Below are 68,284 nucleotides of genomic sequence, written 5' to 3'. Positions count from 1 at the left end.
CTTTCCAGATATGAAAGGCGAAGCAGAGACATCTGATGGGGCTCCAGCGCTGACTCACTGTTTGATGTGAGGCAGGAGGAGAGATGTGATCAGATGCCTCTGTGCAGAGCAGCCACCAGACAACGCGTCACCGGGAGAAGAGACTCCTGCTCCTCCCAGCCCCTCAAACAGTGGATCAGCCCTCACCATCCCCTGCTCCTCCTGAGCTCTGCAGAGACCACCCAGCCAGTGCAGCACCCGGATGTCACCTCTGAAATGGCTCTTAGGCTGTGGACTCCCCATCCCTGGGAGTGTCCAAGGCCAGGTTGGACGGGGCTTGGAGCAACCTGGGCTGGTGGAAGGTGTCCCTGCCCATGGCAGGGGGTTGGAGCTGGATAACCTTTAAGGTCCCTTCCAACCCCCCATTCCCTATTCCCTGTCCAGGCCGTGTGCAGACGGAGGCTGGGCCGTGCTCGGTGCCGGCGCAGCCCCGGGGTGTGCCGGGTGTGCTCGCCCGGGGTTCTTTCTCACGAGATGGTGCAACCAGCCAGCAGGGAACTGGTTAAACAGCGTGAGCTCCCGGCTGCCCGGGCTTGGCAGGGCAGGATGTCACCAGGAAGCCGGCATGTTTTATTAAACACAGTATCAAAGTGGGCTAAAGTCTCTTATTAATGTCCACAAATTTTGCCACTTCCAAATAGTTTCCACCTACATATTCCTCCCACTGCTGCACTGGGTGCTGGCAAACATCCCTTCTCAAAGAGGGGAATGGCTTTCATTTGAATAGTCCTCAGGCGAGTTTCGCTGAGCGATGCCAGCGTCATTCCCGCAGCTCTCACGTGCCCGGCAGTGCTCCAGGGTCGTGATGGAGGGAGGGCACAGAGACAACAGCTCTCGCTGGGTTTTCCCAATGCTTTATCCAAGCAGAGCCCGTGGCAGCCTAAACCAATGTAATTAAGCAGCGATGGGTGCACCTATTTGCAATATTAAATCTCTCCTCCCGACTCGCGGGTGATCCTGCAGCGAGCGCGGTCAGCTGTGCTATCGACAGTGAGTCACAGGCACAGCTGAAACCACCAGGCTTCACACTGAACTCAGACTTCTGCAGCCACCAGAGCCCTGCTGGGTGTCAAACTGCTCCTCAGACTCTGCACAGTGAGGTCCAACATGTCCCTTGGGACCCAGCCTTCGGCTGAGCGGGGCGGGACCCCCTGAGCCTGCCTTGGACACTACAGGAAACGGGATGAGCAGATCTCCTGGGAGCTCCTGGCTGGATACATCCCACATTGACCCACACACTGCAGGACCACAGACCCCACGGTGGGGGGTGTTTGACAGAGGCACTGTCTCCCCTGGCTGACAGCACCCACTGCCTCCCACCCATCCCAGAGCTGGGTGCTGCAGCTGGAGAGCTGCCAGGCTCGGAAGAAGAGCCGTCACGTTTACCGAGCTCAGGAGAGCACCCTGCTCCCCTGCTCCTTTAAAGACTCCCACAGAACCTTTTCCTCCTGCAGAGAGCAGTGGGTGTCAGGCTGGAGGGCTGAGCGCATCCTGCCCGGCGCAGCGTCCAGCCCGGCGGGGCCGTGGCTGTTCTTTCACCTCCGGTGCCAGTAACCCGAAACGGGATTGCTGGAAATGAGAGAGAGGGAGAGTCAGCGATTTGATTACAGGCCACAGGCACATGCCTGGCCTTCATGGATATATTAAGTAAGAGACATTTTAAAACAAAACCACCCTCAGTAACCTTATCGTAAGCTCGAATCCACAACCCATCTGTTAACTCCCGGCGCTGCCCACATAGGCTGCGATCAGACGGCGGTGCCAGGGATTTTCGGAACGTTTCCCCCAAATCGCTGTAGTCAGAAGGGGACAGTCCCAGGGAAGGGGCAGATCCTGGGGCTCGGATCTCCAGCCCACCCTCGAAGCAGCCCCCAGCCCCTCGTGTTCTCCTGCCTCTGTAAATAACTGCAAATCCCCTTGGCCACGCGCTGCCGCGGTCCTGTGACTCCCAGCCCTTCTGGAGGAGCACTCGGGAGACCTGCTGCACCAATGCCTTCAGGAAATTCAGCCTTTCTAAACATTTTGCTACTGCCTGAATCATACGTTGTAAAGGAACCCTCCACACAGAAATAATTCAGCAAACACAAGCGAGAAGGCAAATTGATGATTGCATCAGCCCTGGCTTCTGAAAACTGATCCCCAGGAAAATGTAACTCAACTCTCGAGCAATCTAACTTGATGTGCAAGAATGTAATAACTTCATTTGGATCCTCCTTTTAGGGGGACTCCTAAATCCTTGGCAACGTCCCTTAAGGTCATGAGCAAATCCTGATATGGAGAATTGTTTGGCAAGCACGAGAACAGTAAAAGGGCTAAATAATTGGGGATTACCTCTGACCCTGATCTGTGGCTCACCACCCACTGCAGGAATGTACCGAATATCTCAAAGAGCATGCAGGAGTCAGACAATCCACGGGCATGAAGCTGTCCACGTACTCTCAGAGCCCGAACTTCAGATGAAGAGCAGGTTGGCCCCAAACCTCATTTTTCATTAGCAATCAGCTTCAGCAAGCTCTAATTATTTCTGTTGCCTTGGACAGAGGGTCAGTGATGGGACAGATGAAAAATTGTTTGTGTTTTTTTCAGCCTTTGTTTGGAAAATAACAGCTTAGGTCTTCAGGGCAGAGAGAGAACAAACTGTCTGATCCAGGGCTCGTTACTGAGGCTGGTTATGGTCCCCTGAGCTGCAGCAGGGACAAACACAGCACTCCCATGTTTCTGATGTTTATTGCTGAATTTTTCAGTGCCTGAAGGAAAGACAAGCTCTGCTGTGAGAGTCCCACAGCCCAGAGCTGTGATCCTTTGGTACTCAGTGCTCCATTTTCAGTCCCCACGTCCCCTCCTCTGTGGTGGGGCTGCAGCACCACAGTGACTCTCAAGATGGGTGAGCAGGTCCTGCCCATAGCAGGGGGTTGGAACTAGATGGTCTTTGAGGTCCCTTCCAACACAGCCTGTGATTCCATAATCCTGGCCATAATCACCAGGTTTGCAGGCTCAGCTGCCAAACACCGAGGAGATCAAACTGAGTGGGACAACCCAAGCATCTGCTTTCAGGGAGCTCTGTGCCACTGATACAGTGCTGTGCTGTTAATGCCTGCATAAAATCTTTGTGCTCTCACATGGTACCTGCTGCCCTCAGATTCCTCCCGAGGTGGAGCAGGCCAGGACTCTCCAGGCGAGAGCAGTGGCTCTGAGCTGGAGTTCTGCTATTTCCTTATCTGGGTAAATGCACCCTTTATCAGATGAGCCTGCCTCTACTTGCTCAGCATTCAGCAGGGAAGTGACCACGGCCCTTCAGGAGAGCTTTGCCTTGGCAGGTACTCACACACCATTATCATCACTCAGGGTTTTGCAACAGTGTCCATGGGCTGCAGATCCTTGGTGCAAGCATGGGAAATCATGGAATGGGGTGGGTTGGAAGGAACCTTAAAGATCATCCAGTGCCACCCCCTGCCAGGGCAGAGACACCTTCCACTAGCCCAGGTTGCCCCAAGCCCCGTCCAACCTGGCCTTGGACACTTCCAGGGATGGGGCAGCCACAGCTTCTCTGGGCAACCTGTGCCAGGGCCTCCCCACCCTCACAGGGAAGGATTTCCTCCTGAAAATTCCTCATAGAATCACAGAATGGTTTGGGCTGGAAAGGACCTTAAAGCCCATCTCATTCCACCCCTGCCATGGGCAGGGACACCTTCCACTAAAGCAAGTTACTCCAAGCTCTGTCCAGCCTGGCCCTGAACACTTCCAGTGATGGGATCCCACCAGCCCTAAACTTCCCCGCAGCACCGACATTTCTCCAGAGCCACATTTTAGTGACTCTCAGTTATTTTTTTTCCCCACACTTCCAAACTTCCGCAGCCGTCGGTTTCTCCGGGCCCGTGTTTGCGCTTCTGTCGCTTTGGGGGGGGGGGTGATTTATTATACCCCGGTCTCAGCGCACACGGTGGGAGCACCGGCACCGCGGCTGCCGCCGCCGGGGAGCGGGGACGCCGGGACAGCGGGAACGGCGGGGACACCGGGACAGCGGGAACGGCGGTGCCGCCGGGAGAGCGGGAGCGGCGGGGACACCGGGACACGGCTCGGCGGTGCCCCGCGCCTGGACACACGTGCGGGCGGGGGGGCCGGTCCGGGCGGCCCCGCCTCCCCCCGCGCCGCCGCCACGTGAGGCTCATGTGACGGCGGGGCGGGGGCGCCGGGGCCGCCAGACGTGCCGGCGGTCACAGGGCTCCGCACGTCGCTCCCGTCCACCCACTCGCCCGCATTTAACCCGGCCCGCGGCCGCCCCGCCGCTCCTCAGCCCGCGCGGCGCGGGCGCGGCATGAGCAGGAGCAGGAGCGAGAGCAGCGGCGCCGGCATCGCCCGCAGCCCCTGAGCGCGCCCCGCACCGCCCGCGCCCCGCCATGGAGCGCATCCCCAGCGCGCAGCCCCCGCCCGCCTGCCTGGGCAAACTGCCCGCCCTGGACGGCGCGGACCTGCCGGGGTAAGCGGGGGGTCCGGGGGGTCCGGCCGGGCGGGGGAGCGGCTCCGGGCCGGGGGTAACGCGCTGCTCTGCTTTCCCCCGTGCAGGCTGGACTTCGCGCACATGTACCAGGTGTACAAGCCCCGGAGGGGGCTGAAGAGGAGCGAGGACAACAAGGTAAGTTGGGGGGGAAAGGGTAAATTGGGGGGTGATAAGGTAAAATTGTGGGTTAACGGGGTAAATCGGGGAGTGCGCGCCCCGGCAGTGGCAGTGACAGTGACAGCGCTCCCGGGGCGGGGGCTCGGCCGCTCCCCGGGACACACGGGGCGGGAGGAGCAGCGGGAATGGGAATCGGCCGCTCCCCGGGACACACGGAGCGGGAGGAGCAGCGGGAGCGGGGCCGTGCGGGCTCTCCTCCCGCTGACCCGCTGCCCCCGGCCCCGCAGGAGACCTACAAGCTGCCGCACCGGCTGATCGAGAAGAAAAGGCGCGACAGGATCAACGAGTGCATCGCGCAGCTGAAGGACCTGCTGCCCGAGCACCTCAAGCTCACGGTAGGTGCGAGCGGCGGGCGGAGCGCGGGGGCCGGGGGATGGACGGGGCTCTGCTGCCGTTTCGCCGCGGGTTTGGGGTGGGTTGTGTTTTCGCTCCGTGGTGCTGCACACCCGGACGGGCTGTAAGCGCATCCCAAACTTTCCCGGGAGGGATGTCCTCGGGTGGCTCTATGAGTGTGGGTCCCTGCGGGAGCTGCCCGCCTGACACCCCCCCTCGCTGCTGGGCGAGAGGAGCCCCCGGCCGGGCTCCCCAGGGCTCCCCCGGGCTCAGGTCACGGTGCCAGCAGGGGCAGCAGAACGGATAAATAAAAGCCTTCTCTTGAGCTATGCGGCTGGTCCGAAAATACCCGTAGGGTTCTGTGAGAGCCTTTCCCGGAGCCTGCTTTTTAACTTATTTCCTGGAATGTTGTCGGTTATAGTCCTGCACTGCTCAGGATCACACCGTGCCCGTCCTCCCTCGGCTCCCGGGAGGGCTCTGGCAGCCCCACAGGCTGCTGCCTGCATGTCCAACCCCGCAGCAGGCGCCAACCTGTCCCTGTGCTCCCAGACCTTAGGTCACCTGGAGAAGGCTGTGGTGCTGGAGCTCACCTTGAAGCACGTGAAGGCACTGACCAATCTCATCGAGCAGCAGCAGCAGAAGATCATTGCTCTGCAGAACGGTTTGCAGGCAGGTGAGTGTTCCTGTGGTGCCGTGTGAGCCCCTGTGCGCGAGGGACTCTCTCTGGGGAGGCTGCGAAACGCGGTTGTGACACCTCGTTCCTGGGAAGGGAGGAGGCAGGAGCTCTGGCCTTTCATCGCTGTCATTTTCTCTGGCTTTGCTTACAAGCTCTTGCAAAAAGAGATGCATTTCTCACGGCGGTCAGTGCCCTGTGGGGTTGTTTGCAATCAAACTGGGTTTTAAGTAGTTGTAGTTAAAGCCCAGGTTTGCTGTGAGGTTCTCTCCAGAGCTATCTGAATCTTCCCGTTTCTGTTCATGAGCTTTACATAACCCAGTCGGGTTTGTTTGGGTGTTTTTCTCTGAAAACAAATCTGCTTTTTGTACACACCTTTTTTAAGTTCCTAAATAACTGAACTGGCCTGTGCTCTGCACACAGAAGGGACTCGGTGTTTCAGCTTATCAGCTTTAGATGTACTTCCTCCTCCTGTTTTCACATGTGGCACTCACGTGAATCTGATAAAGTAAAACTGAGTTTTTGGGGAGCTGTCCCTGCCCCAGCAGCCACAGGGAGTGTGGTGGAGCTGCCTGGGGCTGGGGGAGCTGCTGGTGGAGCAGCTCCCGGAGCTCCCTGCCCGGAGGTACAGGGCGAGGTGCACCCTGCGGTCCCAGGGGTGGTTCCTGGGGAAGGCACAGCTTGACTCACTCCTGTGCTCTGTACTCCAGCACCTGTTGAAGGTGGATTTTACAGTAAATACAGAGTGAAAAATAAGCTTAAAGTTGTTATGTAAAAGTGGACAGGTGGATGTTCCAGTGAAAATGTCCATTTTTGCAGAAATCCCAGGATTTCTGTTCCTAGAGTCCAGGTTGACCATCGCAGTCCCCTCTGGCTGTGCTGTACCCCAGGTTCAATATCATCTCCGGTCCTCCTCAGAAATGGAAGTGGAACTATTTAGCATGTTGTTAATTTTTAATTTCTTTCTGTTAATGTTCCCTTAGGTGACCTGTCATCGAGAAACCTTGATTCCAGCCAGGAAATGTTTCGATCGGGTTTCCAGATGTGTGCCAAGGAAATGCTGCAATACCTGGCCAAGCACGAGAACGGCAAGGAGCTGAAGTCGTCGCAGCTGGTCAGCCACCTGCACCGCATGGCCAGCGAGGTGCTGCAGGGCGGGGCCGCCCGCAAGGCCGGGGACATCCCCCCCAAAATGGTGGACCTGAAGGAGAAGCCCGTGCCCTTGAGCACGGCGGGCGAGGGCCACGGGAAGAACTGCGTGCCCGTGATCCAGCGGACATTCGCTCACTCCAGCGGGGAGCAGAGCGGCAGCGACACGGACACGGACAGCGGGTACGGGGGGGAGCTGGAGAAAAGTGACTCCAAACCCGAGCAGCCCTATTTCAAAAAGGATACCGACCTCAAGTACGCCGTGCAGGAGAGAATAAGCTCTATTAAGCAAGAGACTGAGGACCCGCCGGCCAAAAGGAGCAGGCTGGAGTCTCCGGAGGACGAGGGCCCTTTTGGCAGCGACATGATGGGCTCCTCCAGCAGCTTCCTGGGCCCCCACGCTCACCAGCCTCCCCTGTGCCTGCCTTTCTACCTGATCCCGCCGTCCGCCACCGCCTACCTGCCCATGCTGGAGAAGTGCTGGTACCCGGCCTCGGTGCCCGTGCTGTACCCCAGCCTCCCGGCCTCTGCCGCAGCACTCACGGGCTTCATGAGCCCCGACAAAATCTCCCCCCCTCTGCTGATGCCCCAGAGACTCCCTTCTCCTGTCCCAGCCCATTCCCCCATCGACTCCTCGGCTCTGCTGCAAGCTTTGAAGCAGATTCCTCCTTTGAACTTGGAAACCAAAGACTAAGCACAGTGTGACTGTTTTTTTTTTCTTTTTTCTTTTTTTTTTTTTAGTTTGAGACTGTTTCCCTTTTCTATATTGGCTGGACTGAGGTGTGGGGTTAAGGTTCGCTGCACATAGGAAGCTAAATCCCCTTTTCTCTGACTTGTCAGGTAGCTTGGAGAAGGATGAAGGATGTGCCCAGCTCTGCGATTCACAACTTCTTCCAAAAGATTAAAAAGTAAAAAGAAGGGGTTTGTGCTTTACCCCTGCCCTTCTTCCCTCTCCACATCTACAGAGCAACAGTTGACTCGGTCAGCTGCGCCTGTACTGCAAAGCTGTGAAAAAATATTCCATTGGGCAGACTTGGTTTGAGGGTCTGCACATCCAGGATACCTGGACGTGAAACACGGTACTTCCCTGAACAGCTCCCAAGGCAACGGCTCCCTGTCCAGTTCCAGCTGGACTGGTGGGTGCTCCACTGGTCACCGGTGTCTGAGTGACCCCAGGCGTGGTGTGGTGGTGGCAATGCCACCAGGAGTGTAGGAGGAGCAGGGCAGTGGTCACTGTGGTGGTGGCAGTGCCACCAGGAGGAGCAGGGCAGTGGTCACTGCTTGGTCATGCAGGGTCAGGTGGACCTAAGACGGGTTTCTCTCCACACCTTCGCTGATGCATTTATCTGTTTTTCAGAAATAAAAGGTAGCTGCTGCTTGGAGCTTTCCATGGCATACATCTAATAAATCAATTAACCTGCGCCCCTTCCTGTAACTTGAGCTGCTACTTTGGGCCGGGTTGGGGAGGAAATATCCCATGGATCCCTTGGTTTGTTGCACCTGACTCCGGCCTCTCCCGCTGCTGCTGTACAGTCTCACCGGGTCTGTTGGGAATCTCCAGGTTTTCCCGGCCCAGCTGCTCCCGGCCGGGCCAGGGGGGAGCCCTGTGCCAGAGGGAGCAGTTCAGCCGGAGTGGGCAGCACAGTCCCTGCTGAATGTGCCCCTGTCAGTGCCTTTGGAAAATGAAAAGGCTGGGATTTCCAGAGGAGTCCGATCCCGGCGGGGTTTGAGCATCTGAATTCCTCGGTCTCCTTGGCAAACCCTGGCTCACATCCCTGTGTTAGAGAGAGAGGGGTTGGCTGGTGACACTGTTAAACTGCAAGGGGCTTTCTCTGCAGAGGAACATCATCTCCCATTTAGCCTTTTTTTTAAGGAAAAACCCCCAAACTTCACTGCAAAAGGCAGTGCTCTTTGGTGGTTTTTTTCTGACTGGTTTTGAGAACTGGTGACCAGAACCCCGTTGTCTGGATCCTCCTGTCGCCCTCCCATTGCACCAGCTGTTGAGATGCACTATGCTTGATTGCAGATTGTGTTCTAATGTTTATTTTGTTGTTGGTTTTTTGGTTTTTTTGGTAAACAGTTGTTGCCTTTATTTGTAAAATCCTGTTATAAATATATATATATATATTATATAAATATATTAAAAGGTAAAATGTTTCAGATGTTTATTATTTGTATAACTACTTGAGCATAAAGAAGTGAGAGATATGAATGTATTCTTGTTTCTGGGTTGTCTTTTTTTTTTTTTTGAAGAGAAGAATATTCCATTTTTCTCTCGGGAGAGGTACAGTGTTTATATTTTGGAGTCGCCTTCAAGGTGGGATATTGTACATATTTTTATCTTGAGTAAATGTTAAGTAGTTGTTTAAAAATGCTTAATAAAATAATTCTTTTCCTGTGGAAGATAAGGGTTTGCCTTCTGTGCTTTGAAATGTTTGAGCAGGGTCATTCTATGTGGTCTGGTCCAGCAGTGGATGGCGATGGGATGGTGCAGAGGGGAGCAGGATCTTGGGGTGCAGGCAGGAGTGGGGATTTTGGGGTGCAGGGAAGAGCAGGATCTTGGGGTGCAGGGAGGAGCAGGACTCTCCTCTCTCCCCCCACGGCTCCCCTGCCATGGGTGCCCGAAGGAGCTCAGGGTCCCATTACCCCTGTCACCAGGGACATTTATTTATTTTAACTCCCTTGGCACCTCCAGGGATTTTTTTCACTCCCAACCCGCAGGAGATGCCAGGAGAGCCTGGCTGGCTTTCCTGCTCCCTCCTGATGTCACGTTGTGCTCCCTGTGTCTGGCATTTGGCTCCTGGGCCCCGAGCTCCATGGGGAGGAGGCAGCCCCTCGCCGTGGAGGATGCAGCGTCTCCACAGGCTTTGCCTGGTACCTGGTGGAAAATGGGCTTGTTGCAAACTGGTTTTGCTTTACCAGTGCCCTCAGCCTGTGTCAGAGCTGCCACAGGACTGCCAGGACGGTGCCCACCGGCCCCTTGAGGCTGAGGGGTGCAAGGGCCAGGTCCTGCCTTGGCTGGGAGCAATCCCTGCTACCTCCACATGTCCCGGCTGTCCCTGGTTTGGGACTTTCAGCAGGTGGTGGAGCAGCCCCATGCCTTCACTCACTGCTGCTGCAAGAGCTGGGGGTACGAGCCACGTACGGCCTCTGCACAAGATGTTGTTGATCCCAAACCTCTCCCGAAGGCACAAGATGGGAGAAGCGAAGGGATGGGTGGGAGGACTCGGTTTCCTGGTGGTGCTGCCTCTGTGGGGATGGGGCACAGGCACTTCGGGGGGGGATTTCGGATTTTCACGGATGAAGCACAAAACGTGGGGAGTGTTTAAGGGCCCAGCTGGTCTGGCATTGCTCAGTCCTGGGCTGCAGCACCTCTGGGACCCTGCAGAGAGAGGCAGGCGCCCAGGGGCTGCTGTTAGACTGTGGTTAGAATTAGCTCAAAGAAATGTTAGCTTAAGTAATACTAGAAAAAAGTGCAGGGCTGCTTAATGTGTTTGGGGCCTTCACACTTCCTGACGTTCATGCTGTGTTTGTTTTAATTAGGCCTAAATATTGATCTCACTGAAGGCAACTGTAGTAACCCCCATTTGGTGCTCAGCACAGGGCACCTCCAGCCTCGGGACCCGCTGCATTTCTGGCTCCTTTCCACAGCTCTTACTCCCCTTCGGTCTCCATCTCCTGACCCACTTTGTCCTATGGTGGGAGGACTCACAGCAACCCCAGATCCTCAGTTATGGGGGGGGAGAGAATTGTAAAAAAAGAGTGGAAGAGAGAACATTTATCCAGGAAGCAGAGGATAATTACGGGCCAGGGATTTTCTCTGCTGCCCTGGAGGGGTGCCAGCGGGACAGGTGAGTTCTGTGGGGCAGAGCAGGCACCGGCCACGTCGTGGGGCAGGGGCTGCCCCTGTGGTGGCACCGGGCGGGGACTCAGAGCAGCCCCTGCCCTGCGCACCCGCCGCGGGCAGAGCTGGGCGCTGCATCCCGGAGCCAAGGGGGCATCCAGGGAGGAGGGCGATGGAGGGGCGACCCCCGGCACGGCGCCAGCGCCGGGCAGCCCCGGCGGAGTGTGCAGAGTTCCCCGGACTTGTTTTCATGGTCTCACCCAGCTCTGACCTGCCTCAAATGTTGACACAATGTCACGTTTCCGACTGCAGTCTTTCATGTGCAGCCGGAGGCTAAATACGGCTGCTGGTTCCTGGAAAAAGACGTGCCTGGCACCCTTTCAGCAGAAACCCGATCCCCATGCAGGCTTGGCACAACAGCTGAATAACACGGCAATAACTCTTTCAGCAGCATTTCAACCCATAAATAGGGCTTCCCGAGCGACTCCTTGAAGTCAGGCGAGGAGGATACAACGATTTTTAGAAAAAGCAAAAATATAAAGTCGGGGTGTGTGAAGAGCGGGTGCGAGGGGGCAGTGGGTTCAGGCAGATCAAAGGGTGCTGTGGGGGTGCTGAGCGTGGTTTGGTGAGAGGGAGCCCAGGATTGCCTCAAAAGGAAAGAAACGCTCCTGAATTTTTTAATGTCTCGGTCCCGTTTCATACCAGCCCTGTGGAGGCAGGGGAAGAGCCTTCCCGGGGGCCAGGACCTTTCCTAACCCCGGTGAGGACACACAGACACATAATTTTAGCTTTTCACCACCTGTTTGGAAAGCTCCTATAACCGAGTGCTGTGGGACTGGATGGTTTTTACAGGCATGTACCCCGGGAGCTGCTTATTTGCATTATGCATGGACCAAGGCCTAAAATAATCTGCAGTGACGCACATTTTTTGCTGTGATTTCCCCCCCCCCCTTTTCCAGGACTCCATTTTTCTGAACGTGCCATGACTTTTGAGGACCATGCATGGTTGCCCAGCCCCGGGGCTGCCGAGGCCCTGATTCAGCAGGTCCTGCTGCGGCGGGGGAGCAGGGGGAGCTCCCGGTGCCCGGCCGGGACACAGGGAGAGGGCCCCGGTGCTCCGCCTTGGCTTTCATCTGCAGAGCGTGTAGCTGCAAGTGCGGCGTGTTTACAAATGCAGGCATTGCAAGATCCCTTGAACTGTGTCCTAGTACAAAAGAGGCTTTGAAACGAGAAACACGTTGTCATGGCATGTTCCAGGCCAGCAGCACCAGACTGAACCAGATAATTGCTGTTTCTGCTTCACCGTGGAAAAAGCAGCAGGTCTTGAGCAAGTCTTTTTTTTTTTTTTTCCTTTAGACATTGGGTGCGATGCTCGGGATGGAAGGGGAGGGTTGGGAATGCCCGGGCAGCGAGGGCAGGGGTGGGCTGATCTCCACAGGGCTGCAGGCACAGTTCCTCCGCGGGGCTGAGGTGGTGTAACCGTAGCCCGTGGGGCCGGTGACACTGACCCCGGTATGTGACACGGGGTGTCCATGTTCTGTAACCCTGACTCCCGGCGTGCTGCCCGAGCCAGGAGACGTGGCTCTCACAGCTCCCCTGCGTTCCAGACCTTTCCCACTGCCCTTCTGCTGGCAGTTCACGGCACTTGAGAACTTCGAGAACTACCCAAATGCCTCTCGGTGCCAGGTGAGAGCTGCTAATTGGCCTCTTCATTGACTACTCCGTTACTGGCCCTGGGCAAGCAGCACCTCTGCACCACTGGGAATACTGGGAACAATGGAGCTCTCGTGCCCACGCTCCCAGGGCACCGTGTGCTGTGCTGGGGTTGGAAATGAAGGCTGACATTTCTACCTATTTTGGAGTAATTTATTTCTTAGACATTTCTCTTTCCCCCAGGTGTGTTTTTGCCCCGGGCACATCACATCATGGAGTCAGTTATTGCCATTACACCCAGTGCCTTTGGAAATGGCCAAACGGGAAAGCTCTGCCAGGGAAGGGTTTTTCACCACATGTGTCAAGTTAAAAACTGCAAAGGGGGCAGGCTGGGTAACACCACACAGCTGAGGGAATGCCTGGAGATAAAAGGCAGATCCCCATCTCCTCTTGTGTGTGCTGCTGCCCATGGGATGCTGGAACCTGGATGGGGTTTGTCCTGGGCTGGTTGTTCCTGGCACCCAACTCTCCCCCCTCGTGAGGCTGCAGCCCTGCCCAGCGCTCAGGCCGGGTCTGGCTCAGGCAGGTGGGTGTTTGCTGGGGGTGTTGGACCCTCGGCCATCTCAGCACTGCCCATGTCCATCTGTGAGGGAGAAAATGCTGAGGAGGCAGAGCTGTGTTGGCCGCTGAGCCTCGGGCTTGTCCCCAGAGGTCCATTTTACCTGCTCTCCTGACCTCTGCTCATTATTCCAGTACCCAGGATAGGATCCCAGTTTATTGTTTCCTTAACAACAGCTCCGGCCGAGGAATGGTGGCTGCAGTCTGTGGTTGCCTGAGCTGTCACACGAGAGGAATAATTAGCTTTTCTCTGCTGTACAGCTCTATCCTTCCTTCAGCCCCTGGTGCTGCTGGAAGTACAGTGGCATTCCCTCCTCTGGTGCTGCTCCTTGGTCACCTCTTTGCAGTGGCAGCTGAAGGAAAGGCCGAGATGTATTCTGCTTTGAAAGTCCTGATGAATATGCAAACTATTAGGGCTGAAATATTGCTTATCCCTGTCACGGGGTATGCACGGAGCTCGTGTTTGTGCTGCTGCCTGAGGATGTATCCAACACCAGTGTGGGGCTGAGCAGCTTAGGGAAGATTTAACTCTTATTTCTATTCTGGATGCCGAATCATTAATAAGGTTATGGCCATGTTGGGGGCCTTTCCCAGTGCCCTCCTCCCACTGCCATGGGACCTGCTGGCAGGCTTTGACTCCAGCTATTGATCGGGGCACAGCAGGGCAACGCTTCATCCCCAGTGGAAGTGGTTGCTGATGATTATCACATGGAATTAGTGCGTGTGTTGTGAAATTGGTGTGATTTGAGATGAAATGTGACCTATGGGCATAGGCAACTCATTCTAATGTATTCAGGAGCGCTCAGGCTGACGAGCTATTGCTGCTGGTACCACGCTGATTAAACCCCAGCTCGCTCTGCTCCCATTGAAAGCAGTGGGAGGTCTGTCACTGCCTTCCGTGACTGCTGGACCGGATCCAGCCTGCACTTCACGGGATGCATTATTCCAGGATTAGAGAGGCACAGGGAGTGGGATTCCTCTCCCTTGCTGATCTCTACTGCTTAGATGTTTGCCTTGGAGCTGGCAGGGATGCAAAGCCCCCGGCCTGGTTTTGGTGTCAACCCAGGGAGGAGACGAGTGGCACTTGCTCCCAAAGGTCGGCCAAGGCTGGGGTGCTGCTCTGGGGGTGCAGTGATATGTGGGGTGCTGGGCAGCCCCCCTTGGTCCAGAGCACCTGGTGGCATGAGGATGTGGCTGGCAGGAGGCAGGGTTCCCATAAGCATTGTGTGCACAAAGTGTTTGACCCACCAGTGTCAGAGTCCCATTTGGGAATGAAGAAGCCCAATCCCAGCCCAGGACTCTCAGAGGGGCCCTGGCTCTGCACGTGCTGGTCGGGAGGTGGCTGGGAAGGGGTTTTCTCTGGTTCTTGATTTCAGACAAACATTTGACCTCAAAGTGGTGCTGGCTGCTCTGGGGCTGAATTCCCCTGTGGGGTGGGAGGCTGTTGGGAGCACAGGGCATTGCCTGCCCCGCCAGGCCCTGCTGCCCCAGCCCCACTGCGCTGGCCCTGCTGCCCAGCCTGGGGCTGGAGGATGACTCAGGGCCCCGTGCAGGAAGGGCCGTGGAGGGAGGGGGCGGCGGTGACCCCCCCAGTGCTGCTGGGGAACTGAAGCAATCTGTTTATCATGGAAAAACTGCTCTTTGCAGCAATTCAAATGGAAACTTCCCAGAATGAGTGTTGCAGAGCTTTCCCCTTGAATCACCAGGCCTCCCAAGAGCCGCTTTCTAAGACGATGCCCTCGGGAAAGCTGTCACCAGCCTCACCGAGCAGCGACTCCTCCAGGCAGCACAGCTGGTCCTGATCCCTCCGCAGGCGCATTCCCATCGGAGCAGTGGCTTTCTCCAGGAGGAGCAGGTATGGGACCACCAGCACACAGCTGTCTCACGAGCTGTCTCATGAGTACACCGGGTGCTGGAAGGCTCTGGGGTGATGGACACCCCCAGCTCGGGGACCAGCCCGGGGTGGAGGCTCCAACAGCAGCACCAGCTGCCATCTCACCAGGCTGTTGCCTGTTTTCCCTGCCCGCCTGTCACCCTTTCCATGGTTTAAATGAGTGTCCAAAGGTCAGGGGAATTCAGCCTCTGCCGGTGGCTCACGTAGCCCAGTGAATAAGGAGTGAGTGTGAGACGCCTGACTCGCTCTGCTCCCATGGGTGCTTCGCATCCCATGCTGACACAGCCACGGCAAAGCCTGAGCTGGTGGGGAGCACAGACCTGCGCTGCCTCTGTGCTGTGCCCCAGCACGAGGCCCCTGGTGCTCCCGAGGGATGCTCCTGGGGCAGCGGGGTGCCCATCCCGTGGGGCAGGGCAGCGGGCACGCCGCCTCGGCCGTGAGGCGTTTCCGGGCCAGCGTAACCACAGCTGTGTGTAAGCTCTGAGTTGTCAGCCTCGCAGATCGGGAGAGATAGGAAGGGGCCTGGTGTCGAAAGGGGTGGGGAGGGAGGGCAGGTCATGGCACCCTGGTGATCCCCACTGCCACCCTGGGAGCAAAGCTGCTGGGGATTTTTGTACATTTATTCCTGCTGTCCCTGCAGTGCTCGTCCCCATAGTAACAGAGCAGGCTGGCACTGCAGTGCTCGGTGACATCCCCGGTTCCCAGGGGGAGCCGAGGACTTGCGTGGTCCCTGCCCCGACTCCTCAGTGGAGCTCATGAGTGCAGGGACAGCTTCCCTGTGCTGCAGAGAGTGTCGGGGATTCACTGTCTGTGCAGCCCTGGGAAAGCACACAGAGCTCGGCCAGGAGGACAGAACGGGCAGGTGTGGGGCTGGCCAGGCCCTGGCAGGACCTTGCCCGGGGTGAGGGGTGGCTGATGGCAGGTCCTTGTCCCCAGGGCCTGCAGCAGCTGGGCACCTGCTGTGGCAGAGCCAGGCCCAGCTGCCGTGTGCGGGTGAGGCAGGACTGCACAGGGGTTTTCCAGCTGCAGCCGGACTCCGGCAAGCACCTTGGGCACTTGAGGTCAGGAGGCATTTGCAGCACGAGCTTTTTGAACCCAGGAGCCAGGCAAAGGTGTTTTTAAGGAGACTGACAGGACGGATCTTCGTGCAGATCCTGGAGCTGCTCAGAACATGAGTCAAAGGATTCCTGAAACAATTAGAGCTGTGAGGTGCAGCAGCAACAGCACATTCACCATCAGCAGCTCTGCCAGGCGCCCCTGGCCAGCTGCTCGTGCTTTCCCTCTAATAAGGCATATTAGGCAATTTCCCATTAAAAATGTTTATGGGAATATATAAATATTCACTTATACAGAACTCGCCTGGCCCTTTGTGCACAGAGCAGTGGTGAGAGTGACTTGAATTGTTATAAATCTATCAAGAAAGCTTGAGATGGAGCCTAATGCACAGTGAGATAGATGTCCTGGAGCCCCCGTGGGGAATGAGTGCTCCTGGTGCCAGGATGGGACGCTTCGCTCCGTGGGACAAAGTCCCCCAAGGAGCAGGACAGGGCGTCCACGGGACCTGGGTCACATCCTGCAGTGCCCAGCCACAGGCAGCAACTGTGGGCAGGGTTTTCCCTCCTGTGATTTCCCGATGGCTGTAGGAGGAGCTTGCACAGACCTGATCTGGATTTAATCAAAGGATTTTTTTTTTCATTTGCTGTCTTATGTGCTGACCACCAAACCACATCCTTCAAGCCTGAGCCCAGCACAGTGAAACAAAAACTAACAAAAACTAGGCCAGGGCTTTTTGCTATATTTTTTTTTCCTTTCTTTTCCCTTAGTGCATCAGCTGGGTGCAAAGCTGGTACCCACCACTCCTCCAGCCCCTCCACTGCCCACAGAGCATCCCCATGGGACAGCCCCCAGGGTAGCCTGGCATTTCCCTGAGTGAACCACTTGCAGCTCCACGTGAAGCCTGGGAACTATCCAGATTATGGCCACTGAGCACAGCGCCAGTGGGGAGCAAATAGAGAGGAATAATAAGTAATGACGTCCTGGCAGATCATGCAGTCGGGACCTGATCAGGCCCAGCGTGGGGATTGCACTTGGCTCTCCCTGATGCATTAAGCAGCCGAGTGTGTTGCAGCCTGACTGTGGGATCAGGGCAGGCTGGAGGGGCCCTGTGGGCACAGCCCCCGTGGCCATGGTGTGACAGGGCAGCACCCACAGCATCCAGTGGTGACCTGCCTGCCTAGGGAAGTTCTCACGTTCACAGAGCAGAGAGCAGCTTCATTGTTTTATTTTGCAAACCAAAACCAGTCGGGAGTTTCTGAAGCGTCTGCCATCCCCGCAGAGAGCTGTTTAGTCATGCCTGGTGTGTGTGCATGTGAGACAGTGAGGGGAGGGAGGCTCGAGGACTTTGCAAAGATTAAAGATTTATGCTGACCCTTGAATCTGATCCAAGGCTACTAATCTGTCCTGATCCTATCATCTGCTCAGGGTGGATCTATTTCACTTTCCTTTATGGTACTCCTGACTCATTGCACTCCCACTCCAGGCCAGTCCAGTGGGAATGGGAAGCGCTACCACATATTTGTTTGGGTTTGCATTTAAAGCTCTGGACCTGTGGTGGGTGCAGCTCATAAAGGAAACCAGTGTGGATAAGATATGGGTGAGCTGAATGCTTGGAAACCACTCCCAAACACAAGCTGAAGTGGTTTGAAATCAAGGTGGAGTGATGTACTGAAGGCACAATACTTGGCAGCTACACCCAGCGTGTGAGAAAGGCATTTAAATCCAAGGTGGTGAGGGAGGCAGGGCACCCAGCGTTCTTCCGACAGGACAGCTCGTGCCTTGCAGGGGCTGCCGTCCCGGGTGTCACCCCTCCAGGAGAGAATGGGGTATCCATCCCTCATCTGCCCACCCACCCTCTCTACCTCTGCTCATTGTACCCCTGTGAGACCCTCCAAAGGCCTGTGAGAAGTTGTGCTGAGGTTCTGCTCCTGCCCTGGCATTCCTGCCTGGGAAATGCCTTGCTGTGCTCCATCACCCTGTACTGAAAGGCTCCTGATGGCTGCTGGGGGTTTACTATGAAAAACTGCATGTAGAGGAGAATATAGACCTGATTTTGTTGAAGGCAGAACAAATCTCCCCTGCCCTCGCAAAAAAAAAAAAAAAAAAAAAAAGGTGTGGCAGAAAGAGAAATAGGAGCTTTCCACCTCTCCCCAGCTCTGTTCTGCCTCAGCCACACGTGTCTGAGGAAGGCTGGGGATGCCACAGCCGCTGTGCCTGTGTGCCAGCCAGGAATGGGGATGGATAACACCTGCTGGGCACCGCCAGCAGTCCCGGAGCCAGGGGCTGACAGGCGAGCAGGATCAGTCGTACGGGCCTGGCCCGTGGCTGAACTGACCAGGAGCTGGAGTGTGGTATATCCTATTTCAGATCCCCTGGGACATCCTGTTCTCCCGATAACTGATGATATGTAAATATAGCAAATGCAAAGGGAGGCACTTTCCTAGCGTGCCTTGCCCAGGCTGCATATGGAACGGGCTGAGCCCAGCGGCGCCCTCGGGAACACCCACTGCAACTGCGACAGAGGCATCGTGCTTTATTTTTAGTTTAAAATGAAGTTCCTGTTTGTAAGGCCAGAAGGGTTACAGGAAAAAAAATGATGAAGTGGGATCATTTACTGCTATTTTCTTTTCACGTGTCCTTCCTTCCTTCCTCCCTCCTGAGAAATAGGATGTAGCACATCACTATTCCAGGCTGCAATATTCGCTCGCGGGAGGGCTGGTTCCTGCTCCCTCCGAAGAGGCCCATTACGCCTTGTGTAACAAAAGACACCGTCCTCCCAACCCGCCAATTACCCTTGATTTCGAGTTGCTACATGAAGGCGCTTATCTCATGTAAATGAAACACCGGGCCTCGCACTGACTCGCACTTCCTTTCTCTCTCGGCAGAGTTTTGGGCTGCCCCTGCCAGGCGGGGTGACGGGCAGGGCAGGCAGGGGATGGAGATCTCTCCCTGGCTCATCAATCCCCCTCCTCCCGGGCCGCTGAGCAGACCCAGCAGCCGTGGGACAGACCGAAACAGTGGGAAGCATTTGGTCAGGTCAGCCAAAGGAGCCTCTTTAACGAGCAAAGCCGAGCACTAATTAGTCTGGTGTGTGCCCCTTGCCCCAGCGCCCATCCCCGCAGTTCTCCCTCAGCCGGGGGTCACCGTGGAAGCAGAGCCGCAGGGATGAATTTGGCAGGTGCCCACGTGTTTTTCTCCTTCCCGTGCCCTGTTAGGGAAAGGTAATCCCGAGCTGACAGGAGGGAGACTGCGAGCTGCTGACGGGAATTCCCAGCTGAGGGGTTTTAAGAGCGGTGGGAGCTTTGGCGTATGGATTAGGTTGCTTATATATACTATAGTGTGAAGGAAACAGGCGGTTTTGCTAATTCCCTTGCACTTTGGTTTAATAAAGTAGGATTTGTCTGGTGGGAAAGTGTAACAGTGGGATTTAAGCTGTGTGAGTCTCATGACTGGTGCTCGCCTGGCTGGGTGGGAAGCAGGGAAGCATCGGTCACATTCTGTCTCTGCTCTGTTCTTGTGTTTTTAGACATGATTTGAATGCCCACAGCTTCGGATGAGCTTTATTTGGATTAGGTTTATTTAAAAAATCCATATGCAGAGACTTGCACTGAATTCTGTAGCCCATTTTTTCAGAACTGCAGTGCTCTATGTCTGAGGAGAACCAGGACCACTTGGTTTGTCAGTGCCTTGTGACAAAGACTCACAAAAACTGAGAGGATAAAGAGGAGGGGGCCAGTGCACAGAGGAAGAGGGGACAGGTTAATATCTGGTACAGCCTCTGCAGGGAAACGAGATCCTTCTGCTTCTAGTTTTAATGAGAAAGGCCCCAATGGAAATATAAAATCTGGATCTGCATCAAATCCTCAAAGTTCAGGCAGTTTAGAACAAGGAGTTCGGTCCATTCCATCACACATCAGAGCTGTCTGCAAAATTCACAGCCCAACACTTTTTTCCAGCCTTGGATTCTGCCAAAGATGTGTGCTTGGATGTGAGGTATTTTTCTTCTTTTTCATCCCTTTTGCTAATTTAATTCCCAGATCTAAATCAAATTTTTCCATACTGGACTTCCACAAGCTGGGATGCCTTGTTTGCAGTTGGGAAGCTTTGCTGTGCCCTCTGTGGAGTGCTGAGGTGTCAGAGGGGTCACCTGCCTGCAGTAAGTGACCGAGCAAAGGGGAGGCCTCGGGGTCAGGCATGGGGCTGGTATATTGCCAGAGTCAAAGTTTTGGGATGCGCTAGTGAGCAAATCATTACAGTGTTCCTGCCTTTCTTTCTCTCATTATTAAGAGGATAAAACCCGACCAATTATTGGAATATGCACAAATATGCCACTGATGAGGGCCCCGAGCAACCAGGCAGATTTTCCGAGCAGCCTTGAAGCAGTAAGACACAGCAGCCACATGCTGGGCTCTCCCTTATTTTTATTCTTTTCTGTTTTCTTGGTTGTAGAATAAGAGCTAATCAAAGTGATGCACTCCAGCAGGCTTTTGTGTATGGCATTACAGCAAAATCCTAAATTCTCTTTCCTGCTCATGCATACAAAGCAGGAAGAACTAGGATGGCTGCAGACTATTTTCAGATGATTTAGCCAAGGAGAAAATAACTGGGTGGCTGGAAGAAGGAGCTTTTGATAGGAAATAGCCTTGAAGTGCAGCTCTCTGACATGACAGCGTGCGAGATGCCCAGCTCCCTGAGACAGTCCTGCTCTGTCAAATGGAACATGACTTCCAGAGGAGATGACAAAGGACAATACAGACACCAGAGCACCCAAAATCCAATGCAAGAGAGGCTGCAGAGCGGGCTAGGTGCTCCCTTCTGCTCCTGAGCAAGAAGTGGTTTCAGCATCGACATACATGAAGTTCCCCCTGCTCGGTTCAGGACTCCTACCAAGTGCTGAGGCAACAAGTTGAGTAGATCAGTGCAGCTCAACTGACTGGGTTCATGGGAGGCTGTTTGTACCTGTAGATGTGTTGCTTCTTCCTCCACTAAAGACAAAAGCATCACCTGGGACTTGCCCCTCACACCTGGAGCAAGTTGGATGCTCCCTCCCCACAAGGCAGGAGCGTGGGCATCAGTGATATCTGAGCGAAAACTCCCATCTTCCTGTGCTTCGCTTCACGGCACCTGGTCTGCAGCCCTCTCTCCCCCTCATTTCAAAGGGCCACCGAGTTCTCAGGGTTCTCTCCCCCCTTGTCCGTGACAACACTGGGGACAAAGCCCCAAAGATGGTCCCACTGGGCAGGCTGGGGCTGACGTGTTCTTCGTGTTCGTTTGTGTCTCGTGAACAGCTCAGCACTGATCAAATCCCCTGCTTTGGATTTATTCTGTGCAATTCAAAGCAAGATTTGCTGGACCCCGCGGTGCCCATGTGCCCGGGGAGGGCTGGGGTGTGGGTGCGGGCACTGCCAGGTCAGGGGAGGTCCTGGGTGAGGATGAAGGTGAAGGCATCTTCGAAGGCTTTGGGCAAGGAGGACGGTTTCGGTGAGGCTGCATCCCCCTCTGCTGGAAAGTCCAAGCAAAGGCAGCAGAGCACCCGGTGGCCGCGGAGAAAAAGCGGGAATAAATGTGCAAAGAACACAAGTGAGGCCCAGGGGTCCCCGGGACCCAGAAGGGACATCGCGGCAGCCAGCCTGGGCTGTACTGGGGGTTCACCCGCTGCTGGCCGTGCTGAGAGGGCTCTTGCTGGGGACAGCCAGACCCCGTGCAGAAATTGGGACCACGTTGCATTTGTGCCAGGCACAACCCCACTCCCCATGGGCGAGTGGGGCAGGGACAGCACCTGACAGTGTGGTCAGGCAGGTCCTGAGGATGTGGCAGGGTCTTACAGCTGGCAGAGAATCGCAACTGTTACTAAACAGAATTGCACAGACAAAGGCAGTGCTTTGACACTGGGTTCAGAGAGGCTTTGTAGCCCAGGTGGTGCCCAGGGGCCACAGCTGATGGGCATGAGGTGCAAAACACACTGGAGGTACTGAAATACTTATGGCAACCATGGGCAGTGGCATTTGCCAGGAAGGGGCTGCAGTGCTGTCTGGTTCTTGCCAAGCAGCTGGTAGGGAGCTCTACTTCAAATCAGAGGCTGGAGTAAATGTCTCTCCTCGCCCCTCACCTGCTCCCTGGGTGGGTGGCTCATGGTTCAGCCTAACCAAGAATTCCTGAGAAGTCCCTGCTCTGCATTCCCCTGCGGTGCTGCTTCCTCTGGTCCTACAGATGCCTGCGCACAGCCCAGGGCTCTGTGCTCATCTTTCAGAGCCTCACTTGGAGGCTGTTTGTGCTTAGACTGGAAGAATGGGTTTGTTTCCTTTTGGATTTAAGATCTAAATTACAGCAAGGGTGAAATGCGGTGACTGGGCTGGCGAAGGCCCCGACTGTGCAATAAATCCGCAAGCATGGGCCTGGCTTTTGCGCAGGGGGCTCTGCAAGTGCCAAGGTCGCTGCTAATAAATCTGACTGGAGGACCAGGAGGAAATTTTTTTAAACTTACTGCAAACAGCAGGCTCCTTTTTAACCATCTTTTTTTTTCCCTGCTCCCTTCTGCTGATTCATGCTCCTGCTGCTTCGCCACTGGGAGACGCCAGCATTCCTGAAGGTCATCACTTGCATGCAGCAGCTCACGCTGCGGAGTGTCTGCCAGCATCTAGGAAATCGAAATGCTAAAGTGCCTGCGATCATTTATATTTTCCCTGGCAGTGACAGACAATCCACAGCTTGCCAACTGAGGAGCTGCCACGTTTCCACGCTGCTACACTGCTCGAAGGTAAAGGAGGTGCATGAAAGGTGATGCCTCCCGAGGAACCCGACACCAGGTCGCCTCAGTGGCACGAGATGAGGATTTTCACCTGGGTTCACCTGCAGGCAGCACTCTCAGAGATATGGAAACCCGGGGTTCAAGCAGGCACCCCTCTGACTTACACCCAAACCGTTCTGTCACCCCGTGATCCCATGACACCGGGAAATAAGATCCGTGTGCTCACGTCAGGAGTCACGCTGCTGCCCGCCTCACGTCCCTGGGGAAGCAGGGCTGGGCTGTCCTCACGGACACCTCTCTCCCCTTCTCTGCCTCTGCTCTCCACTGTGGTAAAGACTTGGTGCTGTCCTGGGCTGCAGAAAAGAGGCAGGACTTTAGGGCATGCTGGCAGCATGCAAACATCTCTGAGGAAATAAGTTATCCTTTAGTTTTCATGGCATGTCTCCTTCTTAGAGGCAAAGGGATATTTCTGGTTTAGCTCAAGCACTAACAGCACAACAGACACTTTAATTTTTTTTCAGGAGAGCAATGAAGAAGACACAGTGAAATCCTTCCTTTGCTTCTTCAGGTTATTTAGTGAGTATTTATACTGTGGTAGTACCAAAAATCCTGAGTAAAATGACGTGAAGACACTATATTACAGGCTGCGGTAGGTTTAGGAACCATCAGTTATTTAATGTCCATCTCTTCAGAAGTGACCACTAATCTTTTACCCTTTCCTTTATGTGTTTGTAAGAGAAGGATGACACGTATCTCACAACCATTATCATCTACCTTTGTTTCTTTTGAGAATATTTTAAGTGGGCCTTGAAAAAGAGGAGCTAGAAACAGCCCCCAGCAAGGCTCCAGTTTGTCCTCACAGCTCCTCAGCTTCCCCAAATCCAAGAGCTTCTCCCTCCCTCGACAAGGGAGCCTCCTGGCCTGGGAGGCACCCACAGTCTCTTTATTTTACAAATTTCCAGTTCAACTCCTGAAAGAAAATCAGTGTCCGAGCAAACTGGCGGCACAAACAGGACGCTCCTTAAAGCAACGGAACAGGAACGAGAGCAAGCAGGAAAGCAACATCTCAGAGTAATGTTGACACTATTTTTTGGCTGCGGCTCCTCGCTCGGCAGCAGGGGAGGTGCCACCCAGCAGGCGTCTGTAACTCATCAAATCAATTAGTTTCTTTGTCTGCAGGAGGAGTTGTTCGCCAAAGACAAATTAAAGGAACGCCCAGTAAGATCCTCTATTCTGAAAGGAGCTGTCCCATTTTCTCATACTAATGACAGACTCCGAAATCTGTGCACAATTTAGCTCGTTATTAGAACTAATTGGTGCCAGGCATTCCATGCTCTCTGATAGGGCTAACCATGGGGATGAAATTTTCCGAGTTAATGAACCAGAGAATGGATTAAGAACTTTCAAAGTGCAGTTCATATCACAGCTTAATTGGAAGGAGTATATTAGTTGGCTTTTTATGGATACAAAGGAAAGGCGTGCTTTGGGGTGGAAAAGCACATGCACAGCTGCCTTCCCTGCCACTGGGAAGCTGGGAATTTCTAATTTCAGCGGGGCAGAGCCATGGCATTTGAAGGCAGTGCCTTCCCAGCATGCTGTCAGCCAGAGAGGGGTGGGAACGGGCTTTATTTTCTGCGTGCAGCACTTGCCATTTCTCCCGCCTAAGGCCCTGCAGGGAGAACCAATTAGTGCAGCTCTCCCAAGGCCAGGGAGCTGCCAGGGGGATCCAGGGCCAGTCTGGGCACAGGGGATCCTCGGGATGTGGATCCACATCCTCCAGACTGTCATGCCCTAGTGTGCAGTCCAGGTGTTCTTATACCCATCCCACTCTAGTTGCTTTTTTACGCCTGTTTCACTGAAGAGGAAATTTATATCACCCATTTTTCTGGCTCAGAGAAATAACCTTTTTTCTGTGTGATTTAGACAATTTTCTTCTGGCAGCGATGGAGAAGGAGAAGCCTTTGCAAGTGTCCCAGAAACAGCATGGAACCTCGGGAGGGGTGTGCACACTGTGCTTGGCTTCCCCAAATTCATCAGCTGCAGGTGCTGCTGCTCTCCCTCCATCCTGGAGTAGAAAGGTGTCTGCCAGCTGCATACATAATATCTTTAAAATTTATACTCTAAAGATAAAATAAATAATATTATCAGATAAATAAATATATAATTTCTCATATAAATAAATAATATCATAATATCTTTAAAATATCTATTTTAAAGTCTGCCTGTCTTTAAAAGCAGTTCCTGCATGGGATTTTTGTTAGCCAGGGGCTAGGATAGCTAAGTTGTAGCATTCCTCTGGAAAAAATAAAGGGAAAGGCCAATTAGCATCAGCTGGCTCTGGGTTATACCTGGTGCTGTATTTGCTGGTCTTTGCAAATGTAAGTAATACCAAACAACCCAAAATTCCCAGGTGCTGATGCTACTGTCTCCCTGGGTGTTTTTCTGTACCATCTGAGCTGCTTGGCTCCTCTCTCTTCGTTATTCAGCCTCCATAAAACTATTTGACTTTCTTCTCCCACCCCACTTGGAGCTAGGATGTCCGTATCTAGGTAGCCCACTCCATCCTTCACGCATTATCTTAGCTCTTTAATAGTTGTAAAAGAATTTGAGAACCAGTGCAAAACAATAGCTGTTTTCCAACCCACTGGCAATCAAAAAAATCCTGTTTAATATCCATTCATAGCTCTTAATTTGAGTAATGAAAGTTTTACTGCAACATGATAAGAAATCCCGAAGAAAAAGACTGTGCTTCAAGTGAATGGTAAATGTTCTTTGGGTATCCTGTAGACTTCTCATGATGTTTTTTCAGCTCCACCTCCATTTGCTCAGCTTGTGTCCCTCCTGCCTGGCCCCTCACTGCACAAACCTCTGTGTAACTCCCCAGAGAGCTGGAGCAGCACGATTTGTAAATTTGGGCATAATGTGGCTGGGAATTAACCAGTTACAGTGACCTGACCAGTGCAGCAGCAGGATCCTTGGAAAATCACCCAAAAAGGTCCATGCAAAATGCACGGATTCCTGGTAGGAACTTCTAGAGAACATCTAGTTATGTGAGAATAACTGGGAATGAAAAGGTTAAGTGGGCTTTTCCTTCAGTTCTGGCAGTTCTATGAGCACACAAAAAGTTTTGTATTGCACTTGCTTTAAAAACACTCAGCAAATAATTGGAAATATTATGGTTGATATTTTTTAATCTCTAGTCCTCTGCAAGACAGGATTGGGCTTGTGGGCGGCTCTGAATTGGAGCAGCCCTGAAGGGGTGAGACTCCCCCTCACAGCACCCGCCGTGATGGTGGGGCTGAGGGTGTCATCAGACACCTCCTTCACATGCCCACGATGGAGGGGACAGTCTGGGCAGGTTTGGGTCGGACATCAGGAGGAATTTCTTCACAGAAAGGGTGATTAGACACTGGAAGGGGCTGCCCAGGGAGGTGGTGGAGTCACCGTCCCTGGAGGTGCCCAAGGAAGGCCTGGCCGTGGCACTCAGTGCTCTGGGCTGGGGGACAAGGTGGGGATGGGGCACAGGGGGGACTCGATTGTCTTGGAAGTCTTTTCCAACCTTCATGATGCTGTGATGGTGTGGGGTGTGAGTTGACAGCCCTTCAGCCACACCTGTCCATGATGGGCTGAGGATGAGAGATCATTGTCTTAAGTTGCACACGGGAGGTTCAGGTTGGACATCAAGAAGAATTTCCTCACACAAAGGGTGATTAGACACTGGAATGGACTGGGAGGTGGTGGAATCACCACCCCTGGAGGTGTTCAGGGAAAGAATGGACATGGCACTTAGTGCCATGGTCTGGTTGACAAAGTGGTGTTCGGTCATCGGTTGAACTCAATGATCTGCGAGGTCTTTTCTGACCTCAGTGATGCTGTGATTCCGCGGGGTGCGGACGGACACCCTGTACACGCCTGCCCGATGCGGTGCTGGGACGGCCGCACTGCCCGCCTCCCTCACGGCCGCCATGGCGGCCCCGCCCCCGCGGTCCTCCCGTGGCGCGGGGCCGCCAGGGGGCGCTGCGGGGCGGGGCGGGGCCGGCGGCGCGCGGCCCGTGCCGGTGACCGCGCGGTCACGTGACGGCGGGGGGAGCCGGGCGGCGAGCGCGGGTGTCCCGGCCCGGCGCGGTACAGCACGGTACAGCCCGGACCGGCACGGACCGGCACGGCACAGCCCGGCACGGCACGGACCGGCACCGCACAGCCCCGACCGGCACAGCCCGGCCCGCCGCAGCCAGCGCCCGGCCCAGCCCGCAGCGCCCCGGCCCGGCCCGCAGCGCCCCCGGCCCGCCCGCCCGCCGCCACGATGCTGGCGCTGCTGTCCCGGCTGCTGGACTGGTTCCGCTCCCTCTTCTGGAAGGAGGAGATGGAGCTGACGCTGGTGGGGCTGCAGTACTCGGGCAAGACCACCTTCGTGAACGTCATCGCGGTGAGCGGGCGGCGGGAGGGGCCGAGCCCGGCCCGGAGCCCCGGGATGGAGCGGGGGGCAGCGGGTGTGCCCCGCGGGGTGTGATGGGAGCCCCGGCAGCCGCTGTGCCTCCGGGAACCTTCGCGTGCTGATGGGACACTGATCCCACACCAGGGCTCGGCCCTGCAGCCGTGTGTCGGTGTGGCTGGGCTTAGCAAATGTGGAGATAACATTGTGTGTCCTCAGCTGCTTCATCCCTTCGACCGTGTCAGTGTCCTGAATGGTTTGAGGTGTCACCCACTCACGGTTCTCCTCTCAGTTGTTTGCTTATCCTGATTGCTGTAGCCTGTATCAAATAATCTCCTTTCTCTCAAGGTACAGCTTGCTTCAGAAGTACAACTAACGAACCTGAGAGCAGCAAAGTGCTGCACTGGGGCCTGCTGATCTGGTGGTGTGCCTGGAGCAAGTGAAGGAAGGGTGTGGAACTCCTCCTACACGAAGCTTTCCATTGTTGAATGAGATAAAGGGTAGCTTTACCTAAATGGCTTAGTTGGCTCCACCAGTGTCCTGCTCTGTGGATATATGTGATGGAAAACATTCCAGGAGACAAGTTTGGGAGCCCTTGTAGGGAGACTGGAATGGGAAGCTGGGGTGCCTTTTGGGTTTGCAGGGAGCATGAGGGATCTGAGTCCAGAGCCCCTGGAATGAGAGCTGATGTCTCCAGCCTTACAGGGAGCAGACCTTCAGCTTGTCTTTCGGGGTTTTTTGAGGCTGTCTCCATAACCCTATGGAATATTTTTATGAATGTATTTACTTAAGTGTCAGGTGAGTGAGTTGCTGGATAGGAAAAGGACTTCTGTTCTCTTGAAGAAATTCATCCTTGTACACTGATGGCAAAATGTAACCAAGGTCTTGTGTAGCTCAGGTGTGAGCACTCAGTGGGCTCCTTGATAATCATGGGAAATGGGTCTGCCCCCATCAAAGGTCACTTTTCTCTGACTAGTTTTTATGTGAAAGTTGCTGAACTAACCCAAGAGTGCCAGAAGCCTGTTCTTTCACACACTGCCACTACTTCTGGGCTTGGGTTTCTAAACATGGAGCTCTGAAATTGTTGAACAACCTCGGTCTTTGGCTGCTGAGCTGATACTGCTTGGAGTGTTCCTGCAGCTTGGGGCTCTGAGGTTACCCTGCAGGTTTTTTGTCTGCTGGAGTCCTCATGGTGATGGTACTTGACAAAGAACTGCTTTGCCTCTCTGTAGTGCCAGCAGCACATGTTCAGGGAGTTACCTGTGAAGCTATGCAGATATGTGGAGCAGTTCAGAATTGCAGCAGTGCTGCACATCAGTTTAGTCCATCCGAGTTGTCTCAAGTGGTAGAAGTTTTCCTAAGTAAAGCTGACATCAGTTTCCAGCTTCCTTTGCCGGGGGTTGAATTTTGCAAGGTTTCAACCATGTGTTAGGATCACACCCAGACATTTATCTGACTGTCATTCAAAGAGCCTTGCAAAACCCAGTGAAATAGGGAACCTGTTGTGTGTGCTGACACAGCCTCGTTGGCTGGCTTGGTTTGGAAGCAGCAACTTGCGTTTCTGAAGCTTTTAATTAGGACATCTATGAACTCTTTACAAAAAACAGAGAGAGGGGACTTGCTCAGGGTTTTATTACTGATTTAAAAAAAAAATAGCATAAGCTTCAGTCATCAGTGCAATATTGCTTTTTAGAGAAGTACTGCTGTCCATGGCATGCAGAGATAACTTGGTAGTTGCTTCCCTGACTGACTTTTGTTCAGAGGCTGCATTTGGGAACGAGCGCGGGAAAAGAATAACTGCTCTCTGCAGGCCTGTTAATGGTCTGGATGGATGAGGCTGTTGGGATTCCTTAAAACTAAAATGAAAGGAATGACACAGCAAGATGTCCTGTAGGATACCTCTAAAAGCTGGATTGCACATCAGGAACTTGGTATGGCTTAGTAGGTTGTGTTCTGTCTAATAGGGCCGTTACCAGTCTCGACAATAGTGAGTTTAATCCAATATAAATCTCTAATGTAATCTCTGCCCATCAAGTGAGGCATATGGAACTAGAGGGAAACTCAACCAAGGAAGCTTGATGCAAGGCCTGACTGCTGCTGAAGTGGGAGGCCTGACTGCTGCATGAGAGGCAGACAGTCCAGTTCTAGAATAATCTTCTAGATTGGTACTGGGTTTGGACCATATTTATTCCTTCAGTGTAAACAAGCACTTGGTTTGTAATCAGACCAAACAAGGGCGTGGAGTGATAGGACAAGGGGGAATGGCTTTGAACTGAGAGATGGGGAAGATGGATTAGATATTAAGGATAAATCCTTCCCTGTGAAGGTGGTGGGGCCCTGGCACAGGTTGCCCAGAGAAGCTGTGGCTGCCCCATCCCTGGAAGTGTCCAAGGCCAGGTTGGAGCTTAGACCTGGTCTAGTGAAGGTGCCTCTGCCCGTGGCAGGGGGCTTGAACTAGATGGGCTTGAAGGTCCCTTCCAACCCAAACCATTCTGGGATCAGTTTGACAGGAAGGTTTAAAACCCAGCCTTAGCAGTGCAATCTCGTTATAGCTGGATGTGGCTAATGCAGCTTCTGCTTTGCTGAGGCTCCACATTAGTCACTGTCTCTAATTAGATATTAAGCCTAAGTTTTCCATGTGCGTGAGTAAACTTGCTCACAAGGGAGGATATCATTTCTTCCTGGTCCTAATTTCCCTAATGTGGAAGGCCTGTGGCTCTTATTTGGAGAAACTGCCTGTCATCCCGGGATCGCCTCTGGAATTGTCGGCTCCTTATCCGAGCGCTGGAAATGCCCATTATTTACAGAGGCTGCAGTATCTGGTGCCGTTTGCATGTCTGCAGCTCGTGGGTGTTCCAGCCTTTCTGCAGCCTGGCTGTGGAGCTGGGAGTGCTGGCCATGCTGGTGTGGGGAGGCACGGAGGGGCCCCAGCTCCTCCTCGGCCGTGACGCAACTGAAACATGACTCAAGTAAACTGACTCTGCTCCCAGCCTGGGCAGCATGTGCTGCTGGAGAATGGGGCACTTGTTCCCTTTCAAAGGGGTATTTCATGGAAGAGTGGCATCTCCTGGCTTTTTTTAGAAGTTTTCCTTGAAGCCTGGTGGGTTGATCCTCGATCCAGGTGTTTGGCACGGGAAGACTGAAGCTCGTTAGTCTGATCCGCCCATACAGTTGTTAGGCTTAAGAGCTAAAGTCAGCCTGTTTGTGGGGACAGGGTGAATAAGGTCCCTTTGTAGGATTTGTGTCAGAGCCTGAATTAGTGTGGTTTGTTTTTTTAACTTTGAAATATCCAACACACCTTGGACTGAGGCCTTGGTTTCTAGAGAGAGGCAATTCCTGAAGCACCTCTCAACAAAAGGTTCCTTTGGCCAGCTGGGAGCTGTGACTTCCCTCTGGCCTCATGAGTATTATAAATAACTTTGACTTAAAGAAGCCACAATGGCAAAGTGTGGAAAAAGGTTGTTCTAGAGAATTCCACTGCTGTTTTAGTGCCTTCTGGAACACTCAGGTAGGCCATAAATCCCACGTGTTGTCACTTCATACAGAGTAGCTAGGAGAGAAGGGTGATACACTTTGAAGTGTTGTGTTTCTTAATGGCAGAAGTCTCTTGAAATGCATTGCATCACTTCATTAGCTAATAAAGCCACCAGGAGGTGACTCATGCTCTGTCTTTGAGGTCCTGCTTGCTGTACCCCCAGGTGGGCTGAAACAGGTGACTGAAATTGGAATCTACTTTTCCTGTCGTGGTCCTGGGTTCCTGCAGAGCATTCTGTAAGAAATGGAAGAGCTCTAAGTAGTAACACCTTGATAAAGATGCTTTAGGGACTGTCAGAGGCATGAAATGAGCTCTTACATGAATGACTTCTAGAGAGAAATATGCCTTTTTTGTGGTAGGTACATGATAAGTGGCCCATGTCCTTTTAAATATTCCATGGAATAGGGTTGGGGAAATAAAAATGCCTTTTCTTGTCACGTACTGTTGTTTTGCTTTCTGCAGCAGTCATTCATGGAGGTGCTGTTGTGAAGCCTTTCAAGGGACTGTGAGACCACAGGGATTGAAGCTTCTAAACTAGAGGTCAGGCTTCTGAACTGGTCACAGGTAGCTGGAACACTGAAGTATTTCCAGAAGGAAACTGGACTACAGACAGTTGATTTGTCCATCTATGATGCACGGCTTGGTGGAGGCTATGAGTGTTGCAGAGGAGGCTTAGTGTAGGGGTAGCCTGATATGCTAAAATTACACTGTTTTTAAAATTATTTTTTAAAGAGGAGATTTCTGAGAGATGTGGTGTTTTTTTCTTAGTGTGAGAAAAAGAGAAATTTAGGGATGAACAGCAGGGTTTAATGTAATATGCTGGTTCAGGTGGATTGGGAGTGTCCTGGCTGGAATCCATACTCCACTGATGTTATCTACTAGTTGGTTAAGCTTGTTTGTGATCTCTTCTAGCTGGATGAAAAGTAATATGAGTAAAGACAGAACAATCTCTACTGTGTAGTAACAAGGCCTATGTGAAGAAATTGGTCCTATAACAGTCATGAATCACATCAGCTTTATGAGATGCAAACTAAAGGGTGCCCCGACCTTTTCTGATGATAGAAAGAATGTCCTTGTGCAGGCTGTGGAATCAAAATCAAGCTGCTTAGGGGGCTTGGTGCTGACAGTCTGGGTGACAAGGCCAGGCTGGACAGGGCTTGGAGCATCCTGGTCTAGTGGAAGGTGTCCCTGCCCATGGCAGGGAGTGGAAGAGGATAGTTTTAAAGGTTCCTTCCAACCCAAACCACTCTATCATTGTGTAGCTCCCTGGAAGTTGAGTCTTATGGCTGTGGGGAGGCAGATGAAGTAGCCAGTGTGGTTTTGTTTGTTTTGGGTTTTTTGACTCAAGACAACTGGAAATAGTAGGTTTAGTAAGCAGCATGTTATAATATTAACAAAGTATCAAAAAAGACTAAACTTGCATCCCTTTTACACTGTCAGGTGATGGCAAGTTAAACTCTTGTCCCAAGTTTTCCTCTGGGAAATGAACTGTCCCTGTAGCTGATACTGCTGTGGTGTCTGTGGGGATTAGTGCTGGTACTGGATACAAGGTGAGCTGAACCCAAACTGATTTATGGAGTACAGTGCAGGGACTTAGTTCAGTCTGGAAGCAGTTTTACTGCTCTGAATAATCCTTATCCAGCAGAAGTACTCATCCACGTAAATGGGTTCATGTTGCACTAAAATCATGTTTGGGTTCTCCAGGAGCTTTGAGTATCCAAAAGGGAGCATCTCTTAAACCAGGAGGCTCAAGGATCAGTCCCATGGGTTCTTTCTGCATGAGGCCTCTGAAATTCAGTCTGTTTAGTCTCCTTGTTCCTTATCTCCCACACAGGGGCTGGATTTAAGTTTGTTTGCTGACCTTCAGTTTGTGTTAGCTCTGTATGGGCCGTGTGACCTCGGAGCTTGAGCTTCATTCATAATCACTGGTGGGACACGGGGCTGCTCTGCCAGGAGCCCTGCAGGGAGTGCAGTGTCTGCCTGGTGGGACGGGCACAAGTGCTGAAAATAAGGCACCTCTGGGTTTGTCAGCACCACTCTTGGGCAGTGCTGCTGTGTGTGGCAGCAGCCAAAGGCTTTGTGATCAGGAACTGAAAGTACTGCTGTGCATATCAAACGTGTTTTAAAGCTGGTGCCTGTTTTGGAAGGAGAAAGCATCATATTGTGAGCACACGGGGATAGGGCTGAGTAACTGCTCTTGGAGGGAAGTGATTCAAACAGAACTGCCTTCCAATAAAGGCATATTCCTTTGGTTCTGCTGTGTGAGTAGCTTTTTGCATATGAATACTCTAAGTTGCAGCTGAATTCCTGGCTTTTTTCTTCTGTAGAGGTAGTAAACAAAAGCTCCCTAAATTCTGGGTTTAGAGAACTGTTTCTGGGCCAAGCCAGCTGAATGCAGTAGCAGAATCCATCAAAGGAGATCACTGCCTGCTTGCTAAATCCTCTACAATCATTTTAACCAATTTTTGACCTGTCTGAAAAGAGAAGGTGACTGCCAGTAGCTTTCTTTGGGTGCAGTGCCTGTGAGCAGAGGAACACCCACCCATCGGAGGGAGGCCTTCCAAATGAAGAGCCGAGCTGATCAGTGTGCTCATGGCAGTGCTGGATTGTCCCTCTGCAAAGCAGAGAACAGACACTGAAACTCAAGTGTAACTGAGGACTCTGCAGTGGAGGTTTTAAGCAAGTCAGAACAAGTTTTGGGATGTGCAGCGTGGGTAGGGAGTACTTGGGAAGGAATATAAGGTGCAGCAGCTTTCCAGAAGATTCTGTAAAAGCTTTCTTGTGGTGGGTCACAGTAATTTCTGCAATATTACATTAAATACATGGTAAATGAGGTGCTGATCCACTCTGAAGGAATTTGTATCCTAAAAGAGCAGTGAGAGAACTTGATACTGAACATGCTGTAATTAGTGGGATGGCAGTGGAGGGCTATAAACCCTGCAGAGGGATGGGCAGGAAAGGAGAGGCTTTGGGATAGGCTTGTGTGTCAGGAGTGTTTGCACTGTGTAGAGCTTGATGATGGTCATGATAAGGTTGTTTATGGGTAAGAATCGGGAAGAAGGCCAACAAGGCAGATGTCCTGGTGGAAATCTGTTCTAAACCACCCAACCCAGGAAGAAGAGGCACCAAAATACTCCTTAAGCAGCTGGGAGAAGTCTCACAATCACTAGGCCTTGTTGTCATAGGACACTTCAGCTTCCCAGATATCTGCTGGAAATACAACACAGCAGAGGGAACACAGTCTGGGAGATTCCTGGAGTTCCTGTTGATAGGAACAGCTCTCGAGTGAAGGATCTGGAATTATCTGAGTGGGAATAGCTGGCAGCATATGGGGTAATGTGCAGTAGCACAGAGATGGAGGTTCAGGGAGAGCCTGGGAGAGCTTGGAGAAGAGTTGTGGGTGTGGGGTGTGACTGTGGAGGCAGGAATGTGGAGGCAGGAATGCAGTGGTGCTTGAGCAACCTGGCAAGTGACCCTTCAGAGGCAACACTGGCTCCAGGAGCCAAACTGAGCTGCATCAGCTGTGGAAGCACAGCCAACCACCAGCTGCTGAGCTGCACGTGATGGAATGGACAGCTCGGACACGGGGATTTCGGGAATGGGGAGCTGATGGACAGGCATCCAGCCGGGCACCTTGCTGAGTTAGAAAGGTTAGAGTGTGTTCAGGAGCAGTGCTGCAGGAGCCTGATCCAAACTGCTCTGTGCAGCCCTGGTCCTGCTGGCCACCCTGCTCCTGATACAAACCAGGAGCTACTAGCCTTCTTGGCCACCTGGTCACACTTAGTTGGTACTTCCAGCTGATGGCAGTTGGGCCCTAACTGAGGTGTGTGAGGTTTGCTCCAGAGATCCCAAAGGGCTTTAAACCTGGGGTGGCCTCTCTCTGCAACATCAGGGAGAGATGCAGACTTTGCTGTGATATCACACCCTAATTAAACAACTGAATGCTTTTGGATCGACCTTAATTTTCTCAAATCTCATTGACTGTCTGGTTCTATTACACATAATGGATGTAGTGAGCTTCATAATGGCCACTGTGGTGATTCACCCTGTGCCAAACAGCCGAGGGAGCAGGGCAGAAATCTGGTGTTGATAACACTTGTTATGGCTCCTGGGTTGGCTGCGGGAGATCGCTGGGAACTTGGGAATTTGGCTCTCCAGCTGCTACAGATAAAAGGGTAACAGACAGTAAAACATCTGCCACTGGGGAACCTCTCTAATGCACTGCTGTTTGCAGCAGTTCTGCCAGAGCTTGGAGTGATGCTGAATGTCTGGTGGAAGCAGGCTCAAATACTGTCCAGCTGCATTTCATTGCCTTTCCCAGTGCTGAACAAGCTGGACACTGCAGCCTGGCAGGAAGCTGACCCGGCAGGTCCTTCCACTTTGCAGCCTTCTAACACTCCTCAGGGAGTTACCCCATACCTGTGGGTTGGAGGCTTCCTCCAGTGGGTGATTTATTGCTGTGAATGCTGTCTGTAGAGTAGCTTGCATCAGAGGGAGAGCTTCTGGATATTTCTAGCTCCCAGGTAACTGGGAGATCCTGAGTTGGCTCCAGCAGAAGTAGGTGAATGGTTTTTTTCCTGTCCTTGTCCTGGCTGTCCATCTGTTAAGCTGTGCAAAGCACTTCTCCCAGGTAACTTTGCACCCTGACTGCCTCAAGGCTTGAACAATTATTTCAGTGCTTGTAAGAAATTACTTGACTGACTTCAATACACATGGATATATTATTTAGGACTTCTTGGCTGTGAAGCCTTCAGTTGGAAGGCAAATGGTTAGAAAAAGCTTGTGATATTTTACTATGTAAACCAGCTGTGTCAGATAAGCACTAAATTTAACTTTCTTTTTTTTCCAGTCGGGTCAGTTCAGTGAAGATATGATTCCTACCGTGGGCTTCAACATGAGGAAAGTTACAAAGGGTAATGTTACGATAAAGGTATGTTGCCTTTGTTGACTGTTGTCTTCAGCTTCTAGTTTAAAATGTACATGCTTGCTCTGTTTTGCTTCCAGCCTTGGGACAAATATAGAAAACTGAAGAAGCTCAGCTAAATCTGTCAAGTAGCTTAAGAAGACATTTATGTTTATTTATGGAGTTTCTTAAATGAGAATCTGTGTGTGATTTCCAGGTTCATGGACTAGTTAAAGCAATCTTGTGATAAGGCTGTCTGGCTTTAATCTGAGTGTTTAGGGCCCAGAGATGCTGCTTTTCTACTCATCAGGATTGCTTACATCAAATGCAGAGTTTTAAGTCAGTGTATCACAGTTTCCCATGTACCTCAGTGTGTAACCTCAGTCCCCAGGTGTGTTCCTGCAGCTGCTGCAAGGTGCTCTAGTTTGCATCCCCTGCTGTGGGCTGTGAGATCTGAGCAGCTGTACAAGGGATTAGTTCTGGTTTAACATGGGAGGGGTCCAGCAGCTGGTTAAGGAGAAAGGAGAAACTGTGTTTTGATTTCTTGTCTTATCTGTGCCTGACATGTTTAAAATAGTGCATGGCTAAATTGTCTTTTTCCCTCGCCTCAAGATCTGGGATATAGGAGGGCAGCCGCGGTTCCGGAGCATGTGGGAGCGATATTGCAGAGGAGTTAATGCTATTGTGTAAGTGCCTTCCCTCAGCTCCTACTCACCTCCAGTGTGCTGCTCTTCTCTGTGAGCCTCCTAACAGAGCATGCCTCACTCCCTAGTTCTCCTTGTAATTCTGAGACTGTACTGCAGCCAGATTGACCTGTTTTACCCCTGAGTTCAGGGCTCGGGATGGGTTGTTCTTTTATCTTTCTGATCTGGAGTACTAACTCCTTCCTGTCTGAACTGGGCGGCAGTGCTGTCTAACTCAAAGCATCTTCCTTCTACTCTGGTCTTAGAGAATTTTTTCTTTTAAAGAACCACATTCTTTGCTCAGAAGCCCTGGCTTTGTTTAAAGCCCTGTTGAATGTGCTCAAACCTGACAGTGTAAAGGAAAGACTGATTTTTCTGAAGGAGCTCAGTCTCACTGACCTAACCTGAAATTCTCTCTAAAGCTACATGGTAGATGCTGCAGATCGTGAAAAAATAGAAGCCTCTCGAAATGAGCTGCACAACCTTCTAGATAAGCCACAGTTACAAGGAATCCCTGTAAGTAATATCACCTTAAACAGTATTAAATGCTTGAGGAATGTCATAACTTGAGCAACTCTGAAGTCTGCCTTGAACCCTTAATTGTAAGGCCTGACCTTACTGGTCAGTGTAGGCATGAACAACACCTGCCCCCAGTGCCTTAACTCTAACTGTTGACCTCAGTCCATCTTTCAGTGATCTTATTTTGTTCAGTGCCCGCAAAAAAAAAAGAAATAAAATTAAAACAGTAGTTTAGAGGTTTCCACAGTATGAGTTGGTGCTCTTGTCTAAAGGTTAACCAGAGTGTAATACAGAAGTGTAAATTAAGTTTGGGGAATCTCACATGAAAATCTGCTGGGATTGTTCTCAGTTTTGTCAGCTGATGTGTTTCTGTGCTTGCTCTTTACACAGAACAATTTATTTGGACCTCCACTTTCCCTGTGACTAGGTCAGGCTGCCTTTTTGATCTGGTTTAATAGTGAATATCTCATTCCATTAGATTTAATAGGCAAGTGCAGACTGTTTGTGAGGCTCCTTTAAAGTGGAGTTCGGGGGTTTTGTGTTTTTGTTGTTTTTTTGAAGCAAAGCTGCAACCATTTCCTTCTCTGGATTTCAGGTTCTAGTACTTGGAAATAAGAGAGACCTTCCTAATGCTTTGGATGAGAAACAGCTAATTGAAAAGATGTAAGTCTAACCCTTCCTAAGAAACATTTTTTTAACTCAGTAATTTCATGTACATAAGGTTGTTATTAAATCAGGAAGCTTGCATGTAAAAGCAGAAAACCCAGCAACAGGAGGTAAAAACATTGTACAGAAACAAGTGATGTGGAGAAGGTGAAGGGGAGCATTTAGGTTCTCAGTAAGAGTCCCTGTGTAAGAGAAATTCATGCTGAAATGTTCTCTCTTTCCTAGGAACCTCGCTGCTATTCAGGACAGAGAAATCTGCTGCTACTCAATTTCTTGCAAAGAGAAAGATAATATAGGTAACTATTAACCCAAAATGCTGAACTTTATGAAGAGCTGTCAGAGGATGGGCTGGGGGGCTGCAACTTCTGAAACACACATTTCCTGACTTCAGGAAATCAGAGAATCAAATGTGTGAGTGCAGTGGGTAAATTCAGCATAACTCCTGATGGCAGTGAGGAAGCTTGACTGGTATTAAAGTTGTAGAGTTGTAGTTACTGAAACATATGTCAGTCCCTGTGCAATGTGCTCCTTTCTTTGGTTAGGTTGCAGGAAATAGCTGACCAGTCTCACCATCAGCTTGGCCTAAATGATTTTATACTTTATCAGGTGCTCTCACCTCTTTCTCACTTGGTGAGGATGGCAAGTACTTGCAGCAAGTTTTTCCTCAAGTCATTCCCTTGAAAGAATCACCTTTCTCTGCTGTTTGTGCTGTGGCATCTGCTAATCACTGCAGCCAAACAGTGCATCTGTCTGGCACTGACAGCAAATGCTTTAAAACTTGTGGAGTTCAAAGGCAAATTATTGGAGCCATAGGGAAGTATCAGATTAAGGGATGTCCTTTGCCTAGTGGTGTAGGTGACTGAGGAACCAGGATTTCTGGAGCAGTGACTTTGTTTGTTACTTGAAGGATGCTGGGCAGCTACAGGATCCAAAGCACAGACAGCAAGCATTCCAAAAAATTATCCTGTTGATCTGCCTTGGACCATCCTCTAGAGAAGGGCTTGGATATTCCTGTACCAAAGCCATGCCAGTTATACAAACACAGACACTTGAACACCTCTCTTCTCTCTCTCTGTAGATATCACGCTTCAGTGGCTTATTCAGCATTCAAAATCTAGAAGAAGCTGAAGTCTTCCTGGAATCTCCAGTACCAGTTGGCCATAATCTCAATTGTCCACTTCCCTCCATAATGAGATACTACCCAAAAATCCTGTATCAAGAATCTGCCTTTTCACGGTTCATTTCTCATGTGCACTGCTGAAGACTTGTATTCCTATTCTGTCACAAAACAACTAGAGTTGTCATGATAAAGTCAGCACAAATATTTATTTTACAACCATCTGTGGTGGGAGGGTTGTGGGGGGGGCTTTTTAAAAAAATATCTCTACCATGTTAACTACGATGGTACACTCTGTTCTGGTTTTTCAGGGCCAGGTTTTTATATGATTTTCAGCAAGTGTTTTATTTCTAGTGTTTAGTGGCTTGAAGATGCTGATGCTTGACAGCATTAAGATTCTGTAAGATGCCACATACAGTAGTTAGAAAACATTTAAGCGTGAGTTGTGGGATACTGATTTATCTCACAAATGCATGTGATGTGTGTATGTAAGCAGAGAAATGGAAACTGTTTGCAGAGGGGAGCACAAGGCATAGATCAGCATCACTAATCTACAGCTGAGATCCTGTCACTTGAAAAAGAAAACTCTCATGATGAATTAGGAAAGAGTCATCTTTTAAAATCGTTCTGTTGCTTCTGTTTAACATTTGTGTGGGGGATGGGAATGGACTGTTCTGTAAACCTTCGAAAATTGGAGTATTCCAGCATGAAAACAAATTGCTAGGAACATCAGGCTTTGTTCAAATACATTCTTCTCTCTCCAGATACTCGTGGTCTCTGTCTGAAACCAGAACATGCATTGTGAGCAGCTGCATGACCCCAGTTACTGATGTTCTTGTATCCAGGCGGTTGTTGCCCTGTAGCACACTATCTGTGTAATTGTCTAGTGTCTCTCCTGCTCATGGAATGGCTGGGCACAGTTTCACCTGGTGCTATGGAATACCTGGGCTATTGTGACAACTCTAGACCTGCCTGCTTTTCGATGTAACCATGTGCAAAGCCTGTAAGATGCCAGATGAAACGTTCTACTGTGTCAAAGCACAAGAGAGCCAATGATCCTGTCTCTTGACTAGCTCCTGCAGCTTAGGGAAGTGTGTATAAACTCAAGATCGCAATGTTTTTGCAGCTTTACTTTCTCAATGACTTCAGCCTATTTAAAGGGACAGACTTGTTAAGACTGGTTTGTTCACCCAGCAGTGTCAACGTAGCTTTACTCGTGTGTGCAGATCCATGGTACACCTGCCTGTGTTGCCTCACACTGTGTGTGATTCCTCACCTCAATGTGGTTTGCATCCCATGGGAGTCTTTGGTTGGGAACATGCTTAGTCCCTGTCAGCTGTGACAAGCCAGTTTTAATGCAGACTGCCATGGCCTTACTGTTCTGTACCACCTCTGGCACTGTTGCACAGACACTACAAGCTGCCTGCGTTCAGTCTGAAGTTGCATTTTAACTTTTTGTCCCCTTTCAGTTCTCTGAAGCATGATTTCAATTAATTCATACTCTGGTGCTGTAGAGGAGAGGGTAAATTATCTTGCTACTGTAGTCCCGAGTTCGCCAGGAACTGCTACAGTTACCTTTATTTAGCAAACTTGCTTGTGCCTAAAATAAGGAACCTAAACTAGAATGTGTGAATCTTTGTGGGGGACCAGGTCACTGTTTAGTTAACTGGCCTATAGCTAAACTTGATGTGTTTGGTGTTTATATACTTCACTGCTTTCAGCGTTTATGGCATCCAAACACTACCAATTGTTAACCTGTGCATTACTCTCTGCATGTGAACAACTTATACAATTACTGAACTTTGTAAATACGTGAATTTTTTTATTTAGGTGGATGCATATGTTGGTTTACTGCTCTTCAGCTTTATTCAATAAACTTATGTTTTGAGGGTTGTATTGACACTTAACTGACTGACTTGAGTTGATGTGGCCGAACTCATGGAAATACATGATGGGATGTGTGTCTCCTCTCCCAGAGATGACAGTGGGGGAAGAAGGATTGGTAAATACCTGAGCTGATTTAGGTTCTGTGGCTCAACTGTTCCAGTGCAATGCTCATAAAACTGCCTTTGAGGCCTGGGGTTTGCTCAGCTTACCTGTGCAAGCTCAGCTAGTCAACCTCAGCAGAAGTCAGTGCTCTTTTATGTTTATAAAAAGCACTGGGCAGCTGAGGGGTCAGAAGTAGGGGCAGCCTTCTGGAGCTCTGTTTTCAGGAGAGACATGCATGTGTCTGCAAGCTTCTTTCTTGTCAAGCCTAGAGTAAAACCTTTGTTTTTCTAGCACAAGTGTCAAATCTTGCAGTGCCTGATCATTCACTGCCAATTAAAGCAGAAAGATTCTTATCTCAGCGGGAAGTGAGGCTTTTGTTGACTGAGGTCTGGAACAAAATCTTTGCTGTGATTGTAATCTGGAGTTTCATTGACTGTTCTTCCCAAAGGCTTTTGTTGCATTAATGGCTCTTAGGTCACTGATAATTTATAGGACTGTATGTCATCATCTTCCAATTAATGGTAACAAATTGGATGTCTTGTTTCAGGGCTTGCCTCCACATAAGCTTCCAAACTTGCTGAACTGTAACAGGTTAGTTTTTAGTACTGAGAGCAGGTCTTTTAGCATCCTTCAGTGTAACTTGGCTGGTGGGAAGGACTGGTGAAGTGTTGGGTAAAAGAACATGTGTGTGTTTCTTTGGGAGTTTCCTGCATGCAAAACCAGCTGCCTGGAGTTCACAGTCAAAGCAAAATGCCTCTAGACACAAATCTGAGAACAGGATTAGTGCACTAAGCTTTTCACCCTGGTTGGTCTGATACCAGAACCAGTCACTTCAGTAAATCAGCTGTGGTATGAACTGGCCAACAGCCCTTTGCTTGATTTCAGTGGTATTTCAGTAATAGTTTCTACTTCTGTGTGTAAATGGGGAGAACCACAGGGGCCACCTGTGATGTGTGTGCTCTAAAATTACTTCACAAAATAATCCCACCTGGGTTTTACAGCTAATTCCTGTACTGTTCTCCCAGATGTCCTTGGTTCCTCACGTGGCAGGAAGGAGAGCTCGGGGTGGCCGTTTGATTCCAGCGCAGAGGATTGCACTGGTCCTGTTTCAGGGCTTGATTAACTCCCCAACTGCCTTCCCTTTGACACAGGAAGTGTGGTGAGTCTTTCCAGGGAAGGGAGGCTGTTCTCAGCACCTTTCAGCCTTGCACTGGAAAAACTGCTCCCTCGTCTGGCACAGTTATGGCCAAGGTCAAATCTTGTGTGTTCTAGCAGAGGTGCAGAGCATTAGCAGTGCTGTTTGCTGAGTTTGGATGCTAGAGCTGTGTTCTAGTCATCAGATCTCATAATGATTACGTGTCTTGGGCCCTGTAGTGAGTCTGGACAGTAAAAAAAGGCTGATTAAATGTCCCATTCTACTAACAAAAGTTGCTTTTGGGGGGATGAATTTTGATAACATAAACTACTGTACTTAACATCAATAGCCATAATCCTGAGACTCTCCTCTGATGGAGGCCTTGGCCGTTGGCATAATAAGAAATGCACATCTTGTGAAAAGGCAAATGTTGAGCCAGAGAGAACTTTTGGTGGTGAATATACATGAAGTTAGGCAGCAGTCCTACCTTCCTGAGCCCCTGGTGTGTTGTCACTGTCTGGTGTCCTGGTGATTTATACCAGCCATCAACTCTCAATCCTTGGTGTTGGGTTTATTCAGTACAAGTGATCATGGAGCAGCAATGATTGGATTAGGAATGTTTGTGTTTGCACTCACAGCTCCAGGCTGTGTGAAAGGTTTCCTTGGAGTGTTCATGTCCTCTCAGTTTTGTGTGGATGGTGGTTTCTCTAAGTGCAATTACAGTGCAGGGTAATTCTCCTTATCACCGAGTACAGCTGAGGGTCTGAGCAGCTGCACAGAGCAATTCAGTCCCACCACTTGGCAACAGGAATGATGCCCAGAGGTGGAGCTGTTTCCTTGGAATAGTCTAGTTTCTCATTGCTTTATGTTTTCTCTTTGTATCTTGATGGAAACAGGTTGGAAAGATGGTCCTTTTGGGATGCTGACATATCAAACTGCATAATCTTCACTTTCTGCTAGAAGAAAGGCCAAAGAAAATGCCTTAAACAGTCTCTCTGTTTATTAGAGGAATGTTGTGCAGGGATCTCTAATAACCTGAAGTATGGCTTAGCTGGATTATCAAGCTTTTAGCTTTCCTGAGGTTTCATTTTGTCATTGCTGTGGCTGTGCAATGGCATGTCATGGTTTGCTTTGTGCTTCCTCCAGCAGCATGCCCAGCACTGCTCCCCACTGCCCTGCCCTTGCACTGACCCTGACTCGAGTGTGAATTCAAAAAGGGAGTGTAAAATCAGGTTATTTTATCTAGATTTCTAAGATGACATGGCCAGCAAAGCAGTCAGTCGTGTTAAAGGAGAAGTAATGTGTGAGTGCCTGACACTCATGTGCTTCAGGGCTTTTATTCCCCAAAAGTGAGTGCAGAACTTGTCTCACTAGATCATGAACCTTTAGTGAGGGCTCTGTTGCTTTAGGGCTGCAGATGCTGGATGTTAAAGTGTGTCTTGGTGAAACATTGGGGTTTTCTCTTGCATGTCACTCAAGTGACAAACACAGAATGGCACTCAGAGCAGGTTTGCACATACTCTTTAAAAGGAGAAGTGAAATACTTGATGTTTTTATTTCCCTCACAGTGGAAGGTGGGTAAGTAGACCTTTGTGCCAGGATTAGTGCCTTTTAATTACGACATGACAAGTTTTATTCTGTTAAAGGCAACATCTATCATTGTGATTATTTTGAAGTGCTTCAATAAAGTGTTGTTGAAAACCATTTTTTTTGCATATTCATCTGTAGTAGGACAGCTGCTTTTATTAGAAATATATGTGAAGCCTCGTTATCTAACTGTGGGAAACATTTGGTGGCTTTAACTGCATAACTTCATCTTGAGAGAGTGACCATAAGCCTCCTGCTCCATGGGGGCAACTTTGAGAGGTCAGTCTGTGAAATTCCTATTTCTGATTATTTTTGCTTTAAGTGCTGGAAGCATTTGTTGGTCTCGTTTGTGTTTCTCTCTGAAAAGACCCACAGGGTTGAAGTTCCTGAACTGTCATTTAACAAACGAAGCAAATATGTGAGTAGAGAAAGATAAAAGTTGTGGTGTGTGAGACTTAAAAGCTTGGTTTTCACAAGAGTCTCAGTGGAGTAAACTGGTAAGTTGCTTGTGTGTATTAACTTGGAGTGTGGACACTTGGCAAGGATGAGTAGTTTTCCTCGATTTTTAGAGTCAGTAATGGATGTGAATAACATTTTGAGAGATCCATGAATTCCACGGATTGAGGAAAGGAGCTGCAAGAGCAGCTTCCTCAGTGGTGCTCCAGCCCCTTCCCTGGACACGCTGCAGCCCCTCAGTGTGTGTCTTGTGTGAGGGCCCAGCCCTGGAGGTGCCTCAGCCGTGCCGGGGCAGGGGGCTGTGCCACACCATGGCCGGGACAGCCCGGGGGCCATCGGCCTCGTGCGCCCTGGGCACGCCTGGGCTCGTGTCCAGCCACTGCACCCACAGGGCCTTCCCAGCCCCCTGCCCCGGCCTGGGCCGCCGGGGGGTTCGGGTCCCAGCACTTGGGCCTGAGACGTTGTGTTTGTCTGGGGACACTTGTCTGGGGCAGCCGCGCCGGCCCCGTGCCCCCGTCGTGCCCCCGCCCTGCCCTCGCTCCCAGGCGGAGCCGCCGCCGACCCGGGCCGTGCCACGACAGCCCTGCGCCCGCCCCGCCCCTTTAACCGCGCCCGGCACCGCCCTTGATTGACGCGTCTCTTTCCCAATAGCCGGAGGCTCCTCCCACCTCCGCGCTGTCTCCACCAATAGCGGCGCGGCGGGGCGGTCCTCTCACCGCTCGCCGCCCGCGTTTCCCTTCCGCTCTTAAAGGGGCCGCGGCGGCGCGCGGGCGGTGCCGTTGCGCCATGCGCGGGCGGCCATGCGATGGCGGTCGGTGGTGCTGGGGCTGCTGCTGGCGCGGCTCGGGCTGCAGGCGCTGCTGGCGCTGCTCCCCGCGCTGGCCCGCGGGCTGGGCCTGCACCCCCGCCCGCCCTGCCCCGGGCCCGGCCCCGCAGCGCCCGCCCTGCCCGCGGGCCGCGCGGCGCCGCTGTGGGGGCCGGCGCGGGGCGATGAGTACGAGCGGCGCTACAGCCGCGCCTTCCCCCCGCAGCTGCGGGCGCGCCTGCGGGACGCGGCCCGCGGCATGTTCGTGTTCGGCTACGACAGCTACATGGAGCACGCCTTCCCCCGGGACGAGCTCGACCCGCTGCACTGCCGCGGCCGCGGGCCCGACCGCGGGGACCCGTGAGTGACCGGGACGGGGCTGGGGCGCCCGCGTATCCGTAGGAATGGCTGCCGGGGGGGACGGGGCGCTGGGACATCCGTTTGTCCATAGGAATGCCCCCGAGGGCTGTCGGGGCGGCGCCGGGCGATCAGTGACGGACGTTTAACGGGAACACGGGAAGTTCCATCTCAGCGGGAACCACGGAGCCGTTTGGGTTGGACCTTAAAGGGACCTCAAAGCTCATCCAGTGCCACCCCCTGCCATGGGCAGGAACACCTTCCACCAGCCCAGGTTGCTCCAAGCCCCGTCCAGCCTGGCCTTGGACACTCCCAGGGATGGGGCAGCCACAGCTTCTCTGGGCAACCTGTGCCAGGGCCTCCCCACCCTCCCAGCCAAGAACTTCCTGCTAGTATCTAATCTAAGCCTTTTCTCTGTCAGTGTGGAGCTATTTCCCTTTGTCCTGGCACTCCAGGCTCTTGTAAAAAGTCCCTCTATGTCTTTCTTGTCAGCTCCCTGCAGGTAGTGGAGTGGAGTTCCCTCCATGGAGGGTGTCAGAGCCCTGGAACAGCTGCCCAGGGAGGGTGTGGAGTCTCCTTCACTGGAGACATCCCAAACCCACCTGGGCACGTTCCTGTGTCACCTGCTCCAGGTGACCCTGCCTTGGGAGGGGGGTTGGGCTGGATGATCTCTAGAAGTCCCTTCCAACCCTAATGATTCTGTGATTCTGCTCTTCCAGCTCCAACCTCAACATCAACGATGTGCTGGGGAACTACTCACTGACGCTGATCGACGCGCTGGACACGCTGGCGGTGAGTCCTTGGGCTGGGGGGACTGCCAGGGACACCCCTGGGACCTGCCTGGGACACCCCTGGGACCTGCCTGGGACACCCCTGGGACCTGCCCGGGCTGTGGGTGCTCCCCAAGGCTTGGCTAGGGGGTGCTGGGTGTGTGGTAGCAAACAGCTGGATCGTGAGCCAGCAGCGACACACATGGATAATAAAGAGTAGTTGGAGATGGGTCAGTAGGGATTTCCAGAAGAGACAGGAAATTTTGGAGCTCTTCCTCAAGGCTCAGGTGAGAGCTCTGGGGATACTGCCATCACTCTGGTGCTCAGGAAAGATGGATTTGAACTGGGTCAGGTGTGTGTTGTTGAGAGATCCGTCAGGAGGAGAGTTTGTCTTGTTCAAGGTGACTGGAAGAGCTCTGGTTGTTTTGCTTGGCAGAGAGGGCCTGACTGACACACAGATCTGTGTGAAGAGCGGTGAAAGGAAGGAGGGGAAAACCTGTAAATCTGTTTCTCACCTTCATTCCTGATAAAAGTAGAAGATAATGTGAGAAGAACTCAGTTTTATGTCAGGAGTACCAGTGGTGTGGTGTCTTGGGGAAGAGCCCCCTCCTTGAACACCTTATACATATTTAGAAGACCCCATTAGGTTTCATTAGGCTCATTTTTGCAGCCAGGGCAGGTTTTGGGCCTTCTGGAGTGTCAGGGCTTGCTGATGTGCTGGATCCATGTGGTTTGTGTGTCTCTCCTGTGATGCACGGGGTGGCTTTGAGTTATTAAACCCTGCCCATTGCTACTCTGGGACAGCAGCAGTGGTGAGAAGCTCTCAGTTGCTTGAACGTGGCAGTGCTGAGCAGAACTGAAAGCAGAAGTGAGGGAATATTTAACTGAAACAATATTTTGGGATCTGTGCTGCATGGCTGATGGTGTGTGACTGAACAGTGCCTTCCTGTCCTCAGTTGCCAATATCACAGTGGCCTTGTGGGGCACTGCAAAGCTTTTTTTCCTCAAATCTAAACCTTATGGTTCCTGGAATTTTTTGTGTTTCAGAAACTTCTGCATGGGGGAAGCCTGTTTTGCTCCTCATCTGCTCAGATCAAACACATGATGCTTTCCCACTGGGAGTGGGTAATGGGGAGAGCTGGCACATGCTTTTGGTCCCTGTACACCCAGCCTTTTCATGACCTTACCCAAGCAGGGACCTGTGTTTTCTTTCCACATTCCTGCTTCCTTGAAGCTCAGGCTGAATTTCCATCTGTCTCTGGATGCAGTGGAAATGAATTGCTGTAGAAAACTGGCCCGAGGGAGCTCCTGGATGAGCAGTGCTGGGTCAGAAGCCTGAAAAGTTGGACTCACCTTTGATCAAATAAGCATCAAATCAGACTTCATTGTTCTGCGGGTTGTGTTATGTTTTCAGCTGAACTTAAGTCTTAAATTGATAGTTCAGGCAGTTTGAACACTCCTGTGCTAAATCTGACTGTTGATCTAAGATGTGAACTTGCTATTCTCTTCCCCAACCCTCTTCTGAAGCAACAATTAGACAAAACAGCCTTGTTTTTCTGTTAAAGGTAATGGGAAACTCCTCAGAATTCCAGAAGGCAGTGAAGTTGGTGATTGACACAGTTTCATTTGATAAAGACTCAACAGTCCAAGTTTTTGAGGCAACAATCAGGTAGGTTGTGCTAAGTTTCAGTTTTAAAACAGTTACAAGGTTAAAGACTTGGTGTGTGTAATTCAAAGTAAAATCAGTGATAAAGATGTCTTTGGTGGACTTCATTCCATAATTATTCATCCAGTAAGTTGTTCCTTAACCTTCTAAGAAAATATTCCGTCCTTCATAATTAATTCTACTGAGTCAGTGTGACCTGAAGCAGTGAGACAGTGGGTGTCTCACCTGTGCTTGGCCTGCAGACTCTGCTTTTTTCTTGTTGCTCTTGTAGCAGAGACTCAGCAAACAACCCTGCCAGGGGTTTTCCCTGCTTTTGTTTCCTTTTATGGACTTCTCACTTTCACTTTCGTTTCACATGAAAAAGGGGCCTGTCTGCCTTGGAAATGGGTTTAGATACTGTCTGATTTTAAATGGTTTCATTTTCTGAGTGTCTTTAACAGTTTTTATTTCTGCTAGGATTTCTTTTTTCTGAATACTCACTTTATATAGTAACCTTCCTGCCTTTTGCAGGACCAGAGAGGTCTTCACTCCTAAATACACTTGGAATATTGTTACAAGGAACTGCTGGGTTAGGTAAATTTTGCAGGACCAGGCTTTGGGATAGTGTGGCTGACAAGCAGCATGAGTTTACATGTTTTCACTATGTGGGGGGAAAACCAGATCATTTCCTGTAGTGCCTGTAAGGTGCACAAAGTAATAATTCTATTTAACATTACACCTGTAAGGGTTTAGCTGAACAACTAGGTTCAGATCAGACTAAGAAAACCTACATTTTCCTTTTCCTGTAGGGTTTTGGGAAGCCTGCTGTCTGCACATATCATAATTACAGACAGCAAGCAGCCTTTTGGTGATATGACCATCAAGGACTACGACAATGAGCTGCTGCACTTGGCTCATGACCTGGCTGTGAGGCTGCTCCCAGCCTTCGAGAACACCAAAACTGGGATCCCGTACCCTCGGGTAAGTGAGCACATCCCCCTGGGGAAATCAGCTCAGAGGAGTGATTCACCTGTCCAACTGGAATTTGTGCCCCTTTTTGTGCACTTGGGGTATTGAACCTGCTCAGAGTTACTTCAAAGTGATGAGGGGAAGCTGCCCCAAGTTTTGGTGACATTGGCAATGCTTCAGCTACTCCTTATGTGTAGGAAATGTTTTCTTTAGGCTGATTTTTCACTCTGTGTTTATTGTTCCCTCTGGGTCAGGAACCATTTGTTTCTGTGCTGTTTGGCTGGAGCACTCCCTGTGTCACACAGCAACAAACAATACTGTCATTAAGAAAGTTAAAAAGAAACACTGTAAAGGCAAAGAGAGGAGGAATGTGACTTTATTGGTGACTTGCTACTGAGACAATTGTGTTACAATAAAACTCATAAATAAATATTTGTCATATGGGCCTTGGAATTTGTAATTTCATTGAATATTGCTCAGTGAATGCTCAACACTGGTATTCTTGGATGCTGCATCCTCCTGTTTTAAGCAGAGGCAGTTGGTAAGAAGAGGGATGTCAGTTCTACTGGAACAACTCTAAACTGTAAAACTACAGTTAGCACTCGCCTGGCTGCTTTTAATTCCTGGGGACAGCAGCACTGCTTTTTCTCCAGACCTGTCAGGCTGTAGAAACGTGAATTTTTACTTCTGTTCTAAGTCTGGTAAAGCAGTTGAGGGTGGTGTAACTTCCCTTCAACACTGTGTTCCGTGGGGAAGTGGAGGAGCATTCAGTGAGGAAGCCCTTGGTTTCAAGAGCACGAACTGAGGGGGAGCAGTGCTTGCACCACCCTTGAAAAACATGAATATATAGTGGAAAGGATGAAAAAGTGGACTGAAATCTGGAAGAATTAGCAAGTATAAGAGTAGGAAGATTAGGATTTCCCATTTTGAGCATGATGTTATAAAGTGGGAAGATGGATTTCAGGAATTCTACAGGAAACCTTTTTGAACAAGCACCAATATGTTGCCTTCCTATCTCTGTACACATTGCATGCTGTACACATATATTATGCAGAAACTAGTGAGAAGGCTTTCTAATAAATCTGAGAGTGCAGATGTGAGCACAGCTGCAGGAGGTCCAGCCTTCTCCCTTCAGCACTCTGTACCTGCCCACAGGTGAACCTGAAGAAGGGGGTTCCTGCAGACAGCCACAACGAGACGTGCACAGCAGGAGCTGGGTCCTTGCTAGTGGAGTTTGGGATCCTCAGCAGGCTGCTTGGTGACTCCACGTTTGAATGGGTGGCCAGGAGAGCTGTCAAGGCCCTCTGGAGCCTCAGGAGCAATAACACTGGACTGTTAGGTAATCCCTGAGGTGATGCTGTATTGACTGGCTCCACGTTTAACCTGCCTCAGTCTCGTGCCATCAGGCTACAAGTTTCTTATATATCATCCTTTGTCCATCTGCTTCCTCTGTAGCTGTTCAGTCATGTTCTCCTTGTATATTTGTGGTTTGTGTTGATCAAGTGGCACTTTGTGAGATAAATAGTCTCTGAATGACTCCTTAGGGCACAGGTTTTCAAAGATAAATTTGTAATGAAACTGAAGGTCCTGATTTGTATTCCCATTAATGTAATTTAGATTGGCAGATGACTAAAAGTACTTAAAACAACTGCACTTGTGAATGTTCCTTGGTTGAATAATCCACTGTAACACTTTATTTGATATTAATCTTTGATCCTTTCTCCTCGATATTTCTGAACACGTAATATTTCCAAGTCTTGACTCGTGATGATCCTTCTCTGGTGTACCGGGCAACTGCAGGCTAAACTTTTTTGTCTCTTCTGAAAGGAAATGTTGTGAATATCCAAACTGGCCATTGGGTTGGAAAGCAAAGTGGATTGGGAGCAGGGTCAGATTCATTCTATGAGTACCTGCTGAAGTCCTACATCCTCTTTGGAGAAAAGGAAGACTTGGAGATGTTCAACGATGCGTATCGGAACATCCAGAACCACTTAAGAAGAGGGTATGTTATTTCATCTCAGCATCCATTCCTTAAGCACTGAACACTCCAGCAAGATGTGAGAGACTGGATATAATGCTTTGTGTCATGCCCTAGAAAATCTGTGTTCTCTTTTTTTTCTTTTAAAAAGAAAACCTTATTTCCGTGGTAGTCACAGTGGAAATAAATTTTCATGCTCTTTTTACTCCTTACTCAGCTGATCTGTGCAGCATTGTGGGTGCAGGGAAGTTAAACTGGTTCCTGTCCCAGTTTTTAAATGTTAGGCTGAGAGAAGGCTGTGGCACTGCAAAGGAGATGTGTTAAATTGGCTGGTTTGGCTCTTTCTGATAGAGATTCTTCAGACAAAACTTTAGGATTCGATATCCATACCTTTATGAATTAATTTTTCTGAGGGCGTGACTGATGTTTTGATTCTTTTCAAAATTACTTTGAGCCCAGCACTGTAAATCCGTGGCTCCTTGTCTTTGCTGGTGGCAGAGCTGTGAAGTGGAACATGCATTGTGTTCTTCTAGAATAGGGAGTATTTACCTGTCCTTCCTGTTCCTGGCAGTCGAGAGGCCTGCAATGAAGGTGAGGGTGACCCTCCCCTGTACGTGAACGTGAACATGTACACGGGCCAGCTCATGAACACCTGGATTGACTCTCTGCAAGCCTTTTTTCCTGGGCTGCAGGTAAGCTTCCATTCTGTTCAGCACCGAGTAGAGGGATATCAGAAAGGCTTGTTCTGATCCTGGGCTGGGAGTGAGTTGGAGCAGTTCTGAGCTGAGCTTCCAGCTGTGGGTTTGCATCTGGCTGCTGTGATAAGTCTCAGCTCAGCCTCTGCGTCAGCATAACAATGTGGGCAGCCCTGGCCTGTTCTCTGCTGGATTGGAGATCCTTTACACTTCTCTCATTTAACCTCAGCATTTGTATTCTGTGCTGTGAGGCTGAGCTCTGCTAAAGCTTTTGCTGCAAAGGAATTAATACATTAGTGCTTTTTTTGGGGGTTGGGGTTTTTTTTGTCTCTTATGAGGGGAGTATTTTATTCCGTGCCGTGTTCTCATACAGAGCAGAGAGCGATTTGCTGGCTTGCAGCTTTAACAGGCATGTTTATGGCTGTTGTTGTGCCCAGGTATTGATAGGAGATGTGGAAGATGCTATTTGTCTCCATGCTTTTTATTATGCCATCTGGAAACGTTATGGAGCTCTCCCAGAAAGGTACAACTGGCAACTGCAGGCGCCCGACGTTCCCTTCTACCCTCTGAGGCCCGAGCTGGTGGAGTCCACATATCTTCTCTATCAGGTACTTAACTCCTCTGACATTACAAATCACATTTTGGCAAAAATGGTTTTGTTTAGAAAGTCACTTTTTTTCCACCCTTAACCTCTGGCCAGATGAAATTTGATGCCTCTGGATCTGCCTGTTATGTGGAGGTCTCTGTTCAGGCACCAGGTTGTTGTGCAATGTAGTTGCTGTGCTGTTTGCCTCAAAAATTGCCTTTTTTATAAGACAGGCAAAAATGAGACTAAACAACTTTTTCAAAAAGCTGCTGGCAGAGTTTTACAAGGCAGAGACTTGTGACTTCTTAATCAAAATTGTGGAAGTAAATGTAATAGCATTCCTTGCAATACTGTCCGGGCACAGTCTCCAGCTGGCAGAAGATGCAGTAAACTACAATAACTGGCTACCAGGAAGTTATCAAAGAGTTTGGATTTACTACAGGTTTTACTAGGATTTGCACTAGAGCAAATGTGAGAAGCTTGCACAGACTAATCCAGGTCATGTTCCTGTAAAGATAAGTTTGCAGTGATACACGAGACTCTGGTACCACGAGGCCTTTGTTGTAAGTGTTATTTTTACAAGATTTCAAAACTGCTGACTCTAACTCTTGTCTGTCTTCCTTATTTAGGCCACAAAGAACCCGTTTTACCTTCATGTGGGAATGGATATTCTGCAGAGTTTGGAAAAATATACAAAAGCAAAGTCAGTCTTCAATGTTCTTTGTCTTCTCTCACTGCTATATATATATATATATTTTATTATACAAATATTATATAGAATCCAGTCTGCCACATGTAGGTAAACCAGAAAACCCAACCCTCCATGAAAGCCACAAGTGATGATTTATTTATTGGACAACTATTTCTTTCCCATCTGAAAGTGCAATTATGGTCCAGTGGCAACTTTTACATTCAGAATTTTATAAGTGCCTTTGAAAATGCATTATTGATGACCAGTTGCTAAAAACTGGTGAAAACAGTAGTTGGGATTTTTCCCATGGATCCTTCAAGAATATTTCTAACCTCATGGCCCCATGGTATTTAGTGAAACTGGAGGGATGACCTCTAAGGCAGCTTCCATTTCTGAGCTTAGACTCAGAGGGAAGACAGTGATTTTTTTTTTTTTATTCATTATTATTAATTTACTCACTTTGTAGACAAATGTGTACTAACCCTTGGACTGTTAAAACCTTGCAATTAAGTGGGGTTCACATGATTACAGACCCATCAGAACACCAGAACCAATAATCAGGGAGTGCAAGAGACTTGTTTCATTTGAACTTCACCCCTGACAGCTGGAGTGGTCTGAAGTAAAGCAATATCTGGGGAGCACTTTGAGACCAGAATAGGTGGTAACTAAACCCAGCCTACTGTTAAATCTTGCAGGTGTGGCTATGCCACGTTGCACCACGTGGTAGAGAAGACGAAGGAAGATCGGATGGAGAGCTTTTTTCTCAGTGAAACCTGTAAATATTTGTACCTGGTACGTGTATGTTCTTCATTTCCAGGCTGCTGTGCACCACCATGGCACAGTGGGGAGGCAGGAGGTTGTTGACTATTAGTTAGAAACAGTTGGGCTCAAGGCAGGGCATCATTGATTAGAAGCTGCTGGGCTCTGGGGAAGGTTGGGGGGGTATCGGTGTGCTCTTCTAGCTCTGATCTCACCCCAATCTCTGAGGGTTGGCAGCTGCCCAGGTGTGGTGTCCTGAACCTGGAGAAGCTGCAGGTGGTGTGGGAGGAAGCTGGAAGGAGGGAGCAAAGGGAAGGAAGGTGCTGCTCAGCTCTGAGCCAAATGGCTGCTTGTAGCTGTCCTGCCTCACAGCAGCCTCTGGTTTCTCCCCACTGGGCTTTGGCAGTCACAGGAGGAAGCATTTGGGCTGACATTGCCTGAGCTGTTCTGAATCTCCCTTAGTGCAGAAAACCAAATAAATCTGTGACTGAGCAGGAACAGTGGATGCCAGCCTAGAACTGCCTGCACAGAGCAGCTTAGAAAAACAAGGGCAGTTTAAGTTGTGTGAGAAGTTTTGCTTCTGCTCCCCTTTGATTTTTCACTGCTAAAATCATTCCCTTGCATTGAGACTATTTATTTCCATTTGCCCTAACGTTATTTAGCAATAAAACCTGTTTTTGTGTGCGTTTTTAACTTGTTGCTGGGACGTGAAGGATGTTGCACACATACTATACCTGTCTCTCCCATCTCTTGTTTAGTTGTTTGATGAAGAGAATCCAGTGCATAAATCTGGAAATAAGTTTATGTTTACTACTGAGGGGCACATTGTGTCTGTGGATGAACGTTTTCGGAACTCCCTGTGGGAAGACATCCTCCCTGGGGAAGAGGACAGCGCAGAGAAAACCAAACCCAATGAGTTGAAGGCAGCCAACTTCAGCTCCAATGTAAGCAATCACAGGCTGGTCCTGTTGGGGGGGCTGGGGAGGGGTGAGACAGTAGAAAAAGAGCCGTTTGGAAGTGTTTCCTTTATAAATGTTAAATATCTAAGAAACTCCCTTGTGGAAAGCACTTTCAGCAGCTGAGTGAATGGGTTGAGATCATGTGTGTGATTATATTGAAGATGAAACCTATTCCCTTTGGAATATTTTGCAGCAGTTTTTTCTTAATTTATTTCCAGTTATTTTTCCCTTTCCCTTTTCTTTGCCCTTAAAATTTTCCACTATTGCTGTTGGGGAGAAAAGCAGAAGGTCGTTTAGACAAAGTTTTTATTTCCTCAAGAGTGATTTTTAGGCCTGTAAAGGTGACCTTTCTTAGCCAGGCCTCAACTGAGCACAGAGCTATGGCCCCAGTGCCAGTCACCAGCCAAAACAGATCTGGTTTTAACTGCAGAATGACAGAATGGTTTGGGATGGAAGGGACCTTAAAGATCTTCCAGTCCAACCCCTTGCCATGGGCAGGGACACTCTCCACTAGCCCAGGTTACAGAACAATGTTTTTAAATCCCTGCTGGTAGGTTCTGGGAGAGTTCCTTTCCTCCTCCCCCCAGTCCTCCAGAAAAAGAGCATTATTTTAAACATTCACAGTTGTCATAGTGAAGGAGGTCTCAGTTGAACAACAAGCTGTGCTGTGTGTTTGGGAGCTGCAGCCTGCACTGAGGAGACACTTGCTGCTCATTTATGGGGTTTGCTATGGAAGTTTGAGAAGAGTGAGGGGAAGGTGGGACAGAAAGAGCTACAATTTTCTGTACTGGGAGGAAATCTGCTGAAAGGATTGCAGCAGGGGATAGGATTGCCTGGTTTTGGATTGGAGTTTTTAAGAATACTCTGGTTTTGTTAACAGTGTAACAGAGTTCCTGACGAGAGGAGGTACCTGCTGCCACTGAAGAGCAACTACATGAGGCAGATCGATCAGATGGTGGGACTAATCTGAGGGGCTCTCCAGAGAAACCTTGATCAGGAGGAGTGTGGGATTTATCTGCAGACTTTCCTCCCCTTCAGCTACTCACCTGCACCCACCGAGTCTCCTGGGTATCCCCTGTGCTTGTTGTCAGTTCTAGACATGAAGGGAGATGGAGTTCAACCTTCTGAACTGTGGTAACCTCACAGGCCACCTGAACAGAGATCTCTTGTTTTAAGACTTCCTATGAAAAGTGTTGTTGCAAATGAAGGCTGAATAGGTTTTAAAAGAAAAAGAAAGCAAATTGGCACGTGCCACTTAGCTACCTCTTTGTAGCTGTATTACAAATGTCCCTCTAGAGAAGGGTCTGCTATTTAATTTGAAGTGATCTCGGGGTTGGGGAAGGAATGGGAAAGTGCAATTTCTTACACCAAGTTGAATTATAGAATTATTCTGACTAGCAATACACAACCTTAAGTACTACTCAGGTAGGAACCCACTGGGTTTTGCTGAAACAAAAATGCTCCATTTAGTCTTGAAAAGATAACTCGTGGTGGTGTAAAAAGCTCTTGGTATAGTGTGATATCCCTCATACAGCTGTGTGGAACTTGCAGTGTTGCAAGAGCCTGTAGCTATAGAAACCAGTGAGAAAACAAATCCAGGTGCCTTTTTGTAAGGGAATGGGGGGAGGGAGGGGGGAAATTGCAGAGCCACTCAGCTTTTCAGGCAGCTGAGCACTCAGCTGAGCAGAAGTTCCCAAAGTTTCCTTGTTTGCCATGTTTTAGTGCCTTTTCAGGAGACTGCTGCTAAGAACTGCTATAACAGTACATGAAGAACAAACTATTTCACATTCCTGACAGCATTGATATGTTAGTGCCTTACGTTTTCTTCACTAGCAGGGGAAACTGAGCTTCCTCAGGAAGATGGATACAGTATTTCTAAGGAGCTGGTTGCAAGATACAAAGGAACCCAAAGCCACTTAAAAAATGAGATTATTTCCCCTCCCCCCCTTTTTTTTTTTTTTGAGATACTGGAAAAATATCATCTGTGAACTTTCAGGAAGAAAGCAGTTAAGGGATTGAGGGATGGCAAAAAACTGAGGCCAAAACAACTTGTTCTGAATATAACAGGTTTTTTTCCAGTGGTTCCCTGTTGCTTACATGTTTTTAACTTTTGACTACAGTTGAAGAATGTTACTTTTGGGTTAATTATTTTTTAAATTGAAGCTTAAATACAAGGACAAACTTGGTCTGTATTTTCACCTTCTTACAACAGCATTGGTTTTCATAAACCACGTGTTGCAATTCAAAACATTTCTAATAAATATGAAGTTTGTGCTGGAGAGGTTATTGGAATCTTTTAATATACAGACATAGCTCAGGGACTTGGTTGTAGGATCTTCTATTCCATGAGAGTTGAATCTTTCATTCAGGCAAAAAAAATGAATAATCAAGTCTTCTCAGTCTTATTGTGTTGTTTTAAGGGGTGAAGGGTTGGAGGGGGGAGAGGGAAATATGTTAAAATTTCCCAAAACGTTGCAGTAGAATGGGTTACCTCGATGTTTGAGCAGCTGGCAATTCCAGCTCCTGGAGAATTGGACTTGCAAACATATCACTGGAATGTCTGGGTTTCCTGTTTCAGAGGAACACATGAACTGAAGGTGTTGTGATCCCAAGAGATGCTGGGGGAGGCTCAGGGTGTTGGTTCCTGCCCAGTGCTCACTGTGTGTGCTCGGGTCTGTGCAGGGCTAAGGAAGTGCAGAGGATGGAAAAAGGGAGGGAAGGACTTCTGCCCGCCCAGGGAGGCAGGAGGCAGAGATGTCTGGACTCTGAAATCCTCTCCTGGGCCAGGAGTTCTAATCCAGCTCTGGAATGAGAAGTGTTGGTGGTGTGGAAGCCCAGCACAGCATCTCACAGCAGCCAGCTAAAATCATGGAGTAGCAGATGCCAGGATGGACATGCCCTGGGGGTGGTGGTGGCATTTTCAGGTCTTGGTTTGTCCCTGACTCCCAGTTCAGCTCTGAGTGTCTGTGTTACACCTTCCCAGGGGAGGGGTCCAGCCCAGTGTTATGCACAGAATCTGTTCCAGAGTTTTCCTCAGAGAATTCCACTCCTGTGATGAAGTTGCACAACTGTTCTGCCATCGTGTTTTCCCTTGTTTGATTGCCAGAAAGAGTGAAAGGAGGCTGTGGAATGGGAGCAGCACAGGCAGATGTTTCAGCCTTTCAGCCAAATATGATCAGCTTCCTGTTAGGAATTGCTTTGGAATTCATGTTGCCAGGTGATGAGACAGTCATCTTTCAATAGGAATGGTCTTTATCCTCAAGGAGGCTGGTGCTGACTAAGTGGTAAAAGACTCTGTGTTCCTTCAGGAGCCACTTCTTCCTCTTTGTTTTAAAAACGCTTGGGTCCATTTTTACTCTGTAACAGGGCACATGTTATGCACTAAAATGAAAACTTTTGTGTAAGTCAATGATATCCAAACAAAATTGATAACACTGCTGGAATGACTTGCTGAGACAGGCTTTTGTATTTTGTGGTATCATGTGCAATATCAAGTTTTCCTAATTAAAAGTGCCATGTGTGCTTAATTGTTGTTTATCCATGAAGTATTTAATGGAGGACAGGAGATTTTTGAGAGGACCAAATATGCTTTCATGAAATGTCCTGAATTTTCAAAACTTGGCTTAGATTTTACAAATCTGCATTAAAAAAATAGTGTGTTTGACCACTTTCATGTGTGTTTGTCTTTATAGGGTAGTTCTTGTAAGGCCATCATGGTGCTTGCAGGGGATTCCCCTGTACCTTCTGTGTGCTGGATTTTCATCTGGTTAGATCAAGGCATGGCTCCAACAGGCCCCTTCCTTCTTCCCCTGCCCCCTTCCACTTTCTCTGCGTTAGGATTTGAGGGGCAGCTGAGAGCAGGGGTTGCTGTGGGATGCACTGAACTGTGGAAGCATCAAGCTGTTGGTATCCAAGGCTGAGTAGGTCCTGACCTGCCTGTGGTTCCTGATTCTGCTTTGTCCAGTCAGTCCATGAAGAACCTGCTGCAGGTGGGAATTCTGAGAACCTTTGCTGGGCTCTTTCCAGCTGATGGATAAATACCCTGGAACACAGCTCGTTGTGCTTGCAAACAGGACCATGGAAACAGCTGTCTGACCATCACTTTTCTGCTTTTCTTTTGTTCTTTTTCTCTCCTGCATTTGTTCTCTGTTTGATTGACTTTATCTCTTGTGTTGTTTCCTGGTTTGTAGTCCTGGTCCAAAGGTTCTTGAAGCTGGCAGGACTTTTGCTGTGTCTGTCTTGATCACACTCTAAGTTCCAAGGACAGGTCTGTGGAACGTTGGTGGTCGGATTTTTGCAGTGTTTTTAAAGTTTCTCTGGATTTTTGGAAGGTGAGATTTTTGCCCATCATCTTGTGCTCCACGTTTAAGAAATTATCACAAAAAAAGCACCACTTTTCCATTTTTGGTTTTCTGGGAGCTTTGCGTGGAGGAAGATCATATGTGATAAAATATTTAAAGTCCAAAAGTGTTCATGAAAACCCTCTTTTTAGGGTATGATGCATTGGGCTGACCCGGTGTTTCAGCAGAAGAGCCTTGTGGTGGCTCGGGCAGAAGGCTTTGAGTTGGGATCAGTGCTGTAGATCCAATGTCCTTCCACCAGAGACCACTCTTGTGCCACGGTTTGGAGCTTTGCCTGTGGCACAGCAGCAGGAAAACCGCAGCATCTTGAAGGTGGAGCGCTGGGAAACGCAGATTTACGGCTTCGTGGAGAAAATGCAGTTTTATAATTCCCCGGGGGAGCTACAAAGTGTCATTGCAGGAGCGGGGAAGGTAAAGCTGGGTGGTCCCAGCTGTGCTCCTGCCAGCGTGGAAAAATCACCTCTTCTAATTCCTAGAGATATTTGCCTTCATCCTTGGTCAAAGCTGCTCTTAGAGAGAAATTTTGTTTCACTGCTCACCACTTGTATCATTCACACACATAAAAGAGATCGACAAGTTGGGAGCTGCTTTTTTCCCCTTCTGCCTCATTTGTCCCCCTTTGTCCCCACTTCCCTTATGCTGACGATAAAACCATTAGATTGGAGCAATTTTGCTGAAAAACATCTTTTTTTTTCCACCCAAGAGAATGTGATTTCTGTTGCCTTACATTTTGCATGGCCATGGAGTAGGACAACCTGGGGGAGCTGCTCCAGCCTCACCAGCACAACTTGGCATCCCAGTGATGGTTGCTCCCCTTTTTCAGGAGGGGGTGGCAGGGCTGGTTCTGAAACAGTCACTCTGTGGCATTCTGGAGGGTTATTTTTTTATTTAGGTAGTGCTGAGAAGGGAGAAAAGGCACCTGTATGTCCCAGCCTGGAGTTGGTGAAGATGCTCCAACCTCTGCACAAGTCTCAGGTGGGAACACTCCCAGTGGCACTGGGTGTTGGAGGTGGTGTGGTGACTGGGTGAACTGGGAGAGCTGGGACCAGCCAGGCCAGGCTTAGTGATCCCCACTGCCCTGGGGAGAGTGGAGATCACAGGGAGCACTCCCTTGGCACTTGGGGATCGTGGGGAGCACTCCCTTGGCATTTGCACACTCAAGGCAGGTGCTTTAAAAATGTAAAAAACAGATTAAAAAATTAGAAGGAAAAAAAGAGACTATTTTACGTTATTAATACTTTTGAATAATTGAAATGACTCGCTGTGTGAGGCCCAGAGGCTTTCCAATAATGGCAATCTGCATACTATTAATTATTGATGATGTTCATTTGGTGGAGTAAGTAATTCCTAACATTAATAGCTCTTGGAGGGCACCATGAATCATCATCACCATGGTGTGGTGCAGTGCCAGCAACGTGGGTTTGTCACAGAGTTGCCTTTCCTTAACTTCAGTTGGAATACAAAGCTCCAGTTTGAAAAAATATTGCCTTTTCCCTCCTCTGTTGCAGAGGAGATGGATTTTTTTGAAAGCAGCCTTCAGGAGGAAAAATTAACTCTAGCAGGAGTATTTAAATAAGCATTTTTAATAGATCAAATACCCCCGTGCTCCTGACGCTGCCTAATGAGAAAACAAGTTATGTGGCAGGGATGGATTTTCTTTTTTGAATTTTTATTTGCAAATGGTTCCCCCATCTTCCCTTTTGCTTCCATCCCTGCAGTTGAGTGCATGGATGCACCATGGCAGAGCTTTCTGCACTCCAAAGGGCTTTTGGGCAGTGCCAGGTGCTGCCATGCACGGGGGAGGAAGGATATTTCATCCTTAATTTGGTGACAGAAAAAACAGAACATCAGATCCAAAGAGTTTGGGTTGTTGTTTTCTTTTTTCTTATTTTTCTTTTTTTTTTTTTTTTTACTTTTCTCCGTTCTTTTCTCCCTTTTTTTCCCTGCCTTCTCTTTGCCCTTCTCTTTGCCTTCTTTCCCCTTCTCTTTGCCTTCTCTTTCCCCTTCTCTTTGCCTTCTCTTTCCCCTTCTCTTTCCCCTTCTCTTTCCCCTTCTCTTTCCCCTTCTCTTTCCCCTTCTCTTTCCCCTTCTCTTTCCCCTTCTCTTTCCCCTTCTCTTTCCCCTGTTTTCCCCTCTTCCCTCCTCTTTTTCTCCCTCCTTTTCTCCTTTCTTTTTTCCCCTTTTATTTTCTCCCCTTTTTCCCCCTTCTGTTCTTTTCCCTTCTTTTTTTCCCCCCTTCTTTTTCCACCTTCCTCTTCCTCCTGAAGCCCTGGCCCAGGTTGCCCAGAGAGGCTCTAAAGCAGCTCCTGATGCTTTGATGAGGGCAATGACTCAGCTCCCAGTGATTCTCCTTAAAAACATCCTGGAATCCCAGCATCTGGCCTGGCTGGGAATGTGTGGTAGGGAGGAGGAGAGGAGGTGTGATGTCAAATCTGGGATTCATTGGAATTCAGGCAGTCTGTGTGTGACTGGAGATTTTAAAATAATCCAGGATGCCCTGTCTCAGTGCAGTCCTGGTTTATCCATAGCCTCTCTCATCCTGGGAATGTGGAGATGGAACACCCTTTCCCTTCCTTTTCCCAGTGTTCTCTCCAGCTTAACACTGGGAAAATTTCTCCTCAGCACACGAGGAATGCTTCACTCAGTGACTAATTAGTATTGCTATTAATACAAGATGTGATTCCATTAGATTAATCTATCTTATTGGTCAGGCTTTAATTAATTAGGTAACAAAGGCAACCCTAAAAAAACCCCCTTGAATGCTGGTTAATGAAACCCATGGATCTACTTATTAAGAATTAAACCCTTTCTGCCTTTGATATTTTTCCACGTTATTAAACCCTGCTCTATTTCTTTGTATGGTTTGTCCCATCAATAATGAATCTCTTTCTTTTGAATCGCTTTATGTGAGCCAAGAAATCTAATATTATCTAATTAGGGACAACTCTTCCTGCATAATAAATACAGGAGCAGCAAAATCAATTTGTTCCAGGCATTTTGTGTTATTGTTGTTAAAAAAGTCCAGTCTGAGACACCAAAATACCTGTTTTCATAGGAAAAAATTCTCTCTGGAGATGAAGAACTGGTTCCAGTCCTGGGGCTGAGAACCCTGGGAAGCCCAACTTGGAAGGAAAACTTGGAGGCTCCAGTGGGGGCAAGACCTGCCTCAATCCCAAAGGGGCTGGGGAAAACCACATGATTTTGAAGAATTTTCACAGTCTGGATGCATCCAACCCTTCCCTGTGTCCGTGTTTTGTGGTCCCTTTGGTCCCAGCGGGTTGGGAACAGGTTTGTGCTGGATGAAGGGAATCTGCCTCCTGTGTAATGGGAGGGATTGGATAAAACAAGGCTCTGCTTGGTTTTCCAGGATAAAATTTGATTTTTGGAGGCCCTGCCCAGGGCCAGGGATTTCACTGGGATTCACTGTGATAAAAGGTCAGGGAATTTTTGCAGGAGCAGTTTGTAGGTTTTAATGCTGGAAAAATCCAGAGGTTCTCTTTTTATGTGTTTCACCCTCTTGTGTCAAAACATTTGTGGTTGTAGCTTGGATGGAGCTGAAATTCCATAATTTCTGGCTTTGTGGCACTGCTGTGAATCACTCCAGCTCCAACCTGGCTCTCCTCTGCTTTCCCAGTGTATTCAGTCTGTAAATCCACACATGGTTTTGCTGGGCACAGTTAAAAACAGCCTTTGCCCATAAGGACAGATGGCAACAGGAGGGGCAGGAAAGCTTTTATAAGAAACAATAAATTTGGAGAAAGCCAAGGAGGTACAGAATTATTCTCGAGATCTAATTATTGCAGGGAATGAAAAAAACCAGCCTTCTTGAACTCTCCTTCTCAGGGTTAGACTAATATGAAGCATTTAATCATTAGGGAGATGAAATTAGTTCACCCAGATTGATCTCGATGCTGAACTGGAAAGTTGGACAAAATAATAATTTCATAAACTTCCTTAGAATAACAATTTTCCTGGACAATTATGCTGAAGGACATCAGCTGGTAACCTTGTGGGGCTCCCATGCCCACGTGTGCTGCATCTGGGAAGAGAGATGGAAAATGAGCTGCTGTTTTTGAGAGACAGGAGTGGGAACGTTTTGTCTCAGGGTGGGTGCTGAGGCTCAGACCTCGTGGGAAGGTCCCCTGGAGCTTCAATTTTTCTGCTTTGTTTTGTTTTGTTTTGTTTTAACTGAAAGGTTTGGTTGGGGAATATTTAAGGGAAGTGGGTTTCTCTTCTCAGTTTTTAATTTCCCGGAAGGAATTGTGATTTTAGCAGCTCCTCTCCAGTTTCTAGTCCCTAGTGTAGTCGGGGTCAACTGCCAGAATTTGTCTAAAGGATGGAAAAAACCAGCGTGAGAATTGAAGAAAATTGTTGCAAGTTGTTACAATGACATAACGAGACTCAGGTGACGTGATTAATGACTAATTAGCACGAGGTCTTTGCAGGTGGTCAGGACCTGCAGCTCCAGCTTCTCTTGTCTTCGAGGGACTTTGTTGTTACTGAAACAATGGGGAGATGTTCTGTTTGTCATTGAAGTTTAGTATAAGGAAAAAAAAGGTATTTATAACCTAAAAATGGCTCGAAGTTTTCAAAAAATGAGTGTAGGAGAATCCAAATCTGTGCTGGAAAATAAGTGAGGCTGTTGCTACCTGGGCATCCCTTCAGGAGAGGAGAACAGCTGCGGGATCTGCAGCAGCAGCCTCAAAATGCACCCCGAGTGCTGCTCTGGAATAGTTTCCTTGGCAGAACTAGTGAGTTCAGGGGAAAATGGGATGTTTAACTGCCTGGAGAAGGAGCCAGGCACCTGTGTCAGAGGAGGCAGCCCCAGTGAGTGTTTGAGGGGCTGCTCTTGTCGTGGAGCTTTCGGGAGGAAACAAAGACTGTCTGTAGCTGGCTGCTGCCAGATGACTCAAAATAATGACAGTGTGAGCAGTAAACAGTTTTAATTTATACAGGTGACATTTAAAATGCAAATCAGACCTTAAGATAATTGCTGGAAATAAGGAAGCCTCTGTTGGTTTAGGGAATATTTCCAGTTTCTATGGAAATTATTTATAATGCAGTGAGATCAATGAAGGAGTTGGTGTCATGGGAGATTTGGCTGGAGTTACTCCTCCATGGAGTCACAAGACTTGTTTAAAGGGAATGCCCAGGGACAGCAGCTGGTGGTGAAGGGAATATCTGGGGTAAAAAGTACTTAAATCTCTAGAAAAAAAGATAATTTTTCTCTTGACGTTGCAAATACAGGTGGACCAAAATTAGATGATGTTACAATAAATGTGGGTGCCTAAAGCTGCTCCCTGAGAGAACTTGGAGTCTCACATCTTTACAAGAGATGGAGGGACAGGACAAGGGGGAATGACCTCACACTGTCAGAGGGCAGGGTTAGGTGGGATATGGGGAAGGAATTCTTCCCTGTGAGGGGGGGGAGGCCCTGGCACAGGTTGCCCAGAGAAGCTGTGGCTGCCCCTGGATCCCTGGAAGTGCCTAAGGCCAGGTTGGATGGGGCTTGGAGCAACCTGGGCTGGTGGAAGTTGTCCCTGCCCATGTGGTTTATGTTGCTCAGTGGGTTTTTAAGAGCTCTGCCCTGACCTCCTCCAAAGCAATTATTTACTCTCTGTGGTCAGTGAGGAAATAGGCATCTCCTGGGGACCTCAGCATCTTTATCTGATTTATAACAGATTTCTGAACTCTTTACAACCCCAACCTTGTTTTCTGCTGTGATTTCCCCTTCCTCTACTGAAGCTGGACTTCCAGGTTGAGGCTTTGGGGATGTTTTGGTGGTAGTTATCCGAGTGCTTTTTTTCCCTGATCAGCCTCCCACAAACCCTTTAATTTACCTGCTGTTGATCCTTCTTTGTAGCCAGCTTGCAGGTTTGTTATTCCATGTTTTGCACACCATTTACCCAGTTAGCTGTAAGATGTGATCTTGTTTCCATCTGGGTGGTTTCTCATCAGCTCCCGTGGGTGGGAGTGTGGAACCTGCAGGTCTGTGGGTGCTCTCACCACTGTGCGTATAAAAATAACCTTTTGCCTACAGCAGATGAACAAAAATGCAATTCTGAGTTGCAAAAGGGCGTTCAGGTGATCTTTGGTTGTGGTTTGGTGTGTGCTTAATGGATCAGTGAAGTGTGAGGTGTGGGAGGGAGCTGTGGGTGCACACAGTGCCAGGGGCACCTTCAGAGCCCTGGAAACCCCGGAGGTGACAGGGATTGGCCTGTAGGATCCCACAGAAAGGTGCTGAGTGATGCCAGCCTCGGGTCTCACTCCTCCTCCTCCAGCCCTGCTCCTGCTGGCTGCTCCTGTGCCACTGGATCCACCCCATTCCTGGTCATTGGGTGGCACTGCCAAGGAAACAGAGACCATGGGAGGCTGCAGCTGCCTCCCAAAGAGGAGCTGAGCTGGACGAGCCCAGCAGGGAGGGAGGGAACCCGTTTGTGTCTGGTGTAGCCCGGGCTGGGGTGTCCCTGTGCCCCCTGGAGCCACAGCTGCCCAGGCTGTGCCCATGGAGGGGGGACACTGTGCTGCCTCCAGAGCAGCCCCCATGGCTGTATTTCCAGGGTTCTTTTCCTACCTATTCCTTTGCCCAGGTGCTGTTGCACAAGGAAAGATGAACTGGTCCTTTTACCTCATTACTGTCCTTGTCTTCCTCTCACAGCCACTTACACACTCCTGGCTGTCACCCTCCTGCTGTCACCCCCATAACTGTCACCCTCCTGCTGTCACCCCCATAACTGTCACCCCCCTGGAGCTCTTCCCACCTGGAAGTTGCATTTCAGCTCCCACCTGAGGCTCTGCCTGACCTTATTCTTCCCTCCAGCACTCCCACTGCCTTGGGAGCCTGGGTGTGAAGTTCTTTGCCTCTGTCTGGGACCAACCCCCTCACAAAGGTGTAAATTGATGCAATTCCATAGATTTAATTTGGCTGTGAGCTTGGGACCTGGCATATGCAAGAGGTTGCTAATATATTATTCATTTTAACGTTATCTTCTCATTCTTTATTCCTTGAATCACCTACACTGGAGCTACAGCGACAGGCTGTTATGTCTTCTCTATCTTTAATTGGGCCTTCTTATAAGGTTTAAAGAGGTTTTCATATGCAGGTTAATAACTGCAGTTGCACTTCAAATTAATGTTTTTATTCAATGATCAATTGTTTGTGCAGCTCAGAGGACTCAGCAAATCCGTAAGTTATTTATAATAAATTCTGTAACCACCTGATAGCTATTAGGGGCTATTTAAAATTAATGTCATCCACATTTGCTGATGTTTCTAACAGTCCCAATTCCTTAGCTACTGATAAATAATGTATAAAAAGCAGTGTAACAAGCAATATCAGTGTGTTTCCCACCTTTTCATGGCGACCTGTGCTGGGGGCTGTGGGCAAAGGTGAAGCTCCTGCCTGTCAGGTCCCTTCCAACCCAAACCATTCTGGGATTCTCAGATCCAAAATGTTCTCATCAGGTTCGAAGCTCAGTCCAGCTGTTCCTCTGCAGGCAAAGCAGAAACCAAAGGTCTTAGGGGTGGGTTTTGACTTTTGGGGTGTTTGGTCAATGAAAGCCAAGTTTTTGGAAGAAGCCAAGTGATTCCTATCCCCAGGGATTTATGACAGATCTCTGGGGAACACGTGGTGTGATGGAAGTGCTGCAGGGTGACTGTGGTCCTGGTGCCCCCGGTGAGGAGAGGATGTTCCTTCCAGGACAAACAGTTCCTTGTGCAAATGATCCATAGGAATAACAGATTAAAAATAATAACCTTGCAGCTCCTTCCCTCTTCCAGGACCTTGGCAGTGGGCTGGTGTTAAAAGGTTATTCAACCTCTGTGACTGTAACACTGCTGTGAGGTGTCAGGTACAGGTCCATAATCCTCACCAGTTACTCTTGTGCTTATGAACTCGTTAGGAATTGCATGAACTAAAGCACATTGATTGGAGGTTGATTTCCATATGGAGCAGAATCCTCTCATTTTGACACTGCTGGCCCAACAAATATCAGCAAATCACCTGGTAGGGATGGGTTCAAAACACCACTTTGCTTGTACTTGTAAGTCTGTGTGATAATTCTGGTTTTTCATTGCGGTTTGGAAAGAGGATCCCTGCAAAGATCAAGATCCAGCTTTCAAAGGATGAATTGAAAACCAGTGGCTGTGACCCCCGGAGTCCTGTTTTCCAGGAAGGAGTTTCAGCAGCGGGATCTGTCTGCTCTCCAGTGGTAAATTACTCCCTCCTTGTTTATTAAACTCTCCCTGGGTAAACAGGAGAGTTGCGAAACAGAAGTGCACGTGTTTAATAAACAGTCCATGGCTGTTATGGACACATCACCAAGTGCCCCACGTGCTGCAGAGGGTGGGGAGGGCCCCAGCAGGACCCTGGGCATCATTCACGAGCACCCAGCCAGCCTGTTCCCTTGGATTTCCCACTCCTTAAAACCTCAGACAAGGATTTGTCAAGACTTCACAAAGCAAATGTGTTTTGTCAAGCCTGGTGACTGGGCTTCCACCAGGTGAGTGCCCGTGGGTGCTGAATAATTCAGGGGTTTCTCTGGGAGATATTTGTGCTGCTGAAAAGAACTCGCCCCACAATCAGTGGGGCTTGTTTTCCCTGATACAGAACAGTTGGCTGCTTTTAAGAAGTCTGTGTGTTTTCCAAGCAAAAATGAATGACTCCAGGTGTCACTCTCAAATTAAATTAAAATTTGTTTTTCCTAAGCAAGGGTGGGCGATGGGTGAAGCCTCTGGTCCTTCTCCCAACACCTCTCACTGTACCTGTGTGGGGTTTTTTCCCTCACCTGAGCAAAGTCTGGATGAAATTTCATTCCTAGGAATGGAGTGTGGAATGCAGCTGCCCCAGGCTGGGGTTTGGTGGCCCTGGCACACGTGGCTGTGCCGTGAGCGGGCGTTGGGAGCAGAAAGTGAAGCACAGACAGGGATGTGACCACCTGACCCCCAGCCCCAGGGGAGCTCCCCTGCTCCTGCAGGAGCTGCCGGGGGAGTATTAATGACCACGGGCTCTGACACCCCATTTTACATCTCATCTGAGTACACAGAGTGCAAAAGTAATTTAATTCAGGCGTCGCAATTAAGGAAACAATTATCTCCCGTGTCTTGGGCTGATCTCCAGGTCATCTCAGCATTATCCCTTCTGATCTCATTATAAATTTAAAATATGTAATAAATTGGCTCTTAATTCCATGGGAAAGGTCAAGCTTGCTTTCTACAAGAGACAGGGGTGTATTTAATGGGAAGATCTCAAGGACAGGGGAAACATTTGTTCATGACTAAGGGAATGAGCACCAGCCACTCCTGAGGAGTGTTGGGAAGGACTTCTGCACGTGTACCACCTTTCCAAGGGCAAATCCTGCCTGGAGACACTTTCCCAAGAGGAAAGATCTGACCCAGGGGGCAACTAAATGTTGGTGTTTCATCAGAAGTGACTCTTGGGGGATCCAGTACAGGGGGACCCTCGTTGTGTACAGGGAGCAAAGGGGTGACTTGAGGCTCAGGGAACTTCAGCACTTCATTCCCTGGGAGATTTTTGACAACCTGCTTGAGAAAGAGGGTTAGCAGGTCATGTTGTGGTCAACAGGCCATTTTAAAGTTAATAAAAGCCTTGACAAGTGCAGTAAGATCAATTGCACTAAGCTGAGCTTTGTTGACCTACCCCTGTTAAGTTCTGGCTGATGTAGGTTTTGATTTAGTTTTTTTAGAGATTTATATCATTATATCAAAAAAACCCAAAAAACAAACAAACAAAAAACCCAAAAAATAATAATAAAAAAAGAAAGCTTAGTATAAGCAATAAACAACTCTATGACTTCGGTTTACTCTCTCAGATATATAATTACAGCAAAACTGTCCAGTGCTGGGCATGGATGCTGGAGGCTGTGGCACCACCAGTGACATCTGCAACCCCAACCCTGCAGTGGGATTGCTGGGCACGAACCAGGTGAGCTGGACTTGCTTCCTTAAGTGGGGAATATAGAGTACAAACTGTGGCTGCCCCAGCCC

General features: G+C 49.6%; 3 protein-coding genes and 2 long non-coding RNA genes across 7 annotated transcripts in view; all 5 read left to right on the top strand.

The window, feature by feature from the left end:
- Positions 1-626, top strand: part of LOC116792496 — a 3,078-nt gene extending 2,452 nt beyond the window's left edge. The window contains exon 3 of the long non-coding RNA XR_004359149.1: positions 9-626. This is a non-coding gene — a long non-coding RNA (uncharacterized LOC116792496). The remainder of the gene's footprint in view (positions 1-8) is intronic.
- A 3,780-nt stretch (positions 627-4,406) lies between these two features.
- Positions 4,407-9,277, top strand: BHLHE40 (basic helix-loop-helix family member e40). Of its 2 annotated transcripts, XR_004359133.1 has the most exons (6): positions 4,407-4,516; positions 4,603-4,672; positions 4,942-5,049; positions 5,597-5,720; positions 6,704-8,095; positions 8,141-9,277. XR_004359133.1 is itself a non-coding variant. In XM_032699382.1 (5 exons), the coding sequence occupies exons 1-5, from the start codon at positions 4,437-4,439 to the stop codon at positions 7,561-7,563; spliced, it is 1,242 nt and encodes a 413-aa protein (XP_032555273.1). In that variant the 5' UTR covers positions 4,407-4,436; the 3' UTR covers positions 7,564-9,277. The 2 variants fall into 2 exon arrangements, 1 of the variants encoding a protein (XP_032555273.1); XM_032699382.1 differs by having other exon boundaries at positions 6,704-9,277.
- A 9,729-nt stretch (positions 9,278-19,006) lies between these two features.
- LOC116792506 lies at positions 19,007-24,801 on the top strand. Its single transcript, XR_004359152.1, has 3 exons — positions 19,007-22,691; positions 23,204-23,258; positions 24,606-24,801. It is a non-coding gene; the product is annotated as an uncharacterized LOC116792506 (long non-coding RNA).
- Positions 24,802-26,858: 2,057 nt separating this feature from the next.
- ARL8B (ADP ribosylation factor like GTPase 8B) lies at positions 26,859-43,365 on the top strand. The gene is made up of 7 exons (XM_032698927.1): positions 26,859-27,108; positions 35,499-35,579; positions 36,165-36,238; positions 36,658-36,751; positions 37,350-37,417; positions 37,646-37,716; positions 38,499-43,365. The coding sequence occupies exons 1-7, from the start codon at positions 26,986-26,988 to the stop codon at positions 38,546-38,548; spliced, it is 561 nt and encodes a 186-aa protein (XP_032554818.1). The 5' UTR covers positions 26,859-26,985; the 3' UTR covers positions 38,549-43,365.
- A 1,139-nt stretch (positions 43,366-44,504) lies between these two features.
- On the top strand, positions 44,505-57,585 carry EDEM1 (ER degradation enhancing alpha-mannosidase like protein 1). 2 transcript variants are annotated; one of them, XM_032699256.1, is made up of 12 exons: positions 44,505-44,869; positions 45,586-45,658; positions 47,202-47,305; positions 48,091-48,262; positions 49,406-49,589; positions 50,078-50,252; positions 50,800-50,920; positions 51,361-51,531; positions 52,139-52,212; positions 52,896-52,992; positions 53,718-53,903; positions 54,799-57,585. In XM_032699256.1, the coding sequence occupies exons 1-12, from the start codon at positions 44,505-44,507 to the stop codon at positions 54,886-54,888; spliced, it is 1,812 nt and encodes a 603-aa protein (XP_032555147.1). In that variant the 3' UTR covers positions 54,889-57,585. The 2 variants fall into 2 exon arrangements, with proteins under 2 accessions (XP_032555147.1, XP_032555148.1); XM_032699257.1 differs by lacking the exon at positions 44,505-44,869 and adding an exon at positions 45,012-45,140.
- The last annotated feature ends 10,699 nt before the right edge of the window (positions 57,586-68,284 follow it).

Source organism: Chiroxiphia lanceolata, chromosome 11, assembly GCF_009829145.1.
Source record: "Chiroxiphia lanceolata isolate bChiLan1 chromosome 11, bChiLan1.pri, whole genome shotgun sequence".
Taxonomy (NCBI): Eukaryota; Metazoa; Chordata; class Aves; order Passeriformes; family Pipridae; genus Chiroxiphia; species Chiroxiphia lanceolata.
This window is presented reverse-complemented; position numbering and strand designations above follow the sequence as displayed.

Excerpts from the sequence above, each read along its gene's own strand:
- BHLHE40 (XM_032699382.1), top strand. The coding sequence starts at position 4,437 with ATGGAGCGCATCCCCAGCGCGCAGCCCCCGCCCGCCTGCCTGGGCAAA. Across the intron at positions 4,517-4,602 it reads GACGGCGCGGACCTGCCGGG|GCTGGACTTCGCGCACATGT; the intron begins GTAAGCGGGGGG and ends TCCCCCGTGCAG. Across the intron at positions 5,721-6,703 it reads GCAGAACGGTTTGCAGGCAG|GTGACCTGTCATCGAGAAAC; the intron begins GTGAGTGTTCCT and ends ATGTTCCCTTAG.
- ARL8B (XM_032698927.1), top strand. The coding sequence starts at position 26,986 with ATGCTGGCGCTGCTGTCCCGGCTGCTGGACTGGTTCCGCTCCCTCTTC. Across the intron at positions 35,580-36,164 it reads AGGGTAATGTTACGATAAAG|ATCTGGGATATAGGAGGGCA; the intron begins GTATGTTGCCTT and ends CCTCGCCTCAAG. Across the intron at positions 37,717-38,498 it reads CAAAGAGAAAGATAATATAG|ATATCACGCTTCAGTGGCTT; the intron begins GTAACTATTAAC and ends CTCTCTCTGTAG.
- EDEM1 (XM_032699256.1), top strand. The coding sequence starts at position 44,505 with ATGCGATGGCGGTCGGTGGTGCTGGGGCTGCTGCTGGCGCGGCTCGGG. Across the intron at positions 44,870-45,585 it reads GGGCCCGACCGCGGGGACCC|CTCCAACCTCAACATCAACG; the intron begins GTGAGTGACCGG and ends CTGCTCTTCCAG. Across the intron at positions 47,306-48,090 it reads GTTTTTGAGGCAACAATCAG|GGTTTTGGGAAGCCTGCTGT; the intron begins GTAGGTTGTGCT and ends CTTTTCCTGTAG.